The 72,089-nt window shown below is 37.2% G+C and overlaps 1 long non-coding RNA gene across 2 annotated transcripts; it reads left to right on the top strand.

Moving 5' to 3' along the window:
- Nucleotides 1-11,428: 11,428 nt before the first annotated feature.
- LOC139827363 (uncharacterized) lies at nucleotides 11,429-50,948 on the top strand. Of its 2 annotated transcripts, none has more exons than XR_011737892.1 (3): nucleotides 11,429-11,642; nucleotides 11,806-11,942; nucleotides 48,059-50,948. It is a non-coding gene; the product is annotated as an uncharacterized lncRNA (long non-coding RNA). The 2 variants fall into 2 exon arrangements; XR_011737891.1 differs by lacking the exon at nucleotides 48,059-50,948 and adding an exon at nucleotides 15,146-15,203.
- Nucleotides 50,949-72,089: the final 21,141 nt, after the last annotated feature.

Raw genomic sequence — 72,089 nt, 5'->3', positions numbered from 1 at the left:
GTAGAGGCTTCCTACCCTCAAGCAGGTCTTTCAGTCTTACCAGATCTGAACTGATACCTTTATTATATCTAATGAGAAATTTTGTCCTTTTATTGAAAACTAAAAATGGACAAAATTTGGCTTTTTAGCTTCCATTTTTTTTAATTGATTTTTTTTTTTTTTTGATCATTAAAAGCTAGTGAGGAAAAAGTGTCTTCTAACCACTGAAACATAATTTTTACATAATTTTTAATTAACAATAGGATTGACAGCTACCATGGGCCCATTTTAGTTGTGTGGGAAGGAGGAACTTCAAACTTCTGAAGGAAATTTTCTTTAATTTTTGCATCCACCTTCCTGTAACTTTTGTTGGGTTACAGGTGCGTCTTCCTAACTTTTTTTACTTTTATTATTGTATCTGGCATTCAGTCCTTTTGTAGGCCTACAAGAAAGATCTCTGCCCAGAATTTCCTAGTTCGCTCAATTACAGACACATATAAATTACATGATCTCACTCTCAGGTGGTGTGTAGCCTTATTTGAAAAATGTGATATGCAGCCAAAATCCTAACACTTAAATAAACACCAGTACTGTTCTTCTGAGTTGAGTATCACAATGTTACTGTGTGTGGAGGAACTGTGTGTCATATAGGCATAATTGCAAACTGCTACAGGAGCAGACACATTGGCGTGGTTTTATTCATCAAAGTTAAAATAAGCACAGGACTCTGGTGTCAAGTTTTCTCTTTTCCTGTATTATTGTTTCAAGTGTATGGACAACCCTTAAAAACAAAAATGCACTGAAAAGTCATTTGCAGGGCTGTCAGCTTTAAAAAAAAAAAAACAAACAAACAAACGATCTTTCGATCTTTTTAGGAACATGGAAACATTTACATTTTCACCTGATGTCATGCTACTGCAGCAGCCAGAATGCCGCACAGAAGCTGTGAACTAAGTGCAGTCTTCACCTCTGTGGCTCCATGAGCTGGACTGTACCTTCAATAAGAGCACTGTCAGTCAAACCTGAGGAAAGACAGCAATAACACTCAAAGGACAGAATCTTCCCTGAGGTGACAGTTGGATGAGATACAAGTCACAACTTCCTTGTAAGAAAGCTCTTCCATTTTGTTTCACTTTGGGCAAAATAAATATTTTTCCATGGTAAACATTTATATTGTGGAGACTACGTGTTCCATAGAACATTTGCATGAAGCATTTCCAGCCAGCTTCAGTGAGATAAAAGCTTTCACCTGGTAACTCAGCATGTGTAAGGAGGAAGGTGTGTGTGAGTGGGAACCATGGTAAGAGACTGGGGGAGGAACAGCCAAGCTGCCAACGGCATCCCAGCAAAGTGGTGTTGGTGGGCCAGGCAGCTGCTGACCACAGCTCCCTGAAGCACCATGCAGTCCTGGTACTTCCCATTTGAAGAGCCAAATGTGAGACAATCTTCATTTCCAAGGTGAGATAAGATGATGAGAAAAGGAAGAGTCAGCTGTTCTCAGCAGCTGTATGGGACTGGAAAAAAACCACAACAGTTGCAGCAGAAGATGATTGTGGGGTCGCTGCTGGTGATCACCATGGGGTGATGACAACTTTTCAGGCAGACAGTGCTAAGGGAGTGGCAGCCTCTTCCCTCTCACACATTAGTGAGGCTGAAGTCGCAGCTTTCCTTCCTCCCTTCTGTGACTTGGCAAGTTGACATTACAGCTGATGAAAAATGAATCAGGTCCTGGGGATGCAATGAGAATTGACTGTGCTGCACACTTGTTAGTGTTTGTGCTTTGCTGCTTGGATACTTTTATTGATGAAGTACTGTATACTATTAAATTATCATTTCATGCTACTTATGATAATAGGCAGAAAGCATGGCAGATTATTATTACTTTCATTTATAACTGATTAATGTGTACTGTTGATAGCATGTGTTCCTTTCTTAAGGAGGGGGAGAAAGGTGTGAGATTTCAATTTGAAAGATTTTGTTATGTTCTTTTATAGATTTAGAGTCTGCAAAAAAGAAAAGGGAGGAAAGCAGAGAAAAGAGGACCGACTGAAAGAATAGGGATAGCTGTGTTAGACAAGCTGAGATAATGTCATAATAATAACTGTTTTATGTCTCTTTGCATATGGTGCTGAGCAGAATGCATTGAATCCCCTTAACAGTTATGTCTTTATGTGTGCAGTCCCCCTACAGTTAATAATCTATTGTACCTGCTCTTCAAGACACCTGGCTATTGAGTGCATTACTAAATAGCACAATGTGTAGCCATTTAATGAGGCTGAGTAATTCTATTATCTCTTCATACTATTTATTCACCACCTGCATATTTTCCACTTCTGCCACAGATAAGGTTAACAAAATTAATTCTGCCATCAGAGGCTGATAATCCTGTCATCTGTGCATGTGTGACAAGCATGTGATGCAGCTTCATAGATCCCCATCCTGTGGTTTATATGTCATACTATACTTGAAACAGTCAGAAGACAGCAAAAAAAAAGACTGTAGAAATACTATGTAGAAGACACAATACTGTGCAGAATATAGAATAGCCACAAAATGACATCTTACCTGCCATAATATTGATTTGTATGAATAGTGAAAGGAGTCTATCTCTTTTAGACCACATGCAAAACTAAAACTTAGGGCCTGTTGTACATTAGGTGAAGATTGTTGTGTCATGGTAGAAAAGAAAGTAAAAAGAGCCAAAGACGGACCAAGTGGTTTGCATAGCTGCTACAGCAGTACCACAAATCTGCACTGAATGAACCTGATAAGTGTTGAAACCCAGATTAGACCAAATAAAGCATACAAATCCTTTTCAACTGCCTTTCACACTTTTTGGACCTTCCCAATGCCATTCTGCCCCAGCAGCCCATGAAGCTCAAAGTTAATTGCTGAACTAATTTTTGTGAGTTTTCTTGAAATAACTATGACAGCCACGTTGAACAGATGCCATAGGAAAAGCATAAACACACACAGATCACTACAAAAAGCTGCCACAAACACTGTTATCCTACTGTACTCACTAAACACACATGATGGAAGAGGAGGGTTGAAGGTCTATTGAGAATGAAAATGAGAATGGCAACCTGATTGTCTCTCAAGATTTGGCATGGAGATGTCTGCTATCTACTAAAGTGTTGCTCAAGGCAACTGAATCTGGCAAACCAGGGAAAGAACAAAAAATCTAAGATAAAACATGAGATTATTTTTGCTAGTATATTTATGGTGTTTCACTGAACTGATATTTTTACCATCAGATTTCCACAATGCTCACAAAGCATTGATTCCAGCAACTGTGTACTGTGAATGAATAGAAAAATAGTAAATGACGGGTAATTTGCTAAAGTGGCAGAGAGAAATTGTGTGTAAAATCCTGTTGTTGGATTTATTGAAATACAGACTTCTCCTGCTGATTTACCTCACTACCTATAGCTTTAATACAATTCAAATTGCTCATCACACAGATATGGTACAGTCCCTTATCTCCTTCCCCAGATGGATTGTGTTTAGGTGCCAACAAAATGCTGTATGTTGTCTTAAGACTTACTTAGACTTACTTAGGCTTTTGCTGGGTGGTATTCAACACTGGTATCCCTTGAGGTCTGCCATATATTTACAAGCACAGACTGTCTTCCTGAAATCTGTTATAAGATGGGGGACCCAGCTGCTTCAGGCCCACAGGGCAGTGCTAATAGCCCAGAAGCTAAAACCACGCACAAACCCCCACCCTCATCCCACCACACACAAACAAAACCCCACAAGCCTAAAAATGTCACTCATGACATCAGGGTTATTGGCAATCTCACATAGTTACACTCTCTTTCTCAGGGATAGCTAAATGTCAGGGACACAGAAACTTTGAAAGTGTCGTCACAAAGTATCCTTCTGTTTTAGCTAACTGAAAAATTACAGTGATCCAGAAAAGAGAAACCTGAAAAGAAACTGTAACACAAATCATTCTTTCTCTTCCAAATCTCAGTGTCTCTTTCTTGATTTTGCAGTTTTCTTTGTGCTTGGCTAGTCTTCAAACTAGAGCCAATGAGCTCAAAAGCATCTTTCTCTATCTCTCTGTCCTCTCACGGTCTGTCTCTGAGTGCAATATTCTCCTTCCCCGTGTGTGAGAAGCCTAGGGCTGCATTTCCTCATCACTAAATGAGTCTGTCAGCACTGCCCATGGAGGAGCCTGCAGCAGTAGGGAAGGTCTGAGGGCCAGGAATCCTTTGACTTAGTGAGTTACCTAAACATTGTGCATAATTTAGGCACTTTATTAATATTTGTGGAGTTGCCAAGTTATGAAAGAATTAAAATTTATGAGCAAATTTAAGTTCATTTCCAAATCTTAGTCTTTTGCTTGTCTCAAATGCTATTCATCCTACCATAACACTTTTTAGGAAGATAAAATAGTCATTGTGAAGCACTGAAGCACTGAAGAAGAGTCTTGACTAGTCCTTAACCAGAAAGATGATGGTGTAAAGAAGTGGAAAAGGAAGAACTTCTAGACTGAGTCAGAGATCAGGAGGACTCAGTGAAAAAGCACTTCTCATCATGGTAACTTTCAGAAAATTGCACTAAAAGAAGTGCACACAGGTTTCCTTTAAACTAAAGAGACACTTATCATGTCTCTCTTGTTTAAATTAAGTGAAAATCTGAGATATGCGCAGCATAAATGAGGGAAGCATATGGCCCTTGCTTGGTAATATAAAGGGTAATTTGGTTAAGAAATTGAGAGCAGTTCAGACCAGAGTACTATTATGTAATATCAATGCAAAGCAGAACCCTCCCCAGATAATCAGGTCCTTTTTTTTCTTGACACATTTTTATGCTTCATCATTCATTTTCCTTATTTCTCACATTCTTAATTGTGGTTTTAAAACATGCTCAACTTTTCAACATAGGAAACAGTACTTCATTTAAAAGAAAAATAAAAAAAAAAAAAAAAGAAGAGATATAAGGGATTAACCTATACAAAGGAAAGATGTGGAAGCTTTTTCTGTTCAATTTCAATCAAGAGATAATTCAAGCATGGAAGAAATAACATATTATTCTTAAATATATTTTGATTTCCACCATTTTGTACATACCTACAAGGGAACAGACTAAAAAGCTTTTGCAATATAAGATTTTTACCTGTGAAAAGTCAAAGTTGGAGTCACTGCAGAAAAGTCAATCAGAACGTACTGGGTTATCTTTAAAACACTTCTCCAAAATGGGCAGAGCAAGGACTTTTCTGTAGCAAATGAAAAACTGAGCAGGTTACTTCTAATCTGGGCCTGCTTTCTCTAAGCGTTTTATCAGAAATATACACATTTAATTTCCCAGTGAAAATTTAGTAAAAACTGGTGTGCATCTCTGTATTTTCTGTTGGCTGACTGACTTAATAACACTTGGACTTCAGAGATAATCATAGTGCCACCAGAAAGATATAACCTTCTTACTTGTGCCACTGTATTTTATATATATATTTTTTTTTTTTTTTAATGGGTTTACAACCAGTGTAAGCAAAAGGAAATTAATGCCTATTGGTTTTGTATACTTAATAATATAGATCTAGTTCACCAAAATCTTTAAGTACTTGCATAACTGCAAGATCATAAGTAGATCCAAAGGAATAACATATTTAAATGTTGAATTCAGTCAGGAACGTTGCAACACCTAAAAGGTTTTTGTGCTTTGCAGGATAAACCATGATTTAGTAAATTACATGAGTGCATGCTTAATATCTGTCTTTCGGTCAAATTGTGCAAACATGCACAAGCATATTTAAATTCAGTACACATGTTCGTGACAATGAATTTGGGTCCAAAACATGCAGATTTATGCAAGGATTTTTGATGTAATACAAGTCAATTCTTCAGAAAGCTGAAGCTTTCTGAAAGCTGAATAAATATTTCACTGACATGACTAGACACTTCTAGGCAAATAAGTGATTTTTCTTCATTGTTATACTACCATTAAGTCATAATCAGCCCCAAAAGACTTCTGAGATTCATGTGTGTATATGCACATGAACATGCAGAGAAGCAAATGTCTACAAGTCTATCCCACATGATGTTCCTAAGGAGTTTTCCTGTCCAGAAATAAGAATAATAGTTGCCATATGCAGATACAAGGCAAATTCTCTTCCATTTATTAAGGACAAAAAAAAAAAATCAATTTTATTATTATTATAGAATTAAAACTATCCAGAGTTTCTTCATGGGAAAAACTGTAAGCTAGTTAAGAGTTAAAAGGTATGGATCGTAACCTTTGAAACTTTCCCCAAAGCTGCACAACTACTGATGAGGTGACATGAAAAGCCATTTCCCTTATAATGAGATACCAAGCAGACCTGTCTTCTTCTAAAACCTGGCATTTAAAAATACATTTACTTCTATTATGCACTGGCCTAACCTGCACAGGCTATTTCTTGTGACATATTACAAGAGCAGATGTTTTAGACAACCTGCTGGCATAACTGCAAAGAATGAACAATTTTTTTTATTTTTTTTTTTTTTTTTAAATTTTGACAAACTACTGCAAGAGTTTATTTTCCAGTATTTTAACACTGGTTTATCCAGGGATTTTTCTATGTAAATTGCATATTATTTTTCCCCTACTGTGCAACTGAGTAGCGTAATATGAAGAAATGGGGAAAAAATGGACACCCTGATGACTTTTTTTTCACAGGACATCTGTTCACCTTACCCAGAACTTTTGCAGCCAATTTGTCTAAGAACATATGGATGAGATCAAATTGAAGAGAATTGAGGGGAGGGGAGAATGCTGAGGAAAAAGCAGGAGCTAGAAAGGAAGAATAAAAGAAAGGCTAAAAAAGAGATGAGTTTGAGAACATATATTTTAAAGAAAAAGCACACCTCCGAGGAGAAAAATTTATTTACAAAAAATAAGAAACAAAACAGTTATAGTTTTATAATTTTTAATTATTGCATATCAGCTTCGGGTTATAACTTCAAGTTGTTACTGAATAACAAGCTACTTCATTCAGAGTAGTTATTGCAGTCACTCTATTGTCATGACCTTTCCTATAGCTTAATAACAGGATCTCAAACTGAATCTGTTTAATATTTCATTAAAATGTTTAAAATATAAATACAGAGCATGATGTTACGAACATGTTTGTACATTTTTACCAAGAGACTGTATATTTCTGTATTCAAGAAGAAATGGCCTTCAGGATTCAGAAGAAGATTTTCTCTGTTTTGTGCTGTCCTATTCCATTTTATTAGTTTTTTCAGGCTGTATGGAAATGTGAAATTCATCTCATCATCTCTAACAAATGTATGATCAATCAGGGAGATGCAAAATCATCTAATGTTTATATTAGGTTGCTGGCACAAGCAATCACTGCTAACTACTTAGTAATGCCACAGTAAGCTGTGCATATGCTCAAGTATTTTTTTTCATGTTTGTGATATTTATCTTTATGTGGCTATGGACCCAATCCTTTAAACAGTTATGTGGGTTCTTAAACTGAAACAACTTTGACTTCCATGGCCTAGTTGCAAACTTAAAGCTAAGCATGTGCATCACTGTTTGTAGAACCAGAGCACGCCTTTGTTTAAGCTGTATAATAGATATAACAACTGTGTAAAAGAAGAAAAATCAAGATATATTTTGACAGAAAAGGCAGGGGTTAACAGGCAGGAGTAGTGAACAGATCAATACAGAGGTCTCAGAGTCCCAGTGAAGTAAGGATCAGGTTGTTGATGGGGCATGAAAAATGTCAGATGATTTGACATTATTTTGCAGGTAATTAAATAGTGCAAGGATAGGTTACATCACTTTGCATTTGACTTTTTGCCAAATTCAAACCAAAAATTGCCAACACACAGCTGCTGCACAGCCCGGTGTTAAGTTCCAGTAAAGTCTTTATCTGACACCTGAAATAAAGCTCTTAATTCTGTTTTTGGAAGAAAGAAAATCTGAAGTTGATAAATCAGAAACTACCTACCAATGCATGTAGCTTTGTTGCTGCTGTCAATGTCACTTATTACATGGATTGGACAACCGGACAATGTAATATTGAAAGATTGGCCAATATAACTGCCAAATATGCTGTATAATTAAATGAATCACAGAATCATAGAATCAGAGTGGTTTGGGTTGCAAGGGACCTTAAACATCATCTACTTCCAATCCCCTGCTATGGGTGGTTACACTTCCCGCTACACCAGGTTGTTCAAAGCCCTGTTGAATCTGGCCTTGAACACTTCCAGGGATGGGGCATCCACGACTTCTCTGTGTAGCCTGTTCCAGTGCCTCACCACCCTCATGGTGAATAATTTCTTCCTTATATCTAACCTAAATCTACCATCTTAGAGTTTGAAGCCATTGCTGCTTGTTCTGTCACTACATGACGTTGTTAGAAGTCTCTCTCTAGCATTCCTGTAGGTCCTCTTTAGGTACTGGAAGAATCTACTGGAAGAATTCCCATAAGCGAGTACAATGGTGGCCTACCCTACCAAACAAGATGTGTAGAGAGGGCTGTTAGCCATTACATAGTTTGCTGAGCTGATTTTGTGATTCATGTTTCTTTATGAAGGAAAGCATAGAAGTGGACAAAGCGATGTTTCAAGATTCTCATCTTTATACTTAATTCAACTCTTTTTCAGTCATTTTCACCAGTCTAGTTTTGCACTTATTAAAATGAGCAGAAATTTATAGCAGAGAGGAATGTCTCCAATGTATGTGTGCTCCTTAGTAAAATGAACACAGATGGGAATCATCTGCCAAAGTAGAAATCTTGTTTCAGTTTTTGTATTCAGGATCCAAAGCTCTTCTGGCCAATACTTCTGCAAGTTCAGGGTTATAACAGCATCTTCATTGAGGCTGGCTTAGGACAAGCTTCCACAGGCTTCAGGAGCAGCCCCAACTTAAGCTCTTTCTGCCCACTTTTGTTCCTTGCCTCTCATCATCTAGTTCCTGCACTGCCCACTCTGTTAGTGGAGCATAGCTGGGAGGCCATGCGATGAGACAATCAAGAACATGAAACAGGTTAAAAATACCCTGTAATTAATATTTTTAGCAGATACAAATTCTGTGGTATGGTTCACTGCAGAGTCCCATAACATTGATCTGACACAAATGAGGAGGCACGTGCGGGCAGAAACATACTGAAAGTTGGGAGTGAACTGGGATCTGCTAATCTGGTGTCGAAGCTCACAATGGCTTCTTTCTCTGGCTTTCTATCTCTCCACCCCTGTTCTCGTACCCAAAGCAGCACTCAGGAGGAGCCATTCTTCACAGGGCACGTGAATTCCCAAGTAACATTGTGTTTGCCTTGGTTCTTCAGTAGAAACACCTGCTTATCTGCCTTTTAGAGCTATCTGAAAAGTACTGTGAAGAAATCTTCTAAATTCAGCATATATGTGAATGTTTCAAGAGAATCAAAACCAGAATTATGTCAGGGCTGTCTTTGATTTGTTGTTTAGCCTAACAGAATTTTGTAAAGTAGATGCAACAGCGGAAAAAAAAAAGGCAGTTTTCCTATCTGGGCTTCATAAATGTTCATTAAATATATTGCAAACATAGGTTTAGATGCCTTTGTAGTCAATACATCTGGAAGAGGATGATATAGGAAATTGTGCTTTTTCTAATAACAAAAGTTACCTTAACCAAATACAGCATGTCATACACACTATACATGATCAAATGAGCAAACAGGGAATACGGTCCCAACAGTGGGATGCCTGCTGGTAAAGCAAACAGGCAGGAGAATAGCACAAAGTAGCCAGTCTAGCCATAGGGGAAACATGGGCTAAATGGTGTTTTGGGCAACTATAACAACTGAGGGGATTGTAACAGCTGTGTTCAGACTGGAAAAGTTTCCCTTATCATGTGATAAATTCATTGAGGGCATACAAGTAAATGTATTAAACCTTATGGCAGCTTTCACTCCTTTTCAACTATGTACACTAAATATTAAAGGAGATTCTAGGGAACAAAAAGCACATTAGTTAATTAGTTAGGGGTGTTTCTCCTTTCTTCCGCGAAGAATAATTTCTGAGAGTTGCAAACCTAATAATGAAGTGCTGTATTCACATTCTTAAAAAGAGGGTGGTAGACGATGCAATATACTTATATAGCACAAATAGATTAAGTGTGAGAAAAACAAAACACCTCCAGACTTTCTGTGAAAAATAAATACAAAATTAGTGTGTTCAACAGGTCTTTTGAACATAGAAATCATTACACTGCATCACTAAGTCTTTTTTTCCCTCCAGACACTCATTTTATAGTCCCAAAATACCCTAATGAAAACAGTTTTGAGACAAATATTACTTGACATAAATCTTCATCACTAAGGAATTATACATTTTAGAAATATAGAAGGAAGATAGGAGTAAAAACTTACTGATGTCAGTGAGAGCTCCCTTGTTTGCTTGACAGGACTCAAGGCAAGCAGACACTTAATCAACATTTTTAAAGTGTGAACTTCAGCTCCCCCACACCTCCACTCCATGGACAACATGCTTTTGAAGAACTTTACTTTCCATCTACTTTTTTCATTCTACAGATGCCAGTTTTGCCTCTTCAACCCCCCTACCCCAGCTGCAGTCCTCACTTTTTTGTAGTAAAAAGACCAATTGTTTAAGCCCACATGTTCTGTAATGAGTTTAAACCTGTTAAAACCAAAACGTTCTGCCCTAGTTGCACTCCATGGCTCAATAGTTACGCTTTTTCTACTCTTAAGGTGAACCCACTGATGTAATTCCTGGAAGACTTAAAAATGGTTCAAAACATGGTAACTGAGAAGGTATTTCTGTCAAGCATTCACCTCATCAACCAAGATATGGACAGGATTTATCCAATCTGCATAAAGTTGTTTTGGAAAGTACCTGCCCATTCTGCACAGGAAGGAACAGCAGCTCAATGAGGTGTTATGGAATAACCTATGACTCTGCCAAGAAAACAGCTGCTGCTGTTGGACACCAAGAAAGCATAAGCAGAATGACAAGAGCTGTTAGTGGAAAAGAATTGACTGAAATATTCTGAAAGTCATTATAAATTGTATGTAAATAAAGGATAATTTGGGGGGAAGGGGAGGAGAGAAAGTGGAGCATTACTTTCTGAATATTTGTGGAGGTTTAGGTCAACATTTTGCCATAAAGTTAATTTTTTGCCCTCTCATACTGTTCTAGCAAATAATTCAAATTACAGACCAACTTCTGATACTGGCAACCAAACTTTCTGGCTAGAAGATAAGCAGGTAGCATTTGTCATGTTCATCCCAAGTTTTTGTCACTTTTGTTTGCCAATGTTGGAATTCTTTTTTCATTAAATGATATTTCATAACAGTGGAAACTATACAGTTAGAAGAAGATAGATAGATAGATAGATAGATAGATAGATAGATAGATAGATAGATAGATGGGCAGAAATGTAATTTGATAAGCATATAAATAGTCTGTGTTGTCTATTGGTTCCTCTCTACCTACAGCCAGAAACTGCTTACTGATACTGTATGGAGAAAAGCTGCTGAATGTTTGAATCTACTGCATCTGATATGAAGAGGCTTTAAAGCTGGAATTTTCACATCTGAGATGAGTACCCAGAGCCTGTATCTGCCTTAAATTGTGCAGAGGACTGCATACCAAAGGATCCAAATGCAAGCTGCTGGAGAAGAATAAAACTCTTTTAGCCTTCTTTACACCTGTACTCAAGTATGTGACTATGAGGTTTCCTTAGCTGGTTTGGGTCTTCTTTGTTTGGATTTGCAACTGATTAGGTTTGGGAGGGTGGGAGGAGGGAGAGAGAAATTTCTGGTTTCTGTAGAATTTGTCAAAACAGAAACAGCACGATGAAGTTTCCTCTTGTATTTTGTAGTCAGGAGAGCTGCCAAAAATGAGCTGACACAAGTACAGCACTGTCTTCCCCCTACATATGTCTTGGATCATGAAGCATAGCAGCATTCAAGCTTCAGAATGGTGCTTGAAGAGCATGCTTCACGGGGACATGAGCATGTAAGTAGGATGACTTAATTTTAGTGCATATGCATGCACATCTTTCCTCCCTTGTGAGCGGTTTTTCATTAAAGGGAATGATTATGTTCTTATTATTTATACATTGTTTTCCATTGCTTAGGGAGATTTTTCTGTAATCTACCTCACACTCTAAAGGATTTTAAAATAACTTTCTGTCCATTAAGTAATTGCTTTAATGCAGGAAATAGAGAATGAAAGACATCATGCGTACAGGAGACTCTCTGCTGATTTTTCTGCTTTTTAAATCCAGACAACAATCTTTCCTGGCCCCATTGTTGTTTAAAAGCTTTTGAAGATTTTTAACTGGAAACCAAAACAAAAACAACAACAACAAAAAGAAGAGCTGTACAATATGGTTTTAAGCTAATCGAGCATCCCCGGGAAGCTTTCTCTAAATAGACTCCCCATAGAGGCAGCAGCAGAGCCTGGGAGAATCTTTGTCCATCTGCCTGTACCCAGTTGCATTTATACAACAGGCAGTTTGATGACAAGCTGAAGAAGGATGGTTTTGACCAATTATGTGGTCTTAGTTCTACATATGATCAAGAAGACTCAGTTTTTTTCCAAAGGAAATGGCAGAGACAAGAACAAAGCATTTATTTGTTTTTTTTTTCCAAATTCATAGCAGACATAACCTTACCACTGTATTCATATTCAGTAGTACTTAACTCCTGCAAACTGGTGGAATTTTGTGTATAGTGAGACAACAGATGAGACAACAGTTTTTTTTTTCAAAAAACTGCAAAATATAAAACTAGGTCTTGCTGACAGAGGTATTTCTGCCATCACCCTAAATTAATGTACCTCCTTTACTGTTCAAAGTGTAACTGAATGTTGACAACATCCTATATGGGGGAGGTGTTATGCCACAGACAGCTCACGCCTTTGTGTAGCTGTGTAGCTTCACATTGACACAGTATTTGCCAGGACATTTTAAGAGTTTGGGTCCTGAGGAATTGTTTGCATAAACACATACTCAGTTTTTCAACCAGCTTAATTGTATTAAGATCATGAATGAACTAAAACTTCTGGTAGAATCTGACCACGGTATTTTCTATCTGGATGCTAGGTTTGAAGGTTATTCTATATAATATTAATGAGAATGCATAAGCTACAAGGAGAAGGGCATGAATATATGGGATTGTGAATGCTGGGATAGAGCTCGAGTCTATAAAATACAGAGCACAGTTTGTTTTTATTTTAGGTGTTCTAAGAGAAAACAAGAAAACAGGATGTGTTGACTATAAAAGCCATTTGGGAATTTTCCAACAGAATACTTTTGTCTGAAAATGCAGATTTAATGGGGTTACAGAACATGTCGTTTCAATGATAATTTCATCAAATACTCAGATACTCTCATTTACATTCAGAATAAATGAGATGTTAAGAAACAGCAACAAAGTTGCAAAGACAGGCATTTAGTCTTAGGAATCTGTTCTCCATAAAATGTCATTAGAAATGGACTTTTAAAAAGGGTAAATCAGAGCAACAGCTTAGCATCTGTTCTTTGAAGACCTTAGCATCTCTTTCCCAGGAACAGAATAGCCAACAAACCAGAGAAAAAGGCAAAGCTGGAGTCATAGTCAGAAACCTGCAGGCATCCTGTGCAACAGGCAAACATCCTAACCCTGCTTAAGGGGTCAGGCCCATTCTGTGTCCAGTTCCTAGTTAGTTATTCAAATTATTTTACTGGATTAAATTGTTAGACAACCATTTCTAGAACAGTTCAATAGGTTGGAGTTAAGTCAGTTTCTTGGGAAATGAAAGGCTAAGGGTCAAGCCTTTGGCTTCAACAAGAAAAAAAAGTGTGACATCAGTAATTTTGGCTGGCTGTTCAAGCCTTTCACCTTCCAAAATGACTTTTGAAACCCTTACCCTTCTGCTCAACAAGGAAAAATATTTGCATTTTGTAGTCAATCTATTTTTTTTCCCTTGCTCACCTCTCCTGTCTACCCTTAGTTTTTACTAAGAAAAAAAATGCAAAAAACTTGATATCTCTATGTAGCGATATAGCAGACTTCTGAAAGTTTATTTTTGATTTTGATAACTGCAGGTACAATGCATGACTCTGTATGTGTGTATGTGTATTTGTAGCACTGAAGGATGTAACAACTGAAAAGATTATTTTAATGAACAGTTTCTCTCATTTACAATTCTTTACAAAACAACCAGACAATGAAACACCATGGAAAGAGAGAGTGGACTGAATAAAGCTTCCATTGTGTTCAGTAAGAAAAAGTTTAGAGTAATAATAGTCACAGGAGAAAGCCACATGAAAAAAATGTAAGAGACACAATAGGTAAAATAGTGAATTGTATTGATAAGAAAAAGTGAAATATTATTTTCCTTGTAGTAAGCATCAAACAAAACAGGCCAAAATCTTGCACGTATGAAGACTCTAGAATAGAGCCTTCTGGCTTCTAAGGAGTAATTTTGCCATTTCAAATTCTAATTAAATTTTGAAATCCAGAAAATAATAGAAATGTAAACCCAATAGTAAATTAGAGCCTGAAAAGTCTTCCAGAAGGAATCTGTGTTCTTTACAGTAATACAAAGAGTATAATCTTACACAGTGTGGGAATCTGGTATCTCTGGATACAATGAGTCCAGGACACTGCCAGTGGACCATCTAGTCACTATGCAACACTGCACAATTGTTGTCACAGTCTGGCTGGCTGTGGGTGCTACAAAACTAACTGTGAAATGCACAGAGAATTTTTGAAAGATCTTTCCAGAAAAAAAAATAAAATCAATATTTTAAATGGAAATTGGTGAATATTACAAAGTATGAAAATTTGCCTCCTGTCCAAAATATTATTTTATTTACTAAATTATCTGTGGGTGTTCTCATTATTCTGATAAAATGTCATATCTTTTTCAAAGGCTCTTAAACACTTGAGTGCACTGATATTTCATGACAGCCAGTTCCACAGGTTAATTACAAACTGTGTAAAAGTGTATTGCTTTTATATTTCATCAAATGTTTTTGTTCTTGTATTGTTAGAGGGCAAACAAGAGTTCCTTATTGACCTTCTGATCAACTTTTGTTGTTTTATCTGAATCGAATATTTTCCCTCTGACGTGCATGTTTTGGTTTTATTGTTTGTTTGGGGTTTTTTTGTTTTGTTTTGTTTTGTTTTGTTTTGTTTTCTGTTTGTTTGTTTGTTTGTTTTGTTTTTTAGATTAAGCAGCTGAAATCATCTCAGTTTCTTCAGCCACTTAGAAATTACTCGTAGTCTGTAAGTATGTGTGGCAACAACTGTACATGTTCGACTTCTGTGCCACCTGTTCTTGTCTGTTTATAAGGTATATATGGATAAAATAATATAAGAGTATTTAAAACAGACAGTATAAGGTACAATTTCCTATGAAAGATAATAATCAAAACTTTACTGAATGGACTATACTTACTTTTCTCACCAGAAAAGTAATTTGTACAATAGCACTAAGTTGACAATTGTACATTAAAGTAGGGACTGTATAAGACAATCAGATATTACACAAAATATCCTCTGGAATAAATAAATGATGCCTGAAAATCAATGGCAGGATATTGCCCTCAGAGTAAATCTTCACCTGATAGTAGTGGTCCCATTACCCATTGGGTGCAGCTCAGCTCATGAGGTAACTTCTCCATTAATGAGATAAATTCCACATATTTGTATCTCTCAGGAAGATGTTTCACACATAACTTGAGCTATTGAGTTCTCTCTCTGCACTGTAAACAACACATGCTGTAATACACACATAACCTAGAATCCACATTCCAACAGACATTGTAGTAAGAAAATTGTCCGGTAAAACTGCAACTTAATTTATTTTATGTACTGTAATGTATTCTGGTAACAACAGGTTTCTGGAGTCATTCATTATATAAGGAGTAGTCACCCAGGACCATGTGAAGACAATTGGGTATAGATTCCTGGTAGATGAATTACAATCTCAAATTTTTTGAAGTGACTGTAACACTAAAGTTATATTAGTCTGATCACATGAATTATTTGCACAGTGTTTTAACTACATAACCCAGATTCTCAAATGGTTGCAAAAAGCTCACATTATTAAATTTTAAAGAATTGCATGGATTTAATGAAAAATGAGAAGGTAGAAACAAATATTGAATGCCTATATTTAATCTAAAGCAAAACTAAAGGTAAGCTATGCATTTGCAACTTATGTTAGGCTAACTGATGAATAATAGGACCATAAAAACCTATGCAACCCCAATGCTAGCAGTAAAATGTGAGCATAAGTTTACGGTTCACTGTTCTATAGTTAAAATTGTTGTTAGCCAAACACGTGCATACTAGAATGAAGTTCACTTTTCCCAAAAAGCATTCCCCTCATTGTCTGAAGTTTCTCATACTTCATAATGTCATAGTTTATGTATATTGCACAGTTAGAACAGAGGATGGAGGGCAGAACAGTCCAGATTTAGCGTTGCCATCAGCTTGCTGAAGGTACCTGTGTCTTGATTTATCCATTAATAAGATGCAAATAATTCTCAACAATTAATTCCTTCTGTACATTTAGTATTACACATTTTCTTAATTGTTTTGAGTTTTTTAGATGAAAGATGATAATTGACAAATACTAATGTGTTCTTTACTGGATGTTTGAAAACAGACACAAAGTATTTTCAAGGCTGTGTTAAAGGCTTTGTTTTCTGAAGCAGAGATGAAGAAAAGGAGTAAGAGCTGAGGTGGAGAACAGTTCTTAAATCTCGTGATGTTTAGGTGTTATTCCTGTCTGCAGCATCAAACAAAAGCTGTAAAATTGGGTTCCAGCTCTGAACTTTTGAAGGGCATGAAGAACAAAAATTTTGCTTTGGTTTGGGCTGGGTTGCTGGTATCCTGTTCTTATTCTTTATCAACATTTTCTCAATGAAATTGAAACTCTGGCACTGAGCCACAGTTTGGGGAAACCCTGTTCATAAGTTTCAGACATTCCATTTCTCTCCAACAAAGGACCAATGTGTCATCTCTGGATTTGTACATAATAGCTGTGCCTACATTTAAGGGTTTGAATGGATCCTTTAGGAAACTAGGTATCAACCGCAAGTTTGAAACCACCATCCCTCTGTGGAAGCTGAAACTCTAAAGGCTGAAGAAGACTGGAGGTAAAGAGAAATTAACAATTCCTGAATATGATGGCACAAAAAGATTGGTTAACACATTTGCAATGTTGATGTGATAATATACTATAAAATAAATTAGATTGCCAAATATTTAGAGAAGACATTCTCTCGTAAGGAGAATGATGAAGTGAGGCTAAATTATTCATGTAAAAATCCCCCAAACATCCTTTTCTTCTCCAAAAGTTCACTACAGCTTGTAAGTGACACTGATTTTTCGTGACAGATATACTAGGTAGACATCAAAGTTAAAAAAAAAAAAAAAAAAGAATTCTAGGATTGTTTGTTAAGTATTGAACTTGTTTTGGTAACTCAGCAGGAAACACTTAAATACTGTGGAAGATAAGAGTGCTTTTGTTGCACAATAATACTTGCCACTTCAGATTTGTCTAAATTGTGACACATTCTAGCACTACAACAGAAGAAGGCAGGTGGCCTCTGTTTAAGCTGTGCAGAAGATGGGTGGCTGGGCATGCACTTTCCACATCTTGGTCATCTAGACTGAGAGGCTGACTGGATTTTATCACGACAGTTGTGTTGCCTGTACCCCCAACTTACCTCTCCACAAAATCAAAGCACAGGGAAAGGTTGGTGACTCTCTAGGTCCCCATCACAAGATGGAGCAGGAGTGGAGCTGAAGCTCTTATATGGGCAAACCTCAAAATGAGGAAGCAGTTCTGGGTCCTGCAGCTGAGACATAGCCATTTTATGTTTAAACACGACATGTGAAAAATAATAGCTTTCAGTTATTGAATCATCCTGTTCAAATGGTGATGAAATAAAGAAATAGAATGGTCAGAGTCTCGTGTTGTCCCATACAAAATCTATGTCAAAAAGGCAATCTTCTTCCTTGTGGTGTATGGCCCTCTTAAGACTATGACAATTTTAATTAGGAACTTCCCACTAGTTCTTCAGGTGATGAAAGCATCTAGAGAAAAAAGGGTCTTCAGAAGCATGACTCATCTGATCCTCAAGAGTCATTACAACAGAGACATATCACATGCAGTGAAGGAGAACAATACAAAAGCAGATATGCAGATGTTCACACAGTTTCCCTGAAGGTGGATAAGATAACTATCTGTGAAGCCAAGAAGTGACTGTGAGGTTGAGTCATCAGTGCCAGATCTTGAACAGAAAGTGTGCCAAGGCAGAATTCACCAGAAATATGCTAAACCATATTTGTATGAAAGTGGATCAGACATAAAGCTTGACACCTTTGAGGGTGATGATGAATCATTGTTACTTAGAAAAGGCATGCTGTTTAGGAACATTCTGCAAACTATGGAAGCTGGAACAGAAAGTCAAGAGTTAAAACTGAACTCATGATTTTTGGAATTATTCGTATCATAAGGCTATAAAATAGAATAATGCAATTAATAGAGCTAATATGTTATATAAGTTTTTGGGAAAACCAGTGTGTTAACGCAAGAAAGTAAACAGAGCCTACTATTCCTAAACAACCACCATTCTCTGAATTTTTGAGAAGTACATTCAGCAGAAAGTGGTACCAAAGCTGTTGCTTGCGCTGGCATAGTGAATACTGTTTACAATTTGCTTTGTAGCATTCCAGAAAGACAAGACACTCAGCAGTGTCATGCTGGAAATTCCCTTCAAGGGCTCTCTGGTGCAGGATAGACAGATTGTGTTAATGGTGACTGATCCTTCACAGCTTGTTTACCAGGCATCAACACAAATTTAGAAAAGCATTTAGAAAAAAAATCTAAATTTAAAAATGACTAAGACATGGCATGAAGTAAATGAAGCTATAACACATACTCTCTTGCATGTACAACATGTTCATAGCCATTAACTGGAGGAACTGAATAATGCAAGAAAAACTGGTGATGCAGAAGTGGAAAGTCTGCAAAACTTGATATGTGAACTGGAAATCATATGCAACAGTTTTGGATGGGTTGTTCTGAGCAAAACTTGACATGTTGCTAGTACCAGATTAATGCTATAGCTGACAGAGGAATCACAAGATTAACACCTTAACTCACTCATTCTTAGACTGTCAGCCAATATTTCAACATTTTGTGGAAATATTTGGGGATTTTCAAGAGTACCTATTCAAGGCCTGTGCTGGAATTTTATATCTCCAGAGTAATTCATGCATATTTGAGCTGACTCTGCTGAAGACAAGCAAAGCCAGTTTTGGAGGGAATTCTTTTATGTTCCTACATGTACTTAGACTGTGTGGGATTTTAAAAAATAGTTTATACGGGTATTAGTAATTTTTTTTATATATTGACAGCCACAGTTGCATTACCTCAATAATCACTTGCCAAATTCAAGATCATCAAAAGCTCTTGCAAGTTAGTTCAGGACAGATTGCATTATCCCAATGTTGTCTAATGAAACATTTTTTGTGAAGACTGGTATAAAGAGTTAAATAAAAGATCAAATACACGGCCTGGGTATTTTCTTTGCTCAAACAGACAGCCATGGAGACCAGAAAAGCTCTCAGTGATGATGACAGTTGAGCACAAAGGCATATGAGATCATTAGAGTTCTCTTTGCTGAAAAGCAGCATGACTGAATTTGATATTATGAGGTGAACTTAGGGTCTGTGATGTCAAAGCTTTGAGACAAATGACAAATATAGACAAATATAGCCATAGCCTGCAAAATCTACAAAAGATTGTCAGAACGAAAAGAGAAAAAGGGAGGATTGGCACAGGAAATACATCTCTTTTGATAATTTTTGTAAGTGGGGAGAGAAAATGTAGACAAGGAAAGGGAGGGAGTTATTCTGTGCATATACAACAGTGAAAATATATGATTTGCTCTGTCACCATGGGAAAGTTAAAGTGCTTAGAAATATAGACCAAAATAAGGTTTAACCTCGACCTTTTTTTTTTTCTTTCAATTAAGATTGTAAGTACTTTTTGCCTCCTTGTTCCACTATTTCTTCCCAACCCCCCACCCTCACTATGTTTTTCCAATAATTTAACCTTTTAACTATTTAATTTGGATATTCTGTCCTCTGGACTAGGTTCAAGTCTGTTGGGACATTTCATCGGACCTGAGCCTACTTCCGTCTGTGGAACACTTGAATGTGTCTTGGCCTACCTGCATGTGCACAAGTACAAACACCGCATCCGTGTGTGCAGCCTGAAGCTGGGGCTGGGAGGCACCAGGCATGTTCCTCATGCAGTGCTTGCAAATTGCTGTTGCCATGGCCCATGACCCTCACTTATCATTTTAAAAAGACAAGTGACCTACTGACTGATTTGCTGGTAATACTCAGCAGTGCTGGCCAAATTTCCATCTTGATTCTGTCTTGGTGACTGCCTGATTACTTTTTCCATTTCTATTTTCCTCCTTGCCTTGCCTTGCCTTGCCTTTGCCTTTCCCTTCGCCTTTCCCTTTCCTTTCCCTTTCCTTTGCCTTTTCCCTTTCCCTTTCTTCCCCCTCCCCCCCCCCCAAAAAAAAAAAAATAACCTCAAATAAACACAATCTTCTTGCTTTTTCCTTGAGAAATAATGGTTCATATGTACCTTTATATGAAGATGATGTTGCCATGATGACAAATATCACCTAAGATCCAGGTCTCCCTTGTTCAAACAGAACACAGCAACTTGCCCATTTGTGCTGTATTTGGGATGTAAAAAAATACTTTTTTTCTTTCTTTCTGTCTTTCTTTCCTTCTTTCTTTCTTCCTTTCTTTCTTTCGTGTAGATTCATTTTTGACATAATAGTTCATTCTGTTTATAGCTTCCCAGTCTTTATGATACTGACATTACTTCTAGTTCTTTTGGAAGAAAAACTGGTTCTTCTCCAGGAAACAGCACTTCTAATTGACTGAGCTACAACAGCAAGGCCCTTCATTTGATAAGCATTTTGCTCTGCACACTTTTCATGCCACCTGAGCAGCAATACCCTTGATGGCAAACAGAGAGGATTCCCCTGGTAGGTGGCTGGTGTTCCTCCCGCAGCTCAGAAACAGATGCAGTTTCCAACTGTCTTTCAAAGGTGCAGGCTGCTTAGTGCTCCAGATCCCACTTAAACATTGACCATTGACATTGCTCTGTGGAAAAACTTAGGGTTCTTTTTTTTTTTCTCTACCAGAAAGAATACTTGTATTAGAGTAAGGTAAAGACCTTGGGCTTTAATTTGGTCTACTACCTCACTCAAGAGCTTCCCTTAATTATCTCAGCCATGACCTGGCTTCCTGCTCTGAAGTTAGAAAACCACATCCTCACCACAGGCTTTACTAATTCTGAGCCAAAAATTTGTGTACAGAGAATAGACTGCAGTCACAACTCGTAGTCATGTTTGTTGTTAAAGTATTGGATATAGTCATAAGACCTTGTTGTATATTTATTTGCCAACTTTTATGCATTCTGGTTAATATTCTTCATGACAGGTATCAGCCCCTTCTGTGTTTTTCTTAAACTACAGCCAAAACAACTGTTCCATTACTGAAGCTGTGACTGAGGAAAAGGCATTGCTTTTCACTACTGTCAAGGCTTTCTCTGGCAACGGAGAGCTTAGAACATTGCTGGGGATGGCAACAGAGCCACGTACTGAAAAAAGGCAAACAGAGCTGAATAGCTCTTTAATCAGACAGTATTACTATTCTGTGCAATTACTATTTTGATTCTGTAATTAAATACTATGTTGTGTACACAAGGGAGCTAAGTGAAAGCTTTGTATTCGGCTAACTTACAGCTTTAACTACTTTACTTTGAAATGTGTTTTTTAAAATAGCTATGGGTAATATATAGCATATTTTAATGTGAATGACACATGCAATTAATTCATTAAATCTTCATTAATTCTTTAAAATGCATATACTGAAGACAGTAAATTCTTATTTATTTTAGACTTAAGAGAAATTTAACAACTTACTTTTAAAAGTCACTAAAGACTTGCAGTTCCCAGGTAATAGGAAAGAAAATATGAACAGTCAATTCCCATAAGCTTATCTTGTTTTGTATTAAAAAGGGCTATGTTTACATGGGTAAGAAACACAATAGTTATTAGATACTTCTAACTGCATATAGATGGAGCCTAGAGCACTAGAGTAAATTACTCTGCCTGGAGATGAGTTTGCTTTGAAGCCTGATCTAAATTTCACGACTGAATCCCCTATGGAGTTGGTTAAACAAAATCTCTGTACAAATAACTATTTATTTAGCTAAAGTTATCATGATGTACAGAGAAATGTAACTTGTGAACTTCTCTTCTTCGAGCTGTCCACTTGCAAAAGGCCTTGGACTGCAATGTAAAAAAAACACACTGAAGCCTTCATGACTAGTTAATACACATATATATATATGCTCCAAAACATACATAATTTTTTAATATATTTTACTGTGTACTGATTTCTGTTGTAAATTAAGTTCAAAGTATAAAAAATTTAAATAATCCATTCAAATCTTAGCTAAATGGGGCTTGTGCAGACCACCCAAGTCCGTAACTTCAGATCTTAGTAACTTTGGCTGAAGCCTAGTTAGTTTGATTATTCACAGCATGTATCTCTATGAGTCTTCAATAATCAGAAATGCAATGATGGCAGAAGCCTGGAATCCAACCCATTAATGATAATGAATATTCTTTCAGAGATGAAGATGCTATTAATCTGAGAGGAACTAGCACAGGTTACAACCGGCCTATGAGCAATACTTCAGCTAATTCTATTCTTATGTATAGGGATTTCCAGATGAAGTTATTTAGAATACAATATCTAATTGTAATCTATTGGGTTTTACAACCTTGAGAATTTTTTTTTCTAGTGGATCAAGAGTACTCTCTGGTTCAGCGAATACAGCTCAAGATTTCACGTCAAGGCTAACATCTTTTTTTCTTAACCACGAACTTAAAATGTTCTCTCAGGGTATGCTTAGCAATGATGACAGAAAGCCAGTAGTGCAGCAAGTGATCTTCTGCTTGAGGCAGTGCAAGCCGTTGTCAGTGAGATGTTCTAAGAGGACCTTCTCACAACCTGGCTCCACCGGTTCACAGGCACTCGCAGGTGCAAGGCCAGCTGCATACCATTTGACCATGAGCGTACATCACATGTGACTGGGGAAGAAATTCAAAGAGCTCTTTCAGTGAACATTCGGGTTAGAAATTTTGTTATATAAACAGGTACCTGCTGCACAGAGCTGTGGCAGTGAGTATGTAAGCATATGCTGCTGTTCCAGCATCACTTCTGGTTGATCACTGATCTGGCCTCATACCTGGCTACTTTTAGCATGTGTCTTCCTGGAAGGCATTGCCAATTTTTTTTTACACTTTACATGCTCCTTTCTTTCTCCTAAACAACTTTTTCTTCCTACTTCTGGAATATCTAATACAAATTATAAAGGCAAATATCCTACAAAACCTTATTTGAAAATGAAGGCAGCATTTCAGGTAAATATTTAAAAGGCAGGAATATAATGAAAAACTTTGGACACTTTTACTGACACTTGGCTTGTTTCTTATGCTATGGATGTGATCATAAAACCAATTGTCACATTGCTGCTTGTGTTGGTGTGTACAGCCTACCCTATCAAGGCTTATTAGAATTCTTCATAATTCATGGGCAATTCACCAGACAGGTCAGAACGCGACATCTGTTATTTCGTGAACACTACTTAGAAGTACTTCAACCTGTGTATTATTAACTTAATCAACTATTTCGGCCCTTTATCATCACTATGGTCAGTTGAATCACTATTGCTAGTGGGAAAATGAATGACCATTAGCATCCAAAAATGCCTACAGAATGTTTTAAACTATTTTACCATGCATAAAAGTAACCATTTGTCTAAAATAATTAATTTGGTCCTGAACCATTGAACAACAATCAGAGATGGAAAACTGGCAAGGCAAAGGGCCACTTAGTGAATTAATGTTTCCTGCTTCTCACAGGGACTGGGCTCCCTGAAATGAGTGCAAATGTTAGCATCTAGCAGAAAAGTCTGTCTGTCCATGCTCCATCACTCACAAATTGTGTGCCCCAAGGACCCTTCTCATCTTGGCCACCTCCCTCTGTTCTGTCCTTATCATGTACAAGTGAGGGCATGAGCAACCGTTAGTTCAGAATTAGCTTTGCAAGATGCAAGCATGACAGCATACTGTACTTTCCAATTTTGTACTTCTTTTGGCTTGGCACAATGATGGGGAAGAATAACATTTCACACAAAAAATACAAGGCCTGGAAGAACTCTGTATATGAAGATAGAGTTAACAGATTCATCTTTGCCTGCTTACCCTTTGCTTATTTTAGGGGCTAGGTTTTCTTGCTTGTTTATTTTTGCTTTTGATGTTTTGTTTGGGTTTTGTGTGTGTGTGTGTTTTGTTTTGTTTTTATTTGATAACCTTCATGCTATGAAATGTGCTCAGTTTTTTTCAGTTTTCATAAAAGAGATCTAAAGATACATGAGACTGATGTTGCCTGAGACCTGTGCAGCAGCAGCCTCCCTCCAGAGCTCCATCTGGGTCATGGTTTCTGTTTTTCCAGGGTTGATTTATCCAGTCAAGGCTGGGGACTGAGCTGGGTGACCCACAGCCACCAGAGCTGCTCCCAGTTTATCTGGAGCCACTTCTGCCCTGCTCCACGCAAACTCACAAAGTCTCAGTTTGCTGTATGTCCATTTACTAAATAACCAAGTGTCTGCCACTCAGCTACCCTCAAGAAGCAGACTAATAGGAAGAGCTAATAATCAAGAACCCATCAATTAGCAAATAGCTAACAGAAGATGTTCACTCCAGCTGTCCCTGGAAACTACCAAAAGCAACTAAAATTCTCACAAGGAAACCTATTTTATTTAATTGCCATCAGGCTAAAGCAGTTTAGTTATGTTTAAACATAAACTCAGTTTTTAGTTCAAATACAACAGTAAGAAAGAGAGACACAGGAGTAACATTTTCTATATTATATCTATGAAGACAGTGAATTCAGGAGTAATCAGTGTATCATGTGTGCCCAGCTAACCTTTTGCTGCTCCAGAACAATCACCAGTGTGATCAGAAAAACATCACATTATGAAATACATTAGCGAAATTTATAACCGGCTTCTTCAGCAAAGTGCAGCTTGACCTTGCACTAACCTTGAAACTTTGTGAACAGGAGCAAACAGTCATTAAACTAGGAACAGCTTGCATAATACTTAAGTAGCAAATATTACCATGAAATATAACTGAAGTATAAGGATTATGAACACAATTGCATATTTTTAGTTTTGCCAAAGGTAGATGGGAAAAAGTTTTTCTGGCTATTCACATAGAAGACAGCAGTCTTTAAGGAAAAGAACAGCAATCTCCCTTATCCCTGACCGTAGACTTTGAAAAGAAAAGCCATATCTGTAGGTCAGTTTTCCAGAGGTGTAGGTACATGTGCAAATACCAATGTTTGCATGTGGAGTTATTTTTGTTCATTAGTATCTATGTACATATATGCTGGTCTAGACCTGTTGTGCATGCAGTCATCACAATCGCATGCCAAGATATAGAATATTCTGACTCACCACCAGCCCAAGGTGACGTTCATGCAGGCCATGGGCACTAGATAGCAGCACCTCTGAAAGCAGGGTCTAATGAGCCTGAGGTGCTTGACAGACTAGCTAGTAAATATTAAATCACAGTGTGATTCTTCAGTAAACTCAAATAAACCAAATAATGTTACAACAACATAAAACTGCAGTAATACAGTAGCTAATTAAGCCCTTTGAATGATTAAGCCGTATTTATAGATCTTCTAACTCAAAGAGATCATACCTGGCAGATCAATGTCAATGTTAAATAAGTCATTAGCCTCTGCAAAGATTGCCCACAAGGTCATTGAATTGTGATGGTGGAACATTTTAATGAGCTGAGCACTTGACCTATGGGAACAGGACCGACAACAATTTACTCAGATGGGGAAGCTCTGCATGTCTGAAAAATATCAGATGGTCTTTCTGTGCCTTGATTTCTCAGTCAATAGAAGGGAAGCAATAATTCTGTAATACAAAAAAAAGTCACTGAAGTTAACTAATAACACATACAGAATGTGTTACTAAGTTTATATTTTGTTCTCACATTATTAAACAAAGGTTTTGCTTACAATTATTCTTACCTTACAACATACTGTAATAAAATGAAATACTAGAAAATCAAAATAATTACGTTGCCGTTCAAGTGAATCTGGCCCAGGCCCAAAAACTGCTGAGAATTTTTTTTTTGGTCCTTGCTGGAGTTTTTAGAGGGCTCAGAACGAGTTGTTCCTACCTACTTGTTTGACACACAGCATGACAGTATTGTTTCTTTTCTATTTTGCATCGACAATAGGTGATAACTCTCTGTGATGCAAAATAACATATCAATATTCCTCCTTTATTCTTATGAAAAACAAATCCAACTCTCTGAAATAAAAGACACTGAAATCTTTGCCAGCCCAGAACAGTATCATCAGTGGGCATGTTTCACTAATATTTCAACGTGAATTGGAGGTATCATCGCCAGATCGTCAGTTATAGTACATCAATCATCTATCTGCTAAAACAAGTCTAATTGCATTTACAACTTCCATATTTGGACTCCTGACCTTTAGCTATAGATTTGGGACTGTTGTCACTCAGGGTCTGTAACATCTATTGGAAGATGGTATCAAGCATGACTTCTGTATCATGGATTAGTCTTGATCAACTGTTTAATTTTCTTATTTGAAACCCTAGAACTATCACATTACCAAAATCTAGCTTTTGTGATTTTCAATAACTGCCTGATTTTCCCTAAATTTTCTATAATGTGGTTTGTCGAGAGAAAAGCTTAGCTAACTGTTCATACTTGAACTGAGAATTCAACATGATTGCCCTGTGAGTGTGTGCCTGGAGGGAAGCAAAAATAGGGTTGCTACTTGGAAAGATGAAGTGATTAAATACATTGCCTGAGGCCACAAACCTCATTTTTGTGACTGTTAATATGTAGAACTAACTGAAAGCCAACTTGTGAACTAGTTCATGTTTTTTTTTTCTCTTTCTATAAAAACTAACATTATGCATTCTACCTGGGAGATTTATTTCTAATGTAGCAAAAAGAACGCCACCAATCTAAGCCTACAGTCTGGAACATGATCAAATGATCTACTGCTCACTAGAAGCTAGCAAAGCAATAGTTTGAAATTTTATGTAGTATGCTTCTCAATGGCATGCATACGTGTTAAGGGCACATTTCTCAGGCCCTTGAATTACTGTTTGATATCCCAGCACTAACGGTACATGGCTGAAAAAGTTCAAAGAATGAAAGAGAAACTTTGCCTTACTGTGAACATTGCTTAAAAATGTGTTGTGCCTTGATAATATCACAATAACTCCTGTTATAGATGAACTTCTGTAAGTATGAGGTTAGAGATGAGCAAGGTCAAGGCACTCAAGGACCATCGAGTTGTACAGCATTATCATTTGTAGACATTGCTTTTGCAGTATTTCTAATACGTAATGTAGCCACAAAGCTCCTGCTAGTGATAACTTTACTTAGGACATACAAAAAAGTTTGTCACAGGTTGTTCTGTGGTGCACCAGTGCTTTGTTCAAAAAGTGAATCTATCTCTGACTTTCCGAAGAGGTTGACCATATGGCAACAGCGATCCCGCTTTGCCGGGTTTCCACAGATGACTAGTGCCTGAAATGCTGGGCTCGAGACTTTTACATGAGTCACAATTTAAGAGTGGGCACTTAGCAGCACAGCAGGTCTTCAGGAAGACAGCCTCATAGACACTCCTACAAAAATAGGTGCCATCTTCTTAAGTGCCCATTGTAAAACGTAATAGATTCCATGAGAAATAACAGATCAGTCAGGCCTGGATCATGGCAGAACATTAAGTGATCTGAACAATAAACTACCAAAAGTTAATATATGCTGAACAATACTCAAAAGCTTTCTTGTTTTCTCACTGTCTAAGAAATGTTGCAAAGAAAAGAAAAAAGCCTTTGTTTACTGGTCTCAATGGGCTGAGAACTGGTGGAGCAAAATTTAGCTGATTAAGGTCTGGTTACTGTTTTCTTTTGGCTTGGGAAATACCAAGAAATGTTGGTTTCAGCTCAGTTTATCATGTCTAAAGGCACAGGAGAGCTGGGATTTCATTTAAAACAGGAAACGTTGTCTGCCTTCAAAATATCTCTTAAACAGAACCTCATTACCAGGGAATTCTGCCAATGGAAAAGATTGGTTTGGTTTGGTTTGGTTTGGTTTGGTTTGGTTTGGTTTGGTTTGGTTTGGTGTGGTTTGGTGTGGTTTGGTGTGGTTTGGTCTTCTGGAGCTTGCTGCAGTGACACAATAGTCCAGAAAATAACAGCAGTCCCTACAAAAGAAGAAAATGTGAGTGATAAGCTTGGGACAGTTCAGTCATAGTATTCCCATGCTATTTTAAAAATATCCATCCATTGCAGAACTAGTGGATTTATAAGCTAGTGGAGAGGTCTATATTTTATATCAGCAAGTAATATGAGACTGTGTTGGGGCCACACAACAGATAATAGGTAAGAAGCACCACTGGAACTATGGAGTTGTTCTGAAACAACCAGCTTTCTTTTACAAATACTAAGATGTGAAGCAGAGGAGTTTTTATCCTTTTTAAAGAAAATTCTCAACAGAAACATATATTATTGGTTCTGTTTGCCTTCATCTGTAAACAGAAATATTAAGCACAAAGTTAATCGAAAGTAGGATCTTACTTCATTGCCCTCAGTACAATCCTCTTTTATGATCATGGCAGCTGTCCTGCCATCACTATGGAGAAGTTTCATCTAGTTCAGGAGCTGATTTTAATCTCTACATGAAGTATGGATTAATAAGTGAATTATGGGATGCAATGATTGACACAGCAAGCAATACAATATTAGAAAGCAGGATTTGAAAATGTTATTAAATACAGAATGCAATGACTAACTGTAAGCGTGATGATTAATAGTATAATGTATCAGAGAGAAGAATCATTGACATAGTAGGAAGGGAAAACCCTGACCAGATTCTCAGCTGATGTACATTGTCCAAACTCAAAGGAAATTAGGGAAGCTTTGACAGTTTATGACAGCTTGGAATCTGTCCCCAGGAGAAATAGGCTGAAATTAAGGACAAAAAAAAAAAAAACAACCTTTAGCTAAATATCTGGATAAGAATCCTGAGAGCATGATCCCTTAAATTAAGAAACCGTCTCCCAAGGGAAATGCTGAAAGCTTTAAGCCTGGACGTGTTTGGAATTTGATTAGGCAAAGCATTTGAAAAAAATATACCATGGGGACAACTTTGTACTGCAGGGGAGATGCATTAGACAGTCAAATAGATCTTTTTGTCATATTCTTTTAATTACTTAAAGATGACTATATAAAGAAAAGGAAGAGCTTTGCAGTGTTTTTGCCTATATAGTTGTCCACTGGCCCTGAAACATTGTTGAGTAGTTAACCAGATTGAAATGTTCCATTGCTGAGAACACGGCATACATCATCTTCACCTAATGGATCTAATGTTTATTCTGAATAGCCTTCTTTCTGCATATAATGAAAAATAGTGAGAATTCAAAGCCATTAAATAAGGATGTTTCCATGGATGTCAATGGTATTTGAAAGTTGGTCATGAAGTATTATATATGTGTTTTTGTTTCCCTGTGATGGTGTTGTCATATAGGAGTCATGTCAGGCATATAGGAATAGCAAGCTTGCTCATCTTAAGGTATAAATGAGAACGTCCCTTCTTTAAATTAGAAAATGTAAGTCTAGGCTTTAAATGAGAGAAGTACGACATCAGACCCAAAAAGCCACTTTCGTTTTCGTATAAATATGTAACCATCATTTGTTTATCTCACACCAAGCTATCAAATTTTGTGGTGGGCTATAAACTTGTTGAGTCATTAGCTTGGCTGCTTAATGGAGGAAAACTAAATTCCTGTTCCTGCATAATGACACTTATTCACTGTAGATATTTGCATCACTAGGAAACGATAAAACCTCATCCTTCATAATGAAGTTCTGAGCTGACAAAGACGAAAATATAGTGTTGTGGGACAACTATGAATATAAAACAAGCTTAATAAAGAAGTAGTGACAAATTATATTATGCAAAATGCAATGCAATAAAAAAAATGTTACTAACTCATTGGATATGTCATAAATAATCTAAATAGTTTTTAACTGTCAAAGCCTTGAAAAATATATCTGTTAAAAAAATGAGGTATAGAAGAGATGCCAGTTTAATTGCCATCATATTTTGACAAGCATGGAGAACCTTGTATCCAGCTTATTTGCTAAATTTAGCTCGCTTGCCTAGGAAGAAATGATGGGGGAAGTTTTTTCAACTCATCGGTACCCCATCAAAAACTACCTCAGCCTTTTTAAACTATTGTTGTTTTCAATTTGAGATCAACATTTGCATTTGCATTACAATCTCAGGCCAGCTGATCCTCATAAAGTAAAGAGAATGTCCTATGTGGATGTTTGGTAAAATCATATACTGCCTTCTTAAAATCAATGTTCTTTTTGAACAAATAAGTATACTGTCTGCTATATCTCTGTGGGTCAGCAAGGGCATGAAATCCTGTTAGGACAGATCCTTGCATTACAAAAAAATTTGTCCAATTTGTGTGTCCAAATGACTTTGCACTCTTCCAAAAATTTCATTTTACAGAAAAGAAAAAGTCACCAGCATTTCAAGAATTGCTGGCGGCTCAAATAATAATGACTTAGATTCTATTTCTGCTGAAGTCTCAATGATTCCAATAGTCCTAGTGACTTGAATAGAAGCAGCTTTGAGGCTTGCATAACCATAAGCATTTCTATTCATGAAAACAGTTGCAAAATTAACTGCTAGTGTGATCAGACCCTCACTTCAATGGAGATTTCCCTGCTGACATAGGCACTTGTTAAATTATGTGCTGCTCGTACTCTAAATGCAAAATGTTCAAGATGCTTGAACCAGTTACTACATCATCTAACATATGAGGCTGGTAGGCATAAATGATACGTTTAATATACTGCTAAGAGAACTGTGGAAAATCATATTGCCTTGAAAATGCAAAATTTGACATGTTTTGTTAATGATTTTGATTTAATCAATTTTTATATGAATGACAGGCATCCCATACTTTGCCTTTTAAATGTGAGACATTTTCTTCTGGACAAAATGTATTTTAAAATTGCTCTCTGTTTTCCAGAGAAAACAGTACTCATGTCTTTATACAAACATAGAGGAGTTTCACCCTGGATCAAATACACATAAAAAGTCTGAGCTATTTTCAAAGGAACATGGTGATTTTTACCTTCTAACTGTTATTATAGTCAACAAGTCAGTCTTTCATTTCTGAAACACAAAACTCAAAGTAAGCAGGTTGGTTTTAACATGCTTATAAACCTAGTCTGGCTTTTTATTTTACCCTTTTCACAGTTGGAATTGGCTGTACAAAATTTTCCATTATGCAACAGGATTTGGAGCCACTCCGTCTGCTCTGCTCTCTTCAGTCATGTCCAATAACTGATGTTTCCAATAACTCATTTAAATTGCTGGCTCTCCTGGGCAAGGCACCAGTCATTGTGATCATCTCTAAGGCTTATAAATCTTCTCTTTAGTTTTAAAATGCTTCATTTAGCACATTTAAGGCATAAATAAGCATTTACAAAACAAAAATTAAGTGATTTTTAAGCCTGAAATGTGGCTGCAGAGATTCCATCAGAGAAGAAGAGAATCCAAATTGGCCACAGTTTGGCTACTGGCAAATGAGGAAAACTTCCCTGCCCTGCTGTTTTAGTCTCTTAATAATATGGAGATAAACCAAGCCATTGTTAGATTTTTCTTATCCATTTTATAACAATAACTTTCACTTCTATCTAGGGACTCTCCACCCTTTCAATGCCAAAAAAACAAGTGATTCAGATCTGATAAGAACTGTGCTAGAGAACAGAAGGACTAATTCCATTTCCCAGATCATACTCCTTAGACCTTTTGCAGAGGCCATAATGAGCACAGTCTACAGGCATACTCCATGGCCAAACATGATACATAGTGGTGTTTAAAAGGCTGTAAAATCATCTTTCATAGCTGTTTCCTGCTCAAGGATCTATCATAAAGCTCAAAAAGAGAAAAAAAAAAATTAAGATATTTTTGAAAATGCCAGATGAAGGGAAAGCAGACTAAGCTGCACCAAGCTATCCTATAAGTCATGAGACACACAGGACAAGACTCACCTGATCCAGATCAAAAGCTTGAGGCTGTTTGTCCATTGGCAGGAAACACTTTCAGTCTTTGCAGGTCTCAGTTTCTCCTTTTCCTTTCAGATGTTGCATAATTCAGCAGTGGAAAAAAGCAATAGATTTAGAGAGTGACAAGTTATTTAGTTACGAATGCTCAGATGTTGCAGAATAGAGCTGGTTCAACAGATAGTTGGCTACTTTTGTGTGCTTCATCCACCTACCTTCAGCCCAGGTTCCACGCTGACCCTCAAAAACTTTTCCTCAGTTCTGACTCTGCTCCTACAGTGACTCTAATCTGTTAAGTGGATGATTTCTGGCATAAAAAAATTAACATTTCTAGATGCCGAAAGTGTCAGCTCCAAAAATATAGTTAAGAAGAGGCCTGGTTTTCTTTCACTTAACTCACTCTACGCTCAGCTGTGCTGCAGTGGATCTCCCAGTGTTGTTTATTCCAGGAAGTTACAGTTGATTAGACACAGGTGTAGAAACTGGTTCAGAGCTTCTTGTGTGAGAAATTTCAGTATGTTTTCACTATTTTGATTTCCTACTTTTTGAGCATCACAGACGGTATTGTTTAGAGGCTTAAATACTGGAGGTCTCTTGGTAGCTGGAAATATTTTGTGCTCATAGGTTCTGTGGGACCTGTCTCAAATTTTCTCCTTCGTACTGAAGGTTCATTAGATCCCTCCACGATGGAAGTAAGAGTAAGAACATCAGTGTGACTCCTAGAGTTGTCTCTCATTATTCAGCAGGATATTATTTTTTGGAAACCAGAGTCACCTGAAGAAGTCTTCTCTTTGCCTGAATTATCCTTTACAGCGTGTTAATATTACATCACTATGTTAGATAATCTGTTTTTGTTTCAGTCATCTAGAAAGGCCTACGGCGATGTTCCTCGTCCCAGAATGACAGAAGTACAAAGTGTACCAACTGTGCTGGCAAGAAGGTGTCAGTTTTGTGTTTCTAGGAACACCCTGGGCTTAAACCTTTACATCTGCTGATCATCCTCATCTTCCATTTCATTTTATAATTTACTGTCTCTTTACAGAATGTTTAATCTATATAAAGACACAGATTTTATGCCAGAATTCGATATGACAGTCTTTTAGGCATGCCTCTCTTTTCCCCTCAATTTAAAATCTACTTGATTTGGCTTTTCTCTGTGTAGTGACTATTTTTTTTCTCAAATGGGAAAAACCCCACAAAATTAACCCACTAAAAAAAATAATTTCTCAGTAATTCTACTATGAGAAGGAAGTTATATTAATTTGAGCATTAGTTGGTAGTAGCTCTACAGTTTGGTTATCAGAGTGCTCTCTCAGTGTACGCGATCAATTCAAGGCTGTTTTTCTTTGAATAACCACTGAAGTAGATTTCACTGGGTTCTGTGCGTTGCTTCTACCCTTCAGTTATGATTAGAAAGACGGTAGTAATTTAGGCTGCTATGACTGCTATTCAAGCACACAGATTATCTTCACTTCTGTCTGGATGAATGTACATAATCACTCTTCTCTTTTACTGTGTTTCTGGATTGCAATTCTGTTTCTCACGAGTCATACTAAACAAGTAAACCCATAAAAGGGTGTGATGTCTGTCATTCCTGTTCATCCAGGCAAAAGAAGCTACTTAGAGCAAGCCCAAAGAAATTCTCTAGGCTAAGCTGTTATTCTTTGTCCCTAAAATACACAGCACGGAGATAAGAAAATAAAGAAAAAAACATCTGTGCACGTACCACATTGTAGTACTACTCCTTGGCTTGGCAAGTAACCTTCACTTTGCTCAAGCACCCTTCAGTCTATTGCTGAGGGAGAGAAGACTGCAGCAGGTCCTTCACTTAGGGCTTGCCTTATCAGGAACTGTGGGGTAATAAGTTTGGGCTGTTCCCACAAGACTGGCATAGCTTGAGCCTAACCTTTCCTGGCACAAGAGCATCTGATGAACGTCACAGCATTAAGTGTATCAGATGTAGATATGAAGTGTACATATAAGGCTTCAATGAAACCCCCACAAACATACGTTAAGGATAGGCTTGCACAAACTTGATGCCTGCATGTGACTTTACAACCAGATGACACCAAAAAAGAACCCAAGAAGCTGGCTTATAGCTCAAGTTTAAAGAAAATGAAAACGAAGGAAAAAAAAAAAGGCAGAAATGATATCTCCTTCTTTTCCCTCATGCTGTATTCCAGTGGATCCTTTTATCCCTCTATGACACAATGCAATCTGTGATACTATGCACTGATATTATGATGCTTATGCACTGTACAGGCCATATTTTACCATTTCTGTTCATGTTAATGACTTCAAACATAACCTGTGGAATGCAGAATTGTCAGGCTAGTGCGGTACAATTCAGGTGCTGTAGTATTTTCAAAAGAATATGCAATCAAAGAGCATCAACAAAGTGTAATTGGCATCTCCCATTGCAACTCATCGAATCAGGAATTATCCTTTGATTGATGCAGAGTGATGTGCAATCACTTGTAATTGATTGGAATTCATTCAGTATAGAATGACATGTTGAATAATTGCTACTGAGAAATAATGACTGGTTAAAGCTAAGGGGACAGGCTTCAGCCAGTCCATATATTGTGGACCTTTTGGTTCCTTCAAACATTTATGAACATTACAGGTTTTGTATTACAGCTTGTTGTTTCTGTACGCTGGACTTCAAATGTTGTGTGCTAGGCTGGCTTTATAAATTCAGTAAAAATAGAAGTGTATTACATCTTGAGTTTAGTAAATGAAAAACTTAGTTGAGATGTTATTCTAAATGCTTTGAATCCTGAACAATCTGGCAGTGTGAAATGTTGATTCATGTCCATATTAAAACATTTTTTTGTGTTTACAATGAATAAAAGCAGGATTTTCTGATAGCTAATGTGCATCTAACACAAGTATTTTATGCTTGTTGTTAGTAGAAAAAGATTATTCACTGAAGTCAATGAGTTCTTTCTAGTATTTTGGAGCACCTATAGTTTCCTGGAGAGTCTGGGAGGGACAGATAATGTAGATCAGCAATGCAAGGCCAAACTCACTTGTTGACATCCCTGGTGAATTAATGTTGTCTTCATATGACTTGTAGCACTCAAATCTCAAATCTCAACAGGTTTCAGACAACATATGGCAAAGTACTGAGCTGAAAGATAGAAACTGAATTTGGTTTTACTTTATTTTGCATAATATGACATATATATTATCTTATTTACTTTTTTATTTTTGACCATAAATGATTCATAGCAAAGTTCTATTTAAGATACCTTTACTACATGTGTACATGATGCAATTTCGCCACAAAATCTCATATAAAAACTTCACTGCATTTTTCTAAGGTATGTTTAGCCCACACAACATCAATCAATCCAATACTGTCTTCAGCAGATTCCTAATACATTAAGCAGTAAAATCCTGCTTTTTTTTATATTTCTAAAAACTCCAAATCCATTTTGTTTGCAAGTGCTTCATCTTCCATCTTCTGAGCAAAAGGTTTACAGGGGGCTATTCACCCAAGACGCACCCTCCTGACCAGAAAACTCTGACAAATTCACAAATAGCTTGTCTTTTTGACATTTTCCCCATTGCAGAGCCAACATTTTCCTTTTTTGTGTGTGTGTGTGTACAGACAATGAACACACAGGTTCTAAAAATCTCTAAAAATTATACAAAAATGTGAGCAAAAAGTTACACTGTTCCAAAGCTGGAGGTAATGTAGGGGCTGAGATCAAGGGATAACATTGAGAAGGAGACCAGACTATACTGTAATCTTATCCTGAATAGGTTTCACATGTGTGAAGCATTTCAAAACTTCCCTGAAACAGACAACTTGAATGGACCAGAGGCAGAATGCAAAGTTAAATGCCCAGACAATGCTCTTCTTTGACTGTCTCCTTTTCCTCCTGTAGTGATGAGTGTGGTGTGGCCTGAGGCAGAAAACAAAGGGCCAAAATGATCAGTTCTACCTTGAAAAGCAAACCTCTAATCTTTCTAGTAAAGGGCCTTGCTTTCCTACCTGTAGGGCAAGGGTGGTTGGAGTACTAAGGAACAATGAGGAGGGATAGGGACACACAGAGGTCACCTTCAGAAGGTGCTTTTGGGGAGGTTCTTCAGCCCTTTGAAGACTAGTGCAAGAAAAGAGCCTGCCAACATTTCCTGCACTTAACTGAACTAGTCAGCTGTACAGAGACAAAATTTATTGCAGTGTAGCAATTTTTTCACCCTTTTTGTAACAAGAACAATTCTTCTTTAAAGAGCACAAAGACATTTAAACTGTATTTCTTGCAGTACATCTCCAGTTTATAGGACTTGTGGTTTATTATTGCCAGTGATTTCATGAGTAGCAGGTGCTAAATGGAGGTCTCTGTTTCTGTAAGTCACATTCAGATATTTTTGGCTGCTACTGGGATTTCTAGTTAATTCATTCAGGCAATGTTTTTATCTGTAGGTGGGGGGTTTTGTTCTTAAACTGAATGGTTAATGCTACTTGCTTTAAGATCTTGTGGAAAGTCTCCAGCATAAAGCAGTGAGACCTTCATTGTGATTTATAAAGTTGCGTTGAAAAGTTTGAGTCACAGTGGTACAGGCCTCAGTAATTTGCAAAAAAAACCAACAAAAACTATTATTTGTTCTAGCATATAAGTACTAGCTGACAGTGTGTTGTATACAACAGCATGGGCAACAAGACAATTTCTGCAGCCTCATGAAGACGATAAGAAGGTACAGTAAATTTTCTCTGTGTGAGGAGCTCCTTGTGTTCTCAAACACTATGATATATTTGCAGTGTTTTAGATGCTCTCCCAAAAGAGGATGCATCAAACCAAATGACTGTGATAGCTGTGAGATGTTCAAGTTCAAGTTCAAAAGTTTTACAAACTGGAAAGAACCATGCTTATAAAGATCTGACATTTTCAGTTCATCTGTGAATAGACACTTCAAGGTTTAGGCAGAAGTTGTTCATTGGCACCCTTGCTATCAAATATTTTCTTATGTGTGGTATCACTTAATCCCTAACATCCTAAGAGCATGCACTGGCTCTTACTCTGTTTCTTGTTAGTGCCAACTCCTTGTAGCATTAGCTCTGGCTGGGTCCTACTTATAATTATTTCTAAAGTATTGCTGCCTATTTTAATACTTTAATGCTAAAAATTAGATATGTACATTTTTCTCAGATACAATATGAATCTCTGAAAGTGCTGGGAGAAGGACTGTTTTGAGTTTTAAAACAAGGAAAATCTTTAAGGGAATAAATCGGGACATATGAGGAGAGCATGGACGTAAAAGTATTTGTGTACATAAAAGTAGATAGAAATATTTGTAATGCACATAACTAGTCAGAAAGGATTTTTTTTTTAAAGATGTGTCATATTGGTAATCCAAAGAGAAGAAAGGAGAAGAAAGGAGAAAGAAGCATAACAGATTGGTAGTACTAAAACTCAGTCTTCCTCGTTCTCTACAAATATCTGAGAAGTCTTTCTAAATTCCACTAGTTTTCTATATTGCAGGTAGGTAGGAAAAGAGTATTTGTAATGTGGCTAATTTACACCTTGCTATGGCCATATCCTTCTTCTGTTTAGAATTATAAAGTATGCTAACATTCTCAGAATGTTGTTAATTCAGCGCAATATACTAAAAAAATCTTTGAACTGAGTTAATGGTTGTTGTTACTTCTTGCTGTGTTATTTCTCTCTTTCTACATTATGACTGGCATTTTGAAATACTGAGCAAATAAATGGTCAACATGCAACTCCCATAGATCCAAAACACCTTAAGAAGAGCTTCCCTCCAGTATAAGAGGTTCTCCCACACTGTGGAGATAATTCCAGTTGCAACAGAAATAATTTTGTTATGAGACCTCTGTGTGACTGTGGAGGTTGGAGGCGAGGATGCTGAGACTCTTTTCTGAATGCATATGTAGCACACGGATACAGCAAACATAGGTGGCCTTTAGTGTTGTAGGACCTTACACTAGTGACTACTACACCTGCTCACTGAACCAACCTGTCACGGGGGACAACCTACCTGGAAATTGGTACCCCCAGATACACGACATTGACTACCCCTGTCCAGATCAAATCAACTGGATTAATGCAAGATGAGTTGGAAATACAGTAGCAGAAGGCAAAATTTGACTGGGCAACTATTGCTGAATTCACGGCTTTTGCATTTGGGGCAGGAGGCCAGAGGGTGAGAGAAAGGACAGTGGCAGCTACTGCTTGACCTCACATATGGAGAAAGTTAGAGACATCTGTGCAACAAGTTGATTAGCAAGGCCATTGGTGGCCTACGACAACAGTCTAATTTAGAAAGAAAGAAACAATTAAAAAAATGTCCCTTGTTGGGACAATGCCATACATGGATATCCAAGACCATATGGAAATGAGAGGAGACACCAGCACATGTATAAACCAAATAGCAGCCCATGACCCTGGCATGTTGATCAGATGGGGAGAGGATTCTGCTCCCATGGGTCTGTGCTGTGCTGGTCTAAACTGGGCGGAGGTGTTGAAGCCCTGGTTTATGTGGGCGTGTTGCATGTATGTACTATAAAAATCACCCTCTATCTGCTATACTTGTCCTGCTAAATAAGCACATTTTCAATTATGTGTATCTGAGTGGCATGGGTGCATTCTTGAAGTCGTCCCAACCCACTAAATTTCCTGATGACACACCCAAATCAAACAAATCACTGCCCAGGAACTCTCCTGTTAAGTGGAGATATGAGATCTTGTTGGATTTTTTTTCTCAGTTTTTCTCTCTTTGGTTTTGTCTCTGCCTTTTTCCCCCTCCTGCCCCGCCCCCTAACATTAATGAGTTACTACCTATGCATTAAATCCATTTGCTTCCACATATTGCTGATAGACAGCTGGCCTTGCCATGATGCATATGTATATTTTGTAAGATGGATAATTCATCCTAGTTTTAGATCAAAACTTTGTATCAATCAGCAGTTTTCTACCAAGTTAGTTCCATATTCTGGAATTTTGTATGTCAGCAAAAAGGATTTTACATCTGTAATTCTCAGGGAAAAAAAACACAATTTGTGTTATAGAAAAGCGAATGATGTGGAAGCCCTTTTGTTTGAGTGAGTTGGCAAGATATTTCTTCAAGTGGTTAAGATGGCTGCAACCTATGTGGTTCATTCTGGAAAAAAGAACTCAAAGAGGGAAGGACCTCTGATCAGCTACAAAATGTTATTGCTTGATGTATAGGGGGAGAAACTTTAACTTGATTTTTTTTTTCTTTTGCTAAACCATGAATGGTGACACAACAATTCCTTGTGGGCACACTGGACTAGGTTGAAGGACAATACCATATTAAAAGAAAAAAAATCTCCTTTTACATTACTAAACGAGTTACATCACCCAGAGACAATTTGTACATTTAAGCATTTTAAAATGTGATGTTCATTTCTAATCTTCAACTCAATTACTAGATTTTGCTTTGGCTCAGATCAAGGCTGAAAACAGACTTTCTTCAAAGCGTGTTTGAAGTTCCCAGAAAAGTTGACTCCACTGACTTGTTCTGTTCGGATTTTCATAGTAATTATCATAAGATATCTGAAGTTGTTCCTACTTGTAACAAATCTATTTTTTGACAACGTTGATGTTTAGCATTTCAATTATTTTTCCCTCATCCTGGTTAGCTGTTATTTTTTCTTCATTGTTCCTCAACTTTCCAGAGATTTTAAGTTCCAAGTAAAATGTTTGTTCACCAGGAATGTGCAAAATATCTAATCTTCCATTTATTGGATATAATAGAAGAAAAGATGGCAGAAAATTACTTTAATTATGATCGTCTTGAACTGCACTACTCACGGTCTCTGAAATACATGTACAATAAGCTTGTGTGTAGTTAAGAGAGGTAGTCAAGATTTATAAGACTGCAAATCTAGTGCAGTTTGGTTAAGTGAGGACGTTGTGCCAAAAATGAAGTTGAAAAGAAAACTATCCCTGTTTGCTCAAGGCTATAATATGAATGTTCACCAGGAAGGAAAGCACTTTCCATTTGCTTGCACTACTGTATATGCAAAATGAATTAGTTTCAGAAGTGGTTTTTCTTAGCTGGCATTTCTGATGTTCAAGAAGACAATTATACATGAACAAAAAGTTTTTCTGAAGACAAAAAAAAAATAGTATAACTATGAAATATCAGTTATTCTAGAATATTGCCAATTATATATCCGGTTATATTCCATGTTTATCATTGTTGTCTATAGTTCCAAAGCAAACAGCATGCTGCCTGTTTAAAGGCCAACATCCATCCTTTAAACTACATCAAACGAAAACAGTTTAATTCTCATCACCATATTGGCCCAGTGTTGGCCATCAAATAAATCCACATCTTCTGACAAAAGGCCACATATGGCCGTCAGTACCATATGTGATTTAAATCATCCCAAGTGAACTATCAGAGCTGTCAAGCATTGGAACAGGCTGCCCAGGAAAGTCCTTGAGTCACCATCCCTGGTGGTGTTTAAAAGACAAAAGACATTCTTAGGGACATGGTTTAGTGGCAGGCTTGGCAGTATTAGGTTAACAGTTGGACTCAATGATCTTAAGGATTTTTTCCAACCTAAACGATCCTATGATTCTGGAGAAAATGAAGTTATAATAGAGACATATAGCAACAAAGCATAACAGTGTAATCAGCTACAGTGTATTGACAGATGTTGCTTCAAGCTATTCCTTAAAGAATGAGCTTTCTGCCAAGCAGCAAACATTTGTGAACATGCAGATGAAGTAATAGCAGTGCAATTTTGAGGGCTAGACATTTTGCTGTAGTTCTTACTGTCTCACTCAAAGACATGTAAAGAAGTTGACAGGGACGTGTAACTTAACAAAGCTTGCATGTTTACAGGTAATGTGTTGTCCCAGATGAAGTACACTCGGGGCACGAGTACACTCCACTCTAGCTTAACTCTCAGCATTGCCTACTGCTAATGTCTTGTGAATAGGCACTGGATTTGTTGGAGTGCTTGGCTAAATAACATGAAAAGTCTTTTCTGAGTTTTACACTGTGAAGGAAGCAAAAGTAGATGTACCAGGATCTTCTGTTTTGTTTCTTGTCATATGTTCACTTTCTGAGTAGCAAAAAGTAACTTTTTGCTTCATAATCTTTGTCAGCATATAACATAGTTTACAGGTGTGCCACTGTTGCAGCATAGTTCAGTCCAGATCAGTCAAACAAAGTGGAAAACACCTACCACCAGGTATGCTTTTGTCTGGAAGGTAAGACATAGTGGAGTTTTCTTTCTTTGCCACTCCACATCATCATAACAATAACAGAAGATCTGTTGAAGCTGGAATGATTTACAGCAGACCTGTAGCAGCCTGGGGTTGGCAGCAAAGAGAGGAGAGCCGCAGATTGCCTTTACTTTGGTGTAAATAGTTTTCCAATGCAGGAAATTCAAGGTGAGGTCCTCTTGCTTACCCATGAATGTCCACTGATCAGGCCATGAATGCCAACTTGCTATCAAGGAAATTTTCTCTACTAGCCCATTCTGTTCTGTCAATTGATGTAATTATATGTAGGAGACACTGATTTTTACAGCATGTGCTTATCCTTTTTTTATTAGTTTGTTCTAGGTAATTTTGGGTAACATAAATTATTTTACCCACCTGTTCTACATGACCTAAATCTTCAAGGCATGGACTATACTGTGTTTGTTTGCACATCACTGAGCACACCGGAGCCCTCAGTTCCCTCTATGTTTGTTAGACAAAAATAATTATCATTATCATCGATCACCACAAAGAATGTATGAAAGTCATCATTCTAACTAAGAACATAAACTCTTCAGCCAAAAAAACCCAAACCAAACCAAACCAACAAACAAAAAAAAACCACCAAAAACCAACAAGAACAACAACAAAGCAAAAACAAAAAAAAAAATCTTTTGATGGGGTTGAATATATAAATATAGTTCTCCAAAGTTCATGCTCTGCCACTCCGTTAAAAAGTCTTCCACAGGAAAGAATCGGCAGTGCTAATTATGTGGGTAGCATCTGAAGAGAGAACAAACATCCCTGCAATCTCGAAGTGAACATGAGACTCACAGGCCCTCTCTGTGGTGCTTTATTTTCTACTTTCTTTTACCTCTAGCAAAACACCTGCTTTTAGACTGAAAAAGTCTTGAAAATAGTACTGGGTATAGAGGCACTTTCCCATTTTATTCGAATATAGCAATATGACAGAGTTAGGGATGGTTTCATAAAACACCAGTGTTAAATGAACTTGAAAGGAATTTGATACATGAAATAGGTACATTGCAGAGAGTTGTCAGAGTCACAGACTGTTTGATCTCTGACTCCCTTTTGGCCATTATGATTTGGTTTTATTTTGGGCACCATCAAAGATCTGTGGAAATTCTGAGTTTCACATAAACACCAAAGTAGCCATAATTCTTGGTTTAATACAACTTTTAAAATTTTCTTATGGGGAAAGAATGGAAACTTTATTAAAAACGTCCTCTTGATGCAGTGGCTGGCATGTTGGAAATGCTATTAGTCAATGAATGAATAATGATCAGTAAAAGTACTGCTCAACAGTAATGGAAACATACTCTGTGCAATAATATTTATACTTCAGATTATACTGGCTGACACTTGCATGAAAACAACTCTAGTAAAGAGTTTCTTTCAGAATGAACTTTGTTTCTTTCTCAAGACAGAGAAAATGTAGGCATGGCCCAAGCTTAAAAGTCCCTGGTGGATAACTGATTTAAGCAAGCCTTCATGTGTTCACATCCAGGAGACTTTTTTTCATTAAAATCTACTGCAAGTCTCCTCAACATCGAAGAGAAAGTTACTTAAGCTCCCTGTAGAGAAGAGAAGCTGGGACCATTTTCTTGTACCCAGGTGTGCATATATGCATGTGATTGTGGACGTTGGCAGTATTTTGATTTCATGTTGAAATGGAACATAGGTGCATAGCACTGCTCCCTCCCCCTTGTCCTCATGCCACAGCATACTCCAACAAGTCCTGAAGCTGTTGTCTATTACTTTTCCTAATCCCCTTTTGGTCCTGCTGACAATTTCTGTTTCCACAACATTCTTTAGTAGTAAATTCCACTCATCCTGTGTTAGAAAGCTCTTTTACAGAATACTTTAAATAGATCTTCAGCTAGTTTAATCATGTTCTCTTGTTCTCCTAGCGCAGAACTTCAAGAGCAACAGTTCCACGTGCAGTTTATCTACTGCTTTCACAATTTTGTAAACCTCATTCATATCCCACCATCTCCAACTGAAGAGCCCTGTTCACAAGGGGAGCTGCTCCGCCCTCTTGGTCGTTTTAGTTGCTGCCTTCTCTGCCTTCTTAAAGTCTGCTTGCTGTGTGAGATGGTGAGAACCAGAAGTGCATATTGAACTCAGGATATGAGCTCATCTACACAGTAGCAAAGTTATGTTCTCTCTTCTCAAGACCCTTCTGGAGAATGCTAAACACTTTGGCCATTCCTGCCCATTAAGCCAATGATTGCAGAGACCTCTTGGTGATGACTATGAGATCTCTTTCCCAATTTACAGTTCTGAGCACTGCATTGTTGTAGGAATGGTTTGGATTATTTTGCCTAGGTGTTTTTATCTAAATTGAAGGTCATCTGCCATGGTTTTGCTTACTCTCTCACTTTTATGCAGTCCTTCTAGAATTTCTTGGCATTGTCACAACACCTGAGTTCCCAGGAGAGCTTAGGCCCTGACTTCTGCTTTTACACACTTGTCATCAATATTCCTACCAATTCCACAGCATCTGAAGTATTTAAATAACTTTTTGTTATCAGTTTGAATATACTTCACAAGCGAGGCATACTTCAAATTATTTGTAGACCTCTCATTTTCTTACTTATATTTAACCTATCATTTTCTTATGGAGTTCATCTCATTTTGGCAAGCTTTCCATTTTCTAAATGCTAAGCTTTCCCCTGTGATAGCCTGCTAAGCTTTCCTAGTGATCCAAAGGCAGTTTTTTTGGAGCTGCTTTTCTATCTTTTTGAGCAGTGCTATGCTTCTTACCCTTTTTTCCCAGTATAGTGTTTTTAACAGACTCCAGGCTGGTTTAAGCTTCTTGCTTTTTGGAATGTTCCTTTTTGGATTTTTGAGTTTGTTTGTTTTTTTTTTTTTTTTTAATTTGTGTGTGTGTGTGTGTGTCTTTGGGTTTTTCTAAATAATATTCTCCTTTTTTTTGACGTAATCTTCTTTCTTGAAGTCTCGTAACCACATACTGGATTTATTTAGCCTGTTCTCTACCCTACAATGTTAAAGCTAATTGTATTGTGGTTGCTATTATAGAAAGGTTATCCCATTAGTACTTTCTGAACTACTATGCACACACTATTGGTGATCAAATTGAGAACAGCATCTTTTCTTGGGGTCTAAGATATATTGCTTGGGAGTAGCCACTAACTACATTCAAAAATACTATCCCTATGTCTCATCCTAATGAAGCATTGACCCAATCACTATTTGGGTAATTGTAATTTTCCGTAATTAATATCTGATCTCATACCTTTTGTAAAACCCCTTAAGATATTCCATATAGGCCATAGTGCCAATTGTTACTCAGCTCTACACAAAAATGGTGACTTCCACGCTTAAAGAGAGGTAGAAATGTAAGTGCTTCCCTGTGCCAAGACCAAGGACAGTCAATCACTTGCTTAAAGATTTTAAACCAAGAAATAAAGTTATTTTATTTAAAGACACCACTCTGGACTTTTCTGCAGTTGAACATGTTCTGATAGTAGATCATGTTTTGTGCTATTATTAATTATACATTTTCAGTGAAGAATAGTGACTTGCACATTGTTTGAAATTGTGAAACTATGTTCTCATTTTTTTACTTTCCTAGCATATAGAAACAATTCATTATTTGTAGATTTGAGATGGCATACTTTCAGAATACTTCTGAAATTGAATTCTCCATCTCTTTTGCATTATAGTAAGCCTTTTGTCGTAAGGGTTGTAAACATGATTTATTATCTTTCACTATTAAAACTCAAATTCTCACTTTGCCCTTTGTATTTCCTAATTACATGAGGAAGATGGCTTTTCATTGAAGTGCTTTATTTAGGAATAAAATACTTTGTGTGACATCAGTGGGCAAGTCATGTTGTTCCTGACATCAGGCAGCAACAAATTACCTTCAAATTTGGTCTTGGTCTTGTCAACATGAGATTTACTTAGTCAACATGTCTAAAATCAGAACAAAAATAGGTCTCCATGGGCTTGAGTAATTCAACACCTGAAACTGAGGACTGAACTTTTAGTGGCTTTAATATCCTGGCAGCTGTTCCTTGTATGTTAAGGATATAGAGGAGGCCACTAGAGGAGTCAGAGAGACGACTTCGGAACTAGTATCTGTCATGCTGAATGTGACCACCTCTACTGGCATTGCCTCAGATCTTCTGGGTGCTACAGCTAGATTTATTTTCACCCTGAGTGAAAAGGATGGAGGATTTGGGTTTAGGTGAACTACCTGAAACATATTCTACTCATGCCTAAGATGGGCTTGATAAGCTGGTAGGTAGTGAAATCAGAGGACATGTCTCTCCCATGATTTGAAGAAACTTGTCTATCTGCATCCTTTTTACTTCCTGAGGAGCTTGTTAACTTCTCTGTGTCTTTCTGATTATCCATGTGGTGGCAGTCTCAAAGTATATTTCATCTTTAAATTGTAGGAAGATTTTAATTATTTATTTTATTAAGGATTTAACTCCTTATCAGTTCAGGAATGGACAAAATAATCCACTGGAAAAAAAAAGAAGAAAACGTGACTCTTGGTGAAACCAAGAGAAAACTTTGGTAGCATGACTTCACAGCTGTTGCCAGTAGAATAGGCAATGACCACTCTCTTGTTTTGCAACCACGTGGTGCGGCATCACACGCTTTCTCATGTTTAGTTGTTTTCCTTCCCAAACAGGACAGACTCATCCAAAGAGACTACATAGCCGCCAAGACAGAGCACAGACCTGTCACATCACACAAAATATCCTCTTGGGGATTAGAAGCTGGCACAGACCAAAAGCATGCCAGGAGGTATGCTAACGATTAAACACTTGGGAAAACTGTGAGACAGTAGCTGAAATGGTGTCCACTGCTTCATTGCAACCGAACAGCCTGGTGAACCATGTTGTATTTATGGATATAGGTCTTATTTGGTGGCACGCTGAAGAGTAAAGTCCCAGCTTGCCTGTGTGGCACATGAATTCCTTGTTAAATTCTAAGAGGCAAAATTCAGTTGTTATGTCATTCAGATCCTTAACACATCCTTGTTATCTGAGTAATTGTCATGATCCTTGTGTGACAGAGTTGACTGGAATAATTCAAGTTTCCAGTCTCTCTGTGAAGCTACGAAAGGCACACAGCTGTAGAGGCATTTTCTCAGCCAGTGTGCTGAGTTCATGCTTTTGGAACTCAATTTGCTGCTTATTTATCAGAGTCCTAAAGTGCTGCAAGACCCCCCTGGCTTTGTAGGTTTTTCCTAGAAAAGTCTAGCTTGAATTGGGACATGGCATGGGTGAAAAATAATCATTTACTTCTTACATTTGAGATTTTTTGTGTAGTTATCTTCTAGAAAATGAGACAATATAATATATTTTTAAGGACAGTTGTAGTGCCTACAATGCTAGATTTTTATTTTTGTTTTTTAAAAAAAAGGTTTAGGAGGTGAAACATTGCTGTATTTTTCTCTCTGTCTGAAAGACTGTTTTCACCTCATTCAGGTAAATGTAGATAAATCACGTGTCTGTTCACTCAGCTCTGTTTGACCAGTAAGAGCTTTAAGTGATTTTCTGGACAACTTAAAATGTTCTAGTGGAGATTCGAAGCTGAGAAAAACCAATCACACTTCCTAGGGTAAGTGGAAAAATAACCATAGAAACAAAACAAACAAATGTAAAACCCTATGAATAGTATTACTACACATGGAAGAATCTTGATGAAGTGTGAAGTATGATACAGGGCAGCTTGCTTGGGGTTTTACTGGTATGACTGGTATGCCTCTTAGTTTATTAGCCAGGAGTAAAAATAAAAAACCTCTGAGGTGAACTACGGGGAATTCAAGTCACACTTTAAATATAGTCACTGAAATAGGATTTAATTTGAAAGTGTTAAAAGTGATCAGGTTTTAGAAAAAAAAAAATGTTTTAAGAATCTCTCTAATGAAATTTATCACTTATTTAATTATATACCCAGGCATATAGTAAAAAATTATTTAAACTCAGTAGATGTGTTATTTGACAAACAATATTTTCCATAACTAAATATATCACACTATGTTTAATTACCTGGTAAGCCCATATTACTATATGTGACAAGGGAAGACTTTTCAGCAAATTCTTTAGGGAAGCCAGAGAAAATTAAAACTTTTACAGTAAAATTCTCATACATGCAGATGAATGCACACATGCACACATATGGCCAAAATTTATAAGCATCCAATGATTTTGTGTGTCTCAGTTTTTGTAAGATTTACCTCATTTCACAGGATAAATATTTAGTATATCCAAAGCCTCCTTCAGAAGTATTAGAATGGGCATCCTGAATTGTGTATACACAGCATAGTGTACCATTTGTTTTTTAATCCTGATACTAATCTACTTATTCTGCTGACATGTCAGTTCAAGGTCAAGCCAGAAGTCCAAGAAATAAGCAGTGGAATATTTTAAGAAAAATGAGTATGCAAAGCAAGTGATATATGTTTCCTGAAGAGAATTTCATACTTGAAAGGTGGTAGATAAATGCCCTAAAATCCCAAATCATCAGTAATAAAAACAGATTGAGGACATGCATTGCTATTTCACTTTTTCCTCTCTTTCACAGATTCAGCCTTGACCATTACTATCTGCAGCTCTGCATTTTTAGTCATCTTCTGACTTTCTTCTGCAATTGCAGCAAAGACATCATATTTGAAGTAGAAGCTGACCCACTGGGAATTGGACCAGAACTTCTCAAAGACAAGCTGACAAAAATATTCAACTGCTATCATTGCCTGGGATAGACATGTTGAAAGTATTTTTAATTTAAGATGCTGATGGAAAAAAATCTTGATTATGAAAATTCTCAATTCTTTCTGGTTTGGGTTTCACCAACTTAAAATAAAATAAGCTATTGTTATCTGTTCTGTCAGTATCAATATTAGGTATAGGGATACGCTAAGAGTGCTTTAAAGGAAGGCTGCTGAAAGGACAAATTCCAATCCAGAGATGCACTGCTAGTAAATTTGATCTGGACTTTGCCATTGTCCTATCCTACCTCTCCAAAGGAATTTGGGAGACATCTCCCTGCCCCCTCATCCAGTCAGCTGTAAATACAGCATACAGTGCTTGACTGCCTGGCAAAAGGAAGGAACAGGACACTGATTTGATTTCTGCTCCATGAGACTTGACAAAAAAGTAACTGATTCACCTTGCCTCTGAAAAATGTGTCTTGTTTTTAATGTCCGCTCAAGGATTAGGCACCCACTAAATTCAATACACTACCCCTGTAGGCTTTGTTGTGAGTTGCATTGGAGGTAGATGCCAAAATACTTTCATAAGCCTGTCCCCCATTGCTTTAGGTCAATTGTAAACTGGTCAAATATTCAAATTTTTAGTCCTTTCTCTCTGGGTCTTAACTTTTTTTGTCAGCATTAGAAAAAGATGGGCAAAAGATCACTGTAGAGCAACAGATCATTAAAAGCAACAAAAGTTAGAAGTGTCATGTAGTGTACAGACACCCATTGAAGGCTGCTTAAGAGAATTCACAGACATTATGGAAAACACAGCATCTGTCTTAGTGCCCTTTAGGGAAAAAGAAACTCCTGCAGATATTGCAGCAATATTTAGAGAAATAAAATGGATCTGGACAGTCATTCTTCACAGCATGGGAGAGATTTAGACGAAAGGGAGATGCAATGGATGCTAAATCAGATAAATTAACCAAACGTGTGCATGCAACAGAAGGAGGAATAAGCAACACTGAAGAAAGGGAAGCTGAAACAAAGAGATCTATGAACTGAGACAGTCTTGATTTTTTATGTTGAACAAAGCAGGAAAATTAGAAAACAGAAGCCATTGTACTCTTGCTGGAAAACAAGGTGTAGAATTGGATAACGTGATGCTCTTTGTTCAAAACTTGTTCAATTAGATTTCTAAGCATAACAAAAAAGCCTCATGACACAGTCCAAAGGACCAAATCTGAGCTGCTCTGAGACCTGACAATAGTGTTGAGATTCCAAGATAAAGATTATGCTAGTCAAATCAGGTAATGCTGACATGGGGCAACAATCACAAAAGCCTGTCATTCAAGATCAACAAGTGCTCCATAGCCAAACCTGAGTACTAAAATCCTATAAACACAGGAAGAATGGACTCTTACAGAGGTTTGTTGGTAAGGAGACTGGAGCTTGCAGTGAAGTAATAAGCTATTCAAACACCAGAAAAACTTTTCTGATTATTCTCAAGATTTGTGAAATACTACAAAATATTAATTAATCTTGTTCAGATTAAACCAGTTTACTACCTTCAAAATAAAGCTAGAAATAGAAGACAGTGTGTAAGGAAAAAAATGTATATTCAGTCTGAGATATGTGACTAAATTGTCTTTGCTTTAGAAGTTGTGTCATTCTGCAATCATTACTGTATGGCATCATTGTACATAGTCATCTAACTCTTTATTGTGTGTGTGAAAATCATATTGACTGTGAGGAAATGCTGCATTGTTCAGGGGCTTGATGGCTGGTTTTGGAGGGTGGGGTTTGAGGTAATTTCTGAGAGGACTTTTGAAAAAAATAAGAATGGAAATATTTTCCCAGACAGTTCTCTAAATAGAGCCACTTCTTGAAGAAAAGTTGTTATCTAGAGAAAGGACTCTGAAATGATAGTTGCACTTTTTATGTCATACTGGCGTGATAATTGGTTGAATGACTGTTTCGTATAACTAAAAGTAAACAAGGTATATAAAGCAAATACTCATCTCTGCTGTTCCCATTTCTGCTCTAGTGGGAAGCCTCTTAGCAAGATCCCAACACTGACAGCTATTCAGATGGTAGGAGAGTCAAATAAAGGCTTTGAATGTAATAAAGATTATTTCATTTATTGTTGGGAGGTATTTGTTAGCTTACAAAGAAATGGTTCGTGGTGGCCTGCAGAGAAATTGTGCACATGCAGGCTTGGAGCAGCCAAGGACAAACTTTCTGATCCACTTACTTGCTCAATACAGCCCATCTGAATACAGTCTCTTCAATGCCAATATCAGTCAGTGTCCACTTTGATCTGCTAGTTTTGGTTCTGCCCCATCTTAAGACCTCAGGATTGTTGCCTTGCCTATGATTGGCTTTCCTTTACCGAAGTCCATTCTTAGAATTCGCTCTTTCCCCAAGCCTCATCATTTGGTGTTTACAAGTTTCTAATAGATATACATATTTGCTAAGATAGTCAGCTCTTACTAAAAATTACTAGACTCCGTGGTCTTGGTATTTCCTTACTGGTTCTTAATTTATTTGTCTGGCTGTAGCCCATCTGAAGTCCTCAAATACCCAGCAGACCTCTTCAGTCTTAGATTGTTTGCCATCTTACTGGTACCAAGGGGTTATCACAATTTTGTGTTGTTCCCGGTTGTCTTCTCTTTTGTTTTTCCTTCCTGTACTTCAAAATCATAACCAGTTACTGGTTTGATGTCTGGGAACCTGTATTGTACCTAATAAACTCTATTAAAAGATAAACCCTGTTTACCTTTCCTTAGCCTATCTCCTTCTGTGACATTAAGCTCTGTGAGAATATCAGAATATGACGTTCAGCAAAAAATAAACTCCCAATACGGACTGCTCTGCAGCCATGACCAAGCCTCCAGGGTATGAGTCACCATGAAGGGTGAACTGAACTATCTGTTGTTTTGTAGTTTCCGTATTTGAAAGGTGCATTTGCCACAGTTTCACTGTGCACTTCAGTGGAGTTTTCTAGCCTGCTATTGCTCTCATTAGGCTGGGGAGGATCACATTGTGGCTGGCTCCAGGGGACCATCTTTGACCAAATGAAACCACTTTCCCCTCTTGTCATTTTTGATGGGAGTATGCCAAAAGACAGTAATGACATCCAATCTCTAAAGCTAATGTTTTATTTAGAGAATAAAGCCAACCAAACTACAGCAAGATAACTCACTAAATAGGAGAAACCTCAGAAGCACTGGGTGAGACAGATTAAACAAGATATTTGGAAACAAATCAGCTTCCTAACCACTGTGCCTTTGCAGTGTTTATATCTTTTTTCCATATTGTGTTGTAAGTCTAAACTTCAGCATCTTTTTAGTTCAAGGAAAATTCCAATCTCTCTCTCTATAGACCTTCCTTATGACTTTCCAGGAAAGTCTCTTACCTGACACTCCTAAGGCCTAATTTGGGACCTTTTCCCTTACTTTTTCAGAGTCTCCCATTTTCTCTCTGTCACAACCTGTTCCACTCTACGCTCCAAGAAGTTTTCCAGAACCAATCATGCTCATTTGGACTACTGTGGGAGTAATCTTTCTCTTTCTCCTGCTTTCCAGGAGAAAATAATACTTCACAAAATGTAGTAGCTAAGACAAGGTAGACATAACACTTTCCTGATCCCCCTGCATGACCTTTTAAACACAATATAATATAAATACATAAATGAGACAGCTCTACTCATCTGTTGCAATATAAAATGCTTAAATTAAATTGAAATAACATGATTGCCCGGTGCTCTTCTGAAATTTCTGTCTTGAGAGCCTGGTTCACCTAAAGTCACACGATAGCCTTTCTCCTCTGTGCTGTAAAGCTCTCCTACAGGCACATGCATGTTTATTTCTTTTCCATCTTGAGTAGCTGCAGCATTGGGACTGTCATTCTGTTTTTCACTCATATCATGTTTTTCTTGTTGGTTTTTTTTTTTAGTGATAAGTGTCCTGAGTCACTTTTTATGTTTGCCTCCATCCCATTTATGACTTGCATTAATGTAACCCTGTTCTTTACCCTGACATGGCAGTTTTCATGTTGATCGCTGCTTTGGCGAGCTGAGCCCTCCCTGACATTCGGAGACCTTCCACTAGGGTTTTGCTTCTTTCCCTTGCTCAGCCACCCTCCCAAGAAGCAAGGATTATCTGACCCTTCTTTAAACCTCCTTTCAGACCAGTCTTTCTAAAATCTCAGGAACTGCATGTGGATGCCAGAAATCTGATCTCTGCAAGGCAAATATTTGCTTCAAGATCTATGCTATACTCACACCATGAATGAAGATGACACGAGCTGTGACGGTGTTGCACATTGTTACGTGTTATGAAAAACAGGTCATTTAAAAACTAGTCAAAATTTAAGTCAAACTGTTGACATTAAGCTTGTGTGGCTCAAATTCCCATCTGTAAACTGCTTGTTCCATAACCTCTCTCTTCTGAATAGGGCTTTTGTACAGATAAATGGATTTGTATTTGTGAGGTATATTAATGCTACAGGAAGGATTGCTATAGTAATGCTTCCAAGGGAAAGGATAATTATTTCTTAGTGCATGTTTTGTTCAGTATATACAAAGCCTAGGGCCATATGGTGAAAAGTGAGAAACAAACAGACAAACAAACAAATATTGAATTCCTACTCATTAAGTGAACACTGTCCTGCCTGTGTACAGAAGGGGCAAGGGTCTTGTGGAAAGCTCAAATAGTGGTTGGTCATGGAATAAAATATGAGATATGTTAATAAAGACAACTAATAATGCCAAGAACTGAACTGAGGCTCTCCAGGCCACTCTGTGGCATTTTTTAATATAAAGAGGCATGACTTAAAAACTGCGTAAACTTTTTTTAGCAGAGGTTTTGTGTAAAATATCAGAAATATATAGATGGCATGAAGAGGGTTGGTTTTCCTCATGCAGAAGTTGTCTGTTAGTAATCCATTAAGACTCTAATAAAAGAGCAACTCACAGTAGACTGTAAAAATAATGTTAAAGTAACTTCTTTTAATATTACAAGTTAATACCTCTTGAAGAAATTGATTCAAGTTGTATTGTCATTATGACAGTGACTACTTCTGGCTTCTCCAACTCGACCATCCATCTGTTTATGAGAATTAATCTAATTTGTGTAATCAAATTGTACACATTATGGTATTTTGATTGTTATAATGTGTATTAATTGCTGGCATGCATAAACTTGCAAACAGCAGATATTGTATTTTGATATACAAATGAGACCAAAAATACATGATCAATGAATTACTAAGCTCCATAAAATTTAGAGGGACAACAAACCACTTTTACTAACTGTTTGCTCAGAAATATTCATTAGGATGTGATGTGGCTTAGAATATTATTTCTCACCATTACCTTTCAACTTTCTGAATTAATTTTTCTGTAAAATTAAAATAAACTTTTTAATAGTTTGTGTAGAAAAAGGAAAGCATTTAAGTCCTCTGGTAAGCATTCTCAGTCTTCACAGAGCTGGGTTACGTTTTCTGTCCTAATTTTAAGCTGTTTCAGTGAGCATCAACTCCAAATCTTTTTGTCAGGTTAGTATGTATATTCTGAATCAACTTAATAAACTGGATCAGAAAATTCTATATCAAGATCTAAAGCTACATGAGGTATTCCACTAGATTATACTTGACTAGAAAACATCTAAATTTCATGGCTCATTTGTAACCGTTACTTATAAAATTATTTGAATGGGAATATTTATACAATCAAATTAAGCTGGTTTTGGTCCATTATGATAGCAGTTCAAGTGCTGGGAAATTACATTGTTTTCATATTTGGAGGCAGCAATGCACATTTTGAATCAAATGGTTTGGACACATGGTTACTAAATATGCTAACTGACTCTTTAGTAGAGCAACAGTGATGAAAGACTAATTGATAGACAATCTAATGGTGTCAGTAAAATATCAAAATAAGTTTCCCAAATTGAGGTAACTGCTTTAGAATTAAGGAACTACTCTCCCTCTTTTTAAAAAACATATAGTATTCATATACTTGCTAGCTAATCTATGTATTACCAGTATGCCAGTTAATGACAGCGAATATATGAATCAAGTAAAACTCAGACAAGATGGAAAGCTCTAAAGACAAATCCAAACACAGAGAAAAAGAAAATAATCAAGAGTTCGTTTTTCACTGAGACATATAAACAAAATCTGTATATATTTTTGCCAAAAAGCCAGGTGAATTAAAAGTATAAAGCTAAGTAGTCATTCTCATATATGACAAATGGAATTCAAGTAGAAAAATTTACTAGCACGTATGTACCAGAAATGGGATTCTGTAGCATAAATCATTATATCTCAGCTGTGAAGTCAGAAAGTTTTGATGCATTATTAATTTTATTCCCGAGGGTGATTTTTGTCCATATAGTTGTTGAAATAGAGCCAGGACAGAACTAGCCATATAATTTTCTAGAACTTTAGCAGCAGGTAACCATGACAAATTATTATAAAGATGTTTGCAAGTATACTCTCCTTGAAACCCAGAATATGATAGCAAAGAAAACAAAAAAAACACCTCAGAGTGGAAAGGTGAAAATTAATGAAATCTAGTTTATCAAAAGTGTGAAAATTTGTCTCAGAAACACAGAAGTTACAGTGTACTGGATCCTTTTTGTTCAATCAAGGAACTGTGACTTTGTACAGACAAATGTAAACATAAAACATACTACTCATGTCTGCACCATGTGAATATTCACCCTGCATTCCCTAGTCTCCCTGGATGCACTCTCAGCTCGTGTAAATTTGTACCATCTCTTTGTTGACTCCAGTTTCTCCTCATTAGATACTCCAGAATCCTCATCAGAAGTTGCTGATGTGATTCCCAGAATAACAGAGAGTGCTATGGGCATCCTTTTTAACAAGGACTTGGAGTGAAATTTATCTTGTGTAAAGATGCAGCACACTCTGCTTTGCAGTTTTCAGTGCCCGGCTGGGGTGTTGGAAGCAGAAACAATGAGCCACAACAACAACGCACACAGAAAAAAGACTTTCTGTAAGTGGGTGTTGAAAATGAGAAAGGTAAGCCAGGAACAAAATCTAAGGATCAGCTATGAGTACTGTCAATATCGGTTGGAAGGAGTGGATTTTGCTTCCCAAAGCCCTCAAAGCTTCATAGAATGATTTTATGCAGATGGAGCGGATTTCACCCAGGGGGAGAAGCCATCGCAATTCATGCCTTTCCAAAGACTATGGATCAGCTTGCTATTTGCAAGCTAAATATTGCTTATCAATTATTAACATTCAGGAAAAGGTGACTACAGTCTATCTGTGATGCTATAGTGAAATTAGATGAGAACTCCAAAAGCACTTAGGATAAATAATAGATTATTAACATGTCACATAAATCAGTGTATCGTGTTATTTTAATTTGTTTGCTTTTTCTTCTTTTTCTTTCCTCATTAGTTTTTACCCTGACTTGTTTTGATGATACTTTTCAGCTGAATTTCTAGGTATTGGGGTAACTCCTGTTTTATTTATGGGCTAAGGAGTTCAGTATAGAAGTTAACAGGAAAAATGCTAGATGTTGCAAAGGTGTATGCTTCTATTACTGACATTCAGAAGCTAAAGAGCCGTATGTTAGATCTACCTTTTACTTATAGCTACCTGACACAGGTCAACTATTAATAACAAAAATATGTGTAATAATTCTATTGACTTAATTAAATACCTACTAATAAAGATTGAAGTACCATTTAATAAAATTCTAACATCTTAAGAACAGGGTAAGTGATAATAATAACAACATTAAAGAATAATTGCATTCAGTAATTTGGAAGAGGTTTATGACCCATTCTTATATATAAGAATATATATATAATATATATAATTTTTTTTTTTTGACACAATATTCTATTGAAATTTTCTTATTTCATAGATCTGCCATTCACTCTTGCTTGACTTCTGTCTTACCTGTCCTGTCAGTCATAGCTGGTGTTCAGTTTGCTCTCTTATACAATCAAATCCAAATGTGAGAACTCTGAAAGAAGAACGCACAGTTATCTAATCACATCAGTGCCTTCCCAGCAACAAGCAGAGACCTGGTAACAGTACCGGGCAGAACAGCACAGGATCTGTTGATAACTTCCAAAATATCCATGTAGTTTGTTATTACAGGTATACAGACCTAGAATCTAAGAGTAAAAACTCCCTGCTGACATACAGTTGTATCTCTGGAGACTCTGAGATTTAAGAATTCTTTCTAATGCAGCATTTCAGGTGCTTGATTTTAGTGGCTGTGGATAATTTGCAGTCACGAGTTCTCATGCCCACACTGTTCCATTCATAACCTTAAAAAACGGCTCATGGGACTATCCAGCTGATGAACTTGGTCTTGGAAGAAAATGAAAGTGTGCAACTTCTGAATTACCTTCCTCATGGGGTTCTGTGATAATATTTTGTAATTAAAATGGCTTTTTCAACTGAACATTTCCTACTAAAAATGTAGATAACAAAATGTAGACATACCAGTGTTTTATTTTTATCATATATATTTTTTTTAAAATGTGCAGGGGGAAAAATCAGTTTTGTAACAGAAATAATCCATGAAATTGGCATAAAAAATGCAAAACCTGTGCCTATCCTCAGTGGAGTTATTAACTACATTCACTTTTATGAGTGTTGGTAGAATTTTTCTTCTTTCTTTCATGAGCCTTTCTTCTATAGATCTGTTCCTGCAGTGCGAGGGATGATGTTTGATCTCCTCATGATGCTGAACTGTATTAATGGAGTTGCTTGTTTCTTATTGGCAGAATGCAAACAGAGGAGGAGTTTCTTGGATTAAGTGGATCAAGGTTCAGACATCACACAGTAACTGGTTTTGCACATCTTTTCATTGTCCGTGCACTCCATTGAATGTTCAGACTGCATCAGTATCCAAGCTTGTCAGTGTATGTGAAATAAAAGTCTCCCAATCCAACTTTAATCTCACTCATGCACAACAGACCTATACATGTTGTTTGAGGGAATCAGTTTCATTTATAGATGAAGCGTGTTTATGCATCAATATTGTTTTGTAAACATATTTGAAATGTTTAAAATATTTTTTTCTTAAACATACCTTACGTAATGAAGCATATAAAAAAATCTATGAGACCTTTTAAACTAAAATGTTGCAAAAATAAAAACTTAACATTAATTAGTTGATTGATACGTAAACCAATTTAAATGCTATGAAATTCGGGTCCAGCTTTCTATCTTTATTCACCTGAGAAATAAGCAAAACTCTATGGGTGTGCTCCAGTTTCAGTGACACACCAACTAGGAAAGGATTCAGAATTTGCCTTTCTAGCTCCCCAGCAACACACAATGAATGACTCACAACTTGGGAACTTTGCAGGATGTAGCTCAGAGCACAACTTCTGGCTTGAGATCCATTTGTGGATACAAATCTCCATGAGACATATGCAAAATCCTTATGAATATAAAGCTGGGGTAGTATGTGAGGTTTCTACTTCATTAGAGTAGACTTGAAAAAATAACACCTATTTGATCATCAGTTGACATTTTGTTGCACAAAAACCAGACAACTGAATACAAACTTTTGTATTCACCTAAACAATATCCAAGTTCAGTTTATTTCTTTCAGATATGTATTTTGATTATGAAAGAAAGGTGTGGCTTTCACAGACATATGGGTCATAACAGGGTACAAAATGGAAAAAAGGGAGCATATCAGAACTGGACTTTTTACAAATATATCCCATAGTTTCCAAAGTCTTTACCTAAAACTGTAATTTCTGTTTATCTGACTCCTACAAGGCTTTACATTAAAATATCCGTTGCTTCTAGCATGTTTCTCATGCACAGTTGCATAGTGCTTCTCTGATTAGTTTAGCTTAGGAACAAGTTAATTAAAGTGTGCAGGTGAATGATGTGTACTGGGCTGAGCTTCGTTTTGAGCAGATAATCTGCAAGTGTTTATGGCTTGTTTGCAATCTTGTTTGAACACCACCAAGTTTGCTGAGTCCTGTCTTTCGTGATTTCTAATATTAACTCATGGTACGGAAAATTTGTGTTACACTGGGATAGTCAGGTTTAAAATACTTATAAAGACCCCACACAGTAAATGTACTTATTTTTAGTATTTTCTGTGCCATCCTGGCAGGTTTTCATGTTCTCAACTCACCCCAGCTTCAAATTTATATACACAGAAAATTCTTTCTCAAAAGGAATTCAGCAAATTCATTGATAACATCTGTGTCTATTTTAACTATTTCTTCTCAAAACTGTTAATTTCTTTCTTTTTCCTCTGTAAGATTACTACTCCTTGATAATGCTGTGATCTTACATAGATGGTAGATCTAATTGTCATTTGCAACAAGGCCTCTTTTATCTCTTTTCTAAGGAGACTTTAAAATTGATGCAGGCATTAATAATTCACTTTTTTAGGCCTCTATGATTTGCCAGAATGGAAAAAAAAAAAGTCTTTGAATTCAGGAAGATGAGGTTACCTTAAAGTATACAGTTATTTCTTATTCAGATGTATTTCAAATGTTTAAAATATATTTATTATTAGCTCTTTAAAGAGGAAGAAGCAATGTGTATGATGTAAAGAATTAATTATTATAATTAACACTATTTCAAGGTTGGAAAATCTGACCAGGTTGTAAATCTCCATTATGAAGAAGTTAGACCTTCACGTTCTCAAATTTCTGCTACATTGACCTAAGTTAGAAGCATTTTTGCTAGTCAGCATGAACTTTCAGCACAAAAGGAAAAATATTTATTATAGTTACTGCTGTATTTCTTTAAAACACTTCAGGAGCGCAGACTAACACTAATTAATCCTTACATTACCCAAAGGGAGAATGATAACTATCATTTCCATCTTTAAAATGAGAAACCTGATTGTATTTTCATTTATGCTAGTGTAAATCATGAAACCTTCTACTGAAGTGAATGGAATTACACTGCTGGGAAATCAACATGAAATTGGTATCAGATATGGGCAAAATGTTATAAAGGAGCTAAGTACTTTGCTAAAGGAAAGAACTTCAAAGCTATCCAGAAAAGTTAGTGATTCCTGTTTCTTAGCCTAATATTTGGACCATCACAAAGCATTGTCTTGCCGTTAAAAAAGCGAAGGTTTTGAGTTTGGTGGCACAGCATTTAATTGCAGTTAACAGAGACTGTTGTTCTGCAATAATGTTATGATCTCAGTAGTTCACATCAGCCTGTATTTTCACTTAAATGCTTCTCAGAAATTATAAAACATTACTAAGAATGCTCACAAGTTATATGTGTATCACAGACTATGGGTGGCTTGCTTATTTCACAGCGTATTTAACATACAGATTAAATTTTTCGTCAGTGATAATAATAATAATGTAAAAAAAAAAAAATCAACTTTCTGTTTTTTCTTTAAGCTTTGATTGAAGGTGGCTGCTATGTGATCACTTTCAAACTAAGAGAAATCAGAGTAGCATATTTTCCAAAGACACTCATTCAGTGGTAGTGGAGACTGATGTTTTTGGGGGAGTGACATTCTGTTCTAGTGAGGTTTGATATTCACTATTTTAAAAATTAATTGGTTTTCAAATTAAGTCAAGAGCACAATGGAGAAAGCTTATAACTAAAGTCGGGCTGAACTAGGTGGGGGAGTGGATCCATCACAAACATTATACACAGAGACTAATTTGTGCAAACTGCTGTGGAGATATATACAAGTATCTTCAGGGAGAACACATACACACACATGGAATCTATGTAGCCCATGTTAAAATCTTTGAAATCAAGACTGTTGTTTTTTTGACTTCTGGTGCATTCTATTATAGCATAATATATAATATATTATATATATTTATGTATATATTGCTGATATAACCATGAACAAAATACATGTCCTTAAACTGAACACATTAATCTACATTTTGGCTGCCTACAATGATGAATGCAGACTTTCAAAAGTGTTGAGTATTTACAGGATACTAAGTTCAAGAATGATCCTGAACCATTATCCAAAGGTAGAATTCAAATACATGCTTGTGGCTCCTGATTCCTTCTTTGGCTGCCTGGTGAGGAGAAGCAGCAGATCAGTTTCATGTACCATGAACACCATAATGTCCATAATGACACAGCTTAAATGCAAGTTTGGGAAGAGCAGACACAAAGGGGAAAATTTCTGTGAAAGCCCTGCATTAAAGCCTGAGTAGCACACCGGGTATGAAGGAAGCAGGAGGAGTTTAAAAAGAGTTAGTACTAATATTATATTTATTAGCTCTTTGGGGGTGTTGAAGGGTCAACATGATAAAGAACTACTTGTATTCTTAACAGGACTAGTCTGTCTCCAACTGTAACTTGTGGCAGAGGCACAATAACCTTTACATATAACTTACATTTGTTTACAGCAGGAGCTCCACTTAATCTGTAAGCAGCATCAGATAGATAACAAGTGGGAAAGGAGAGGGGACTAAATGCCTCAGCCCAGTCCCACAGACCACATGGCAGAGTAATTTTAAGTCCCTCCTCTCTTTTTGCACTGAAGGATAATTTTAATGATTTATGTTTCATTAAACATGCAGTAATAAATAGAAAAGTACATTAAATAACTGGGTTATTAACAACCACCATTTCACTGACAAAAGACAAAGCAGTGCAAGCATATACTTTTTCTTTACATTGGATGAGATCAATAGCCATTCTCTCCAGTATTGTGTTTCCAACAGTTACCAGTATAAGCCGTCTCACCAGAAACTTCCAGAAATTATGCCACAGTCAGTTTTTACTTTCAGAGATGTTCCCTTCCCACTCCCAACACGCAGGCTGTCGTACGCTCTGAAATATGAGTAGGCTTATTCTGTGCCAGTTTCAGTTTGTTTTCATTTGAAAAGTAACAGTGCAAAATCAGGAGATACATGTATGCTTATGGTTTAGGAAATTTTGTACCATAGTCAGGTTCATATGTATTTTCAATATAAAATTATAGTGTACTTTTTAACCAATTTATAACTTAATATATCTTTTTTTCTCAAAAAAAAAAAAAAAAAAATTCCCTGGATACAATTCATTACAGTCTATCAGATCTTCTCTTATGTTTGTTGATATGTTTGTATAGCAGTTATTTTAGAGGGAGAAGAGTAAGTAGCTGATACAAAAGAGCTGAAGGATTAGGTCTCATGATAGCATCACTACGCATGTTACAGACAAAAGCAATGAGGGATCAGAGTCATGACGAAGGCAAATGATTCATCCCTACATGAACAGTTCACCTGGATATTCACCTGACCACCTATTACCTATTTAATCCATAGGTTTTGTCTTACTTAATTTCAAGTCTTCCTTCATTGGGCTGAGCAGAGATAAATGGTATATGTGGGAGCTCTACAGCTGGAGCTCTGAGGACAAAGGTGAGCAGGGAGCCCCAGGGCTCTCCCTTGCTCCCCATCAGCCAACAAGAAGTCATAATCTCTAAAGGGCTATAACCCAAAAAGGCCAATAGCATCCTCGCTTGTATCAGAAATAGTGTGGCCAGCAGGATTAGACAATTGATTGTGCCACTGTATCCAGCACTGGTGAGGCCCTACCTTGAATACTGTGTTCAGTTTTGGGCCCCTCATCATAAGAAAGACATTGAGGTAATAGAGAGAGTTCAGAGAAGGGCAATGGAGTTGGTGAGGGGTCTGCAGCACAAGTCTGATGTAGAGCAGTTGATGGAACTGAGGCTGTTCAGCCTGGAGAAAAAGAGACTGAGGGGAGACCTTATTGCTGTCTATAGCTACCTGAAAGGAGATTGTAGCGTGGAGGATGTTGGTCTCTTCTCCCAAGTGGCAAGTGACAGGACAAGAGGAAGTGGCCTCAAGTGGCACCAGAGGAGATTTAGATTCGATATTTGGAAAAATTTCTTCCTGGAGAGGGTGGTGAAGCAGTGGAAAGGGCTACCTAGGAAAGTGGTGGAGGCACCATTCCTGGAGGTGTTTAAAAGGCATTTAGATGAGGTTCTTAGGGACAAGGTTTAGTGCAACAGTTAGGTTATGGTTAGACTCAATGATCCAGAGGGTCTCTTCCAACTAAAATGATTCTAAAATTTGGCACATGAAGTTCTTTTCACTGAAGTGGTCTACTGTGCTGTTGAGAGCATGGCTTGTCTTAAACAGTGTGTGGTTTGCTTGGTTTGGCTGCTATGGTTATTAATCTTAGAGTAGAAAGAAAGGGGGCAATTTAAAGACAGCCTTTTAGGACAGAATTAAGCCATTGTAGCCATGGCTTCCACATGGGAAAATCTCAGCCTGACATATGGCTATGCTTTCTGAGAGGGTTAGAGACATTCATATTCTGAATATACTTTCTTTCCCTGTTGTACTTTGCAGTATACGTATCCCTTGTAGTTGTGCTTCGGCTACTTTCAGATGTGTGAAGTTAACTATGAGCCTTGCATAGCTGACTCTTTTCATCTGTGCTTTTTGTCAACATCTCTGGCAAAATCCCCACTGATGTGTCCTGGCCTATCTCCATGAAAGTCAATGAGCACCAGCTGACGATTTGGCTCTCTCAGTGCCTTTGGCTGTGTGTGCAAAAACATTGACCTGATGGAGACAATTGGAATTCAGCCACTGATATCACTGGAATTTTTTCTGGATTCTTTAGCAGTAAGGTAGAAAACAAACTAGAAATTTCTCTCAGCTTTCACCTTTAGGGAAGATATTTTGGAATAATCAGGAGAGCTGTAGACTTTTGCTGCTGTGGCTGTCTGCAGAATCAGGCTATAGTGCACTAACTACATAAAAAATATTTACATGCTTGAGTAAACAAGGCCTTGGCTGGGTCCCTCAGCTATGGTAAATATCTGGCCATGCTCATCAGACACCTGAACAGGAAAATGCAAAATGTTTATTACCATTAGAAATGCCTTATGGAGAGTATCATAGAAACCTAGACATGATATACTTCACTATGATATCTCTTACAGTTCTTCTACCTATCAGACACACAGATCCAAAGAGCTGGGGAACTGGTGATGCATGAGCCAAGCCTGAGTATATGGCAAATATCCACAGTGTCTAAGCTACTAAATCAATTCTTTTCTTTCTTTTTTTTAAATTTTTTTTCTCAAGGAGGCCATCTGGCTGCATCTGTACTGTTCAAAGGCCTAGCTATTCAAAGGCTTATCTCCACACCACAAATTGCTTCCAATCCAAAGCAGGGCACATGCTAGCTGCCATGAACATGATAACTCCAGTGATGGCCCTGAGAAGATTTAGAGGGACTGCTCAGTTGACCAGGGCCAAAGCAGTGTCAGAATTCTAGAAACCCAGCAATATTCAATGCACTCCAGTGCTCAGGAACTCCTTAATTTGCTGGTGTAGTCAAAACCTGGGGCTTCAAGCCCACCAGAGATGAAAGCATGTATGGTCACCAACGTAAAGCCAGAGCAAATTCCTTATGAAACATGCATGCTTTTCTATTTGTGAGCAAGTTTAAGTGCTCAAAAATTGCATGCTTGGCTTAAATACCTTGAAGGTTTGGGGGTCCATTTTATTTGATTTTTTTTCTTTAATCCTTGAATCCACAAGATTCATTCTTAGTATTTTTAGAGGCTAAAATAACATAAGTTTTCTTTGTTGTTATCATGAATGCAGTTTGTTCCCACAGTAAACTGAGGGTGTGAAAATCTTCAGGTTTCTTGGTGGCTTTCACAATCCACTGACACATTAGTTGCATCTTTTTGTGTGTTGAGAGGGCTTGAAACAGGTCTGCAAGTGATTTTTAAAGGGCTAGATAAAAAAGACAATTATCTTATGCCATTTCAAAGAAAGTATCTAAGAAACTTTCACCTTTAAAATTGCTACTTCATGTGTTCAGCCTTCTCCAGACACTTTAAAGTCAAATGCCTTCATTAGTCAATTTATTGGTGTATGGCTATTGGAAGACAACTTTTGAAAAGGTGGTGTTATTCCTAGACCTCGACTTGACAGAGGTTGAATAATACTGGCTCTAGTTCTAAAGAAACAAAATAGCTTCTGGGCTGGATCTTTGTAATCATCTGAAAATTATATTGGATGCTTGTAAAGAAGCATCTCTGAAAGCCTTTCATGTTTAACCTTTTCTTTTTGTTTTTTTTCTTTTTTTTTCTTTTTTTTTTTTTTTTAGCTACACATGCAGGTTTTTTCAGGAGTAGGGACATTCAATCATACAGAGGGTTGTTTTTGCTTTTTTTTTTTTCTTTTCCATTATTTACTTGGCTTCAGTATTTTACCAAGTACCAATGTACTTTCTGGGGTTTTTTTTTAAATGAAAATGAAACTGATGTTGTCAGCATCAATAAATCAACAACGAGGAAGAGTCACTTCCTATCAGGGTTTCAAAATTGCTTCATGGTTTTCCGATGTCCTGTCTGTACTAATCATCTCTGATGTTTCACATATGCATGGTATATGATGCCAGGTTTTAAACACAGCAGAGGAAGGAAAGGAGGAAGGAAGGAGAGATGTAAAGCAAGAAGAAAGAAAGGAAGGAAAAGGTAGGAAGGCAGGATGATGAGCTGAAATATGTATTTATAACTACATAACCTCCTATTATATGTGGTGGTGGACAGGATCTCTCACGGGTCAATTAATGGCAGGGACAGCCCAGTAGTGGAGAGATGAACATATACATGAACAAAATGAGGAAAGAAACTACCTTATTTTCTGCATATAAGTGTATATGTGTGAGTATTTGCATAAATACATAAAATAATCATGCAGTAGTTAGTATGCCAATATTGTTACTTGTATGTAGATGAATATCTAAACAAAAAATGAACAAATCTAGTATATCCTACTGTCTTAATACTGTGGATGCTAGAAGGCTGCTCCAAAAACTGCTACCATCTGCAATAGCTGTTTAAAAGTGTTTCAATAGGAGGAGGAAGCGATATCATGCCAAGTTTTCCTAACTGCTCATGAAATTACCTGAAGTCAATTTTCATTTCAGTAGTTAATTTAGCTTTCATATATTCTTAGAATTAGTTTAGGGAGTTTTGTTTACAGAATTAAATGTTTTTCTTAACAGGTTTCCAGCTTGGCATGCGTGTTTTAAATTTGAGTGTTGCAGGTACATGGCAATATAGCAAACATTTTCATTTTATTTTTCCCTTTCATTGCAGTCAATATTGCTTTAGCAAGTATTCACAGTCTAGTTGCTCTCTCTTTCCAACATATTTTGATTTTCATTTCAGACAGGTTTAAGGACAATTCATGTAACTTGTGATGTTTGTTCTTTCTTTTTTCTTGATGCTTGAATAGGAATACGTGAGCTTTTTACAGGCGAGTTCTAACTCTGGAGATTTTAGGAAAAGCTTGAAAATGGGAAGACTGGAAGACAAAAAGCATTATTCTCTTTATAAGTGTTGAAAATTCATAACTTCGGATTAGCAAAGGGATTTGTTACTGCTTGTCAGGTACTCGAAGTTGCTAATGCCACCCTTGTTCCACAACCTCATCACCCCATGCTGTCATAAAAAATGGTCATCAGTTCGTTTAGAACTTTTCGCTTTGGGGATATTTGCTGAATTTTATGACATTCAATGTGAATCCAGGTGCACACACAGGACTCCTGAGGATGAGGCTTCTCTTAGAAATTCACTTACTTTCCCTCCACCCTGTTCATTCACAGCCATCCAGCTAAACAGCAGCAGAGCTGGGAGTGCCAAGGAGTGACCAGATGGAAGACCCCTCTGAAGCCAAAGCATGATGGTGAAGTGGGGAATAGCAAGAAGCCCTGCAGCCAGTCTGCCTCCCTGAGTACACCAGGACAGAAATGAAGCACAGATCCAGCCCCAGGGCCTGGGAAATGCTTCTGAGGGCCACCCTTTGGGAAACTTTTCTGAATCACCAGCTTGTCTGCACTGCACCACCTGCTGCAGGATGTCTGGTGGTTATTGCCAGGCCTCAAGCCCCTGTCGTAAAAGTAGTCTTGCAGAATGCTTTCTGCACAGTCTTAACAACTGTACATCATGTTTATTGGAGTATTAATGTCACCACTTACCTTAAGACACTTTCTGAGGAATTTATGTTGTAGTGATGTGGACTGCTCAGTTAAAAATATACACAAAACTGTCTTCAGGTGAGGTAAATTGGCATGGCCCTACTTGGTTCAGCACAGCCAAGTCAATTCCAGTTCCAGTGGTGCTTAAGTAGTGCTTTTCAAACAGTTCAGACTGTTTAGCAAACTGTAATTAATATTGTTCAGATGCCATAGTATTAAAAGTGAAGCAGAGAGAAAGCTGGAGTGAGAGAGACATGTTTCCATGTAATATAAATACCAGTTCCCAAAAAGATTTCTTTCATAGTGGTGTCACTTGGAGTGATGAACACCAGGAGCTAATCCACTCAGGTCACACTGAAATAAAACTGGTTGAAGAAAGAATTGAGGCAATATGTGAAGATGCAGAAATAACATCTATGAGCATTTTTAGTGGTGCCTTGTGACTGCTAAGGAGGTAATATATGAAAAGAGGTTTTAATGTAATGCAGAAGGTTACAAGTGATCAAAAAAAATCAGTTGGGATTTTGCCACTGGCCTCCATGGAAGAAAGATCAAGGCCTCAGTGAGCTATTTTGTTGGCATTTAACATTTAACAGCTGAGAAAAATTTATTACTGACATGCGTTACTACACCAATTTGGAAACATGAAGGAATAGCACAAGAGAGGAAGTACTTGGTTTCTGCAGGACACAATGAGAAGTGTTATACAGATAATTGTATAAATTAGCTAAGTACTCTACACTTCCAGCATATGACATGACTGAAACATATAGCTGTTCTAGTATGTCATAATTTTTCACTTCTTAAAATAAGTGTTGAACCTGATGAGGAACAGCTTGCGTTGGGTCCCACTGATTTAATTTGTACATACTGTAATTTACTAGGTTGCAGTAAAAGCAGTCATTTTGTGAGGCTATCATAAGCTCATTAGAAGCATACTGAGAAAGCTTAATGGCTTACAACCCACAGGTTCATGCATCCATTTTACAGAGATCCCTTCCCAACAGAGCCTGCTGCATGGTGTTCTATACTGCTGGCAGTACAGTAGTTTTCACACATGCCCCAGAAAATTAGAGGTATTTGTGAATAACAAGATTAAAGACAGAGCCAACATTTCAGGAGTACTTGGAGTGCCACTGAGACAGGGAAAATCTCATGTATTGTTAAGCCATGGTGAGGCTGGTTAGCTGTTAAGTACTGTATAGTGTAACTAATCAAAAGCTCTAACATCCCAGACAATGGAACAGAAATAATTACTCTCCTAGAGCTACTATTGTTTCGTGCTCAGCCTTCTTTGGACTAATAAAGGGTTTAAATTTAAATTGAGTTAAGAAAATGTCAGTATTACAAAGAGCTACAACATTCAGTTCCTCTGAACACAGCATCAGGTAAACTACATAATGGATTTAAACATAATGGGCCAATGGAGAGTGAAGTACAAACATACTCCTTTTCCATCTCCTTCTCCATTTGCTCACTTTATTGCCCTCAAATGTTTTAGGATACAAAATAATAAGGGCACTTTGACCAGAAAAAAAAAAAAAAAAAAGGAAGAGAAAGAAAATGCGTGGAGTATTCTGCATTCAATTAATTGAGTTTAGAGATGGGTAGATTTTTAGCATCAAGTGGGCTGATGCAATAAGTTAGTCCCCCAGCTGGTAAAATAAGATCAGGACAGCTCTGTTCATATCAGTGGGGCTGCTCAGATTTGACACCACCTGATGTTCAGATTCATATTAAGAAGCTTTTTTCTGTAATTCTCTTCTTGAAGAGCATGCTAGTCTCATAAGATGCTAAGCACTATGGCTGCTCTCCAGGAAAGCACTTTAAACACATACATATTCTCCAAGTAGTCAGTAAGCCTCCTCTTCCAGTATAAAACAATGTGTTCTACTGGACTGGACCCACAACTCCTAGTGCTCAACATGTTTGAGCATGTGGCTGCCTTCATTTACATGTTGTGGCTATGTAAGCTGAGTTATCTCTAGCAAGAATAAGTTAACAAGTTGCCAGTTGTCTCATTTTGTCTTGTTTGGCTACTGAATTTAAAAATAAACCTTAAAGAGAGCAAAAATGTCATTATCAGTACGCAACCTTAACATTACAATAAAGACCGTATCTTTTCCGTCCCCAGAAATCAGTTTCCTTTAGTCTTTCGTATAATATTCTCAAATCATGCTGTTGTTTCTTAATTGTATAACTGAGAGTTGAATGATGTTGATTTTTCTGAGCAGCTGACTGAAAACTCAAGGGTATTGAACCAAAAGCAATGTTCCTGGGGGACAAAGACTGGCTCAGGGCAGTGACATGGAGACTTGAACATGTCTAGTAAACCAGTACTTACATGCTGGAGGGACTGTAATTAAAATACACACATGCATTTTGGTGCCTAAGAAGCTGACTGGCTCTTTGAGATGCCAGTTTCAAGTTTACCTGAATGCAAGTTTGCAATTTTCTGTCCTGTGAAGCTGAGCTGGTAGGTGATCAAGACCCACAAAATCTGTTAGCCCTACCTTTATGAGAACTCAGAAGATATCTCTGCATTTTTTATCTTATTTTAGAAAGACGGTCTCCAAAATATGGTGCATCTGGGAACTGCTAGACTTGAAAATGCTGACTGCTTGCACTATAGTCAGTTTTGTTAGAAGCATTACTTTTCAGATGAGATTAATATTATTCAGTTGCAGATGAAAAAAAATAGGTTGGTACAGCATTTTTATTGTAGCTCTGAGTGTATGCTACAGTTATAGTAAAAAGATCACATTCAGCATAAAAACTCTATTATTAATTTACTTCCTGTCCACGACATTCAGAATGTCTTTGTGATATTAAGTTCAACCTATTTGTGATGTGAATTCAAGTACTGATCTAACCTTGGAAGTCAGCGGAAGTAATATATAATTTCCTGAATCAGAGCCTGTTGCATACTTGTACAGTATAATGTGAATGTCTTTTCAACATAAAAAAAAAAAAAGGAAAGTGACTGAGGCTTTTTTTTTTTTTTTTTGTGACAGACACTTCTTTATCAGTTTTACTGAGAAACAACTGTGCACTACCTTAAACAACAGCTTCCTAAAATTTGTCACAGAATTTAGACTTGTTTGGGGCTTGATGGAGAGAATGGTTAGGTGAAAGTCTTTGACCTGGAAAGTCCAAGAGACAACATAAGAGAAACAAAAGATCTGGTCCTAAAATCTGAAAGTCTTAAAATTTATTAACTTTTCTGTCAGTTGTTCCACTTCACTTCTCTCTGAGGCATTGGGGTGGGGGGGGGGGCGGGAAAGTGTGTTTATGTGTGTGTTTATGTGTTTGTGCGCATCTTGCTTTTTTAATAAGAGTAATTCAGTTAAATTCCATTTAAGAACTTGCATGCAGATTTTCAACAGCGTAATAATAGGCATTTTACCATCATGTATTTCTTATTTTTAGAATGCATTTGATCATTCTCTGACCCAAGACAATCCTTGACTGGTCTTTATGCACGTAGTTATTGGTCATGCTCTTCACGGCATATTCAAACAACTATTTCACACAAAAACATGAATTACAGACACATAAAATTTTTGTGAACTGGGCTGTAAAATTTCTGATGCAGTACTCTCTATCTAACTTGACAGCGGGTATCTGGTCTGAAAATAGTGTATTTTTCCTCAAATGCTAGTCATCCTGTTTCTTTGCATTGCAAAGAAATGAACAAATGTATGGATAAGAAATAACCTGTGAAAAAATAAGTCATCTTCTAGAGGAATAGTAATGTTGTGCTACTTTGACATGAGCATACCCTGAGTCCATGATTTGTCTGCTGGTAAACGTATTTCCAGCACTGAGTGTGCTTAGCAATCATCTCCAAGATCAGAAGCAAACATCATGGGCCCAATCTTGCAACATTTATTTTTAGAAAATACAGTCTTCTGTGTATAGTATTCCTAAACAAAAGTTTGAGTATGGAGCCTCACATATGTATGTTAAGGGACAGTGAATAAGAAGATATGTTCTGCAGCACTCCAGAGAAGACGAGCTGGAGCAGGAAATCTGAGGAGCAAATCGTCTTGAGGGACAATGTCAGAGCTGGGAGCTGAAGTGTGCAGCAGCTGCTCTCCCTGCCTTGACAAAACACCTGATATGGTTTGAATTTCTTCCCCAGGCCAGCCCAAGCTTTGCTGCCACATTTCGGGTGTGTGCACTGCTATGGAGGTTCAGTTTTACTGGACCAATGAGGGCTCCCCCATGCTCATCACAGCACCTGTCAATTATGGTAGATCTAAAAGGGAGACTGCATGGTAGTTTGTAACATCTACCTGGAGAGAAGTTTTCCCAGAGTAGTGTTTTCCTGTAAGAGATTACTCCACATTTTTTAATTACAGTGGCACAACAGAGAGCTGATTACAGGCTGAATTAACACTGTGTTCACCAACAATTTATGTAGTCTGGGAGGTTGTCAGAGAGACATCACTAGCCCACTGTAGGATGCTGACTGCAGTTGCTTTGAAGTGACAAGTAATAGGTGATTTTCTTAGATATCTCTCTAACAGTTAGGTGCAGTGAGATGGAGACCAGCCTCAAAGGGAATTTGATTTGGAGCATCATAATTAGTAATGCTGTTGTGCTCTCAGGGTACCTTTCAGGTAAATCATGGGCAGCAAACTGGTTATTACATTTTTCAATTTGTTTCCAGCAGTTATTCTTCATAATTACACAAAAGATGACTCCTGAATGCAAGGGAACAGGCAGTGTTATTTCTGGTGTGTTTTGGATTACAAAATGTCTGTTTGAATTATACTGGAGGAATGTATGTGTTTGTTGCTGTAAAGAGTTGATTAAATAATGTTCTTGGGGATAAGAAGAGTATAGGATTTTATAGTTCAAGAAAACAGTTGTATGAAAAGCTGCTCCAATAAAGAGTGGGGGAGGAGCAGAGGAATAAAAATAGGTTTCTGGTTCCTAAACAGCATCCTCCGTTAATACCTGTACAGTGTGCCCCATGTTCTACCTTCTTCTTTTCTCTCCCTTTTCTACCTTTTCTAGAAAAACAACCTGTTTCAGTCCTTTTTTTTTTTTTTTTTTTTTTTTCAGTTTTAAGACTGAGGGATTAGGGCTGTGCAACCCTGTATGTACTCATTCCCTTGTTTTCTTACTAGCGTGCATCCCTGTGAGGCAAATCTCCCCTAACAAACCTTTCTGTGAAGCTTTGTCAGTGACTGCCTACCTAAGAAAGAAGATGATGAAGAAAACCTCCCTTCCAATAATACGTGCAAACCAGCAAGCAAAAGCACTCAAGGCTTCTTTGAGATTGAACTCTTGGAGCTACTTCATGTAGAAATTTCCTGTTCAGTGTGTTTTGAAATGCAAGTCCCAAATCTTCAGGATATGAACCATATTTTCTCTGTGCTATTTGTAAAGTAAGCTGTATAAAATATATCCCATTTTTGTAAAAGTTGGAAAATAATGTGATAACTACCTGTATCTATCTACTTCTAGCTCTCTGCCTGAAAGCCCAATAAATACAACTGTTATCATACCTACTGCCTTGTTACAAATAAACTCTGACACTGAAAAATATCACTGCCTCCTCTCACAGAGCATCCCCAGCCTGTCTGTCTTCTAATCTGCAGGTTTCTAGGACAAGGAATTGTCTGATTCTGTGAGAATTCATGACGCCAAATGTTTTTCCAAGCTCATTAGGCATAAAATAAAGAAGAATACTCAATATTTCTGAGGAATGAAAGCAAAAGAAACCCCACCCTACTGAGTCGTATCAGTGAAAGTGTTTTCTTGTGTACTTAAAAAAAATCATTTGGATTTTTATTTTTTCTTTCTCCTTTGAGTTGTCTAAAGTATGAATTAAAGCTTGCTTTTTAGCAACAACAAAACTAAATCTTTATAAATAATTCAGATGGGATATTTTGACAATTTCAAACTTTCCCT

Source organism: Patagioenas fasciata, chromosome 2 (genome assembly GCF_037038585.1).
Source record: "Patagioenas fasciata isolate bPatFas1 chromosome 2, bPatFas1.hap1, whole genome shotgun sequence".
Taxonomy (NCBI): Eukaryota; Metazoa; Chordata; class Aves; order Columbiformes; family Columbidae; genus Patagioenas; species Patagioenas fasciata.
The sequence above is the reverse complement of the archived record's forward strand: the minus strand, read 5'-3'. Positions and strand labels throughout refer to the sequence as shown.